This window comes from Aegilops tauschii, chromosome 6, assembly GCF_002575655.3.
Source record: "Aegilops tauschii subsp. strangulata cultivar AL8/78 chromosome 6, Aet v6.0, whole genome shotgun sequence".
Classification (NCBI taxonomy): Eukaryota; Viridiplantae; Streptophyta; class Magnoliopsida; order Poales; family Poaceae; genus Aegilops; species Aegilops tauschii.
The window spans coordinates 14,562,542-14,623,082 of NC_053040.3; the positions used below are offsets into that span (position 1 = coordinate 14,562,542).

The 60,541-nt window shown below is 44.2% G+C and overlaps 3 protein-coding genes, 2 long non-coding RNA genes and 1 pseudogene across 9 annotated transcripts; 5 read left to right on the plus strand and 1 right to left on the minus strand.

Annotated features, from left to right (window-relative positions):
• The first annotated feature begins 2,710 nt into the window (after positions 1 to 2,710).
• On the plus strand, positions 2,711 to 3,060 carry LOC141025497 (uncharacterized). Its single transcript, XR_012186991.1, has 2 exons — positions 2,711 to 2,823; positions 2,898 to 3,060. It is a non-coding gene; the product is annotated as an uncharacterized lncRNA (long non-coding RNA).
• Positions 3,061 to 4,211: 1,151 nt separating this feature from the next.
• On the plus strand, positions 4,212 to 6,921 carry LOC141025496 (uncharacterized). The gene is made up of 4 exons (XR_012186990.1): positions 4,212 to 4,253; positions 4,333 to 4,442; positions 4,530 to 4,583; positions 6,553 to 6,921. It is a non-coding gene; the product is annotated as an uncharacterized lncRNA (long non-coding RNA).
• Positions 6,922 to 17,112: 10,191 nt separating this feature from the next.
• LOC141025498 (LEAF RUST 10 DISEASE-RESISTANCE LOCUS RECEPTOR-LIKE PROTEIN KINASE-like 2.3) lies at positions 17,113 to 36,816 on the plus strand. Of its 5 annotated transcripts, none has more exons than XR_012186994.1 (4): positions 17,113 to 24,967; positions 25,561 to 25,935; positions 27,261 to 31,170; positions 31,245 to 36,816. XR_012186994.1 is itself a non-coding variant. In XM_073500861.1 (4 exons), exons 1-3 carry the CDS (start codon positions 24,457 to 24,459, stop codon positions 28,298 to 28,300), a joined length of 1,926 nt encoding a protein of 641 aa, XP_073356962.1. In that variant the 5' UTR covers positions 17,113 to 24,456; the 3' UTR covers positions 28,301 to 28,303; positions 29,264 to 36,816. The 5 variants fall into 5 exon arrangements, 2 of the variants coding, with proteins under 2 accessions (XP_073356962.1, XP_073356961.1); XR_012186993.1 differs by having other exon boundaries at positions 27,261 to 30,718; positions 30,895 to 36,816; XR_012186992.1 differs by having other exon boundaries at positions 27,261 to 29,473; positions 29,546 to 36,816.
• A 7,024-nt stretch (positions 36,817 to 43,840) lies between these two features.
• On the plus strand, positions 43,841 to 46,007 carry LOC109739898 (epoxide hydrolase 3). The gene is made up of 4 exons (XM_020298975.4): positions 43,841 to 44,477; positions 44,571 to 44,747; positions 45,288 to 45,526; positions 45,599 to 46,007. The coding sequence occupies exons 1-4, from the start codon at positions 44,325 to 44,327 to the stop codon at positions 45,846 to 45,848; spliced, it is 819 nt and encodes a 272-aa protein (XP_020154564.2). The 5' UTR covers positions 43,841 to 44,324; the 3' UTR covers positions 45,849 to 46,007.
• Positions 46,008 to 53,419: 7,412 nt separating this feature from the next.
• On the minus strand, positions 53,420 to 56,266 carry LOC109739900 (UPF0481 protein At3g47200-like). The gene is made up of 2 exons (XM_020298976.4): positions 55,609 to 56,266; positions 53,420 to 54,688 (listed from the first exon to the last, which is right to left on the minus strand). Exons 1-2 carry the CDS (start codon positions 56,209 to 56,211, stop codon positions 53,936 to 53,938), a joined length of 1,356 nt encoding a protein of 451 aa, XP_020154565.1. The 5' UTR covers positions 56,212 to 56,266; the 3' UTR covers positions 53,420 to 53,935.
• A 538-nt stretch (positions 56,267 to 56,804) lies between these two features.
• Positions 56,805 to 58,156, plus strand: LOC109739894 (epoxide hydrolase 1-like; annotated as a pseudogene).
• Positions 58,157 to 60,541: the final 2,385 nt, after the last annotated feature.

Consider the following 60,541-nt stretch of genomic DNA (forward strand, 5'->3'; position numbering starts at 1 on the left):
CTCAAGTATTGCATAATTTGTGAGAAAGATTGGAAATTTTTAATTCTTAAATGATGGACTGAAAATTTAAAGACTTCCGAGTGCCATTTGTGTGTATGCAGTGGGGATTCCACCAAATTATTGACCGAGTGTGACCATATTTGTGGAGACATATTCTAATTGGGCCTAGCAATTGGCAGCTCATGACGGGCGTGAGGGCGTGTGCACGTTTTTTTTCTTCTTTTTTCTCCTGGTTTTGTTGTTTTTCTATTTTTATTATAAATTTTCCTCTCGGTAGTGTTTTTTAGAAAATTTGATTACTTTTAAATATACAAACTTTTTTAATTTATCATATATTTCTAATTCGTGAAAATTTCTTAAAATTTTGTGATTTTTAAAATTCGTAAACACTTTTGCAAATTCCTGAGTATTTTATTTTTTTGAACATTATTCCAAATCTGTCATAATTTTGAAAATTTATGAATCTTTTAAATCCGTGAATTTTTTATTTCACCAACTTTTTCAAAACTGAAAATGATAAAAGATAGCATTCTTTTCCAAGCCAGCAGGAGTGAACCAGAGGATTGTGGGCCGTGGCCCGTGCCCATTTTTGTGGCAACCTGGCCCTTAAAGCGCAAAATAGGAGCATTTTCTATTTACCGCGCATTGCGACTTAATATCGAGTCTTACATAGAGCCTACGAGCGAGTGGCTGGACTGGGCCATCTCAGTTTTGGTTTTTTTAGAAAGCATGCTTGTATTCAAATCATCAAATCTCTACTTCTAATGGACGAGTTGGTTGAATAGTCCCCACACTTTCGTCTGGTTTTTTTTCGACTGGTTTTTTTTCGTCCCACCTTCGTCTGGTTTTTTTTCGTCGTTTTTTTTTTCGTCTGGTTTTTCTTTCGTATCTCACCCCGCACGTAAAACTAACCTCAATCTCGATCTGTTTCATCTCAGCCTCCAGCCCCGAGAGGAGCCGCCGCCGCCGCCGAGAGGAGACGCCCCAGCCCCGAGAGGAGCCACCGCCGCCGAGAGGAGACGCCCCAACCCCGAGAGGATCCGCCGCCGCCTCCCTCGCCCGCGGCCATGATGACCGATCTGGCGTGGGCGCCGCAGATCACCCTCTGGTCCATGGCCTCGACCAGGTACGAATCCCTCCTCCACTTCTTCTGGTTTGGTTATTTCCGCATCTTGATCTGATTCGGGCGTGTGTGCAGTTTGCTATGATCTGGCGACGGGATGCAAGGAGAAGCTGCTGCGGTTTCAAGGGGCCGTGAGGATGCCCACCATGAAGGCGTGTCTGGGATGATGGAGGTGATATCCAGGCCCTGCTGATATCGGCCAGGTCCCCGATGCCGTCGACTGGCGGCGGCCACCGTGTCCTCTTCCATGGCGTCGGCGGGGCCTTCCCCTGCCAAGCGCAGCGGCTCCTTGGCTGGATCACCGTCGCACACCTCGCCGGCGTGGTCGGCAAGATCTGCATCTCGATCCTCGCCACTCTCCATCCTCTTGCAGGTAATAGGCTTTCCGCCCCCTCTTTTATCTCCCGCGTTCTCGTGTGCACGGATTGTGAGCGTGAAGGAATATTTCTCTTCTATTTCATGGTGCTGCTGTGCTCCTTCTGCCTTCACACTGCACATATATAGATTCTTCAAAGGAATTGGATGCTGATAATATCAACTTAGTTCCCTGAATGTGATATATATATATATTCTTCCCTCGCTTTGAATTGATTGCCCCAAACAATATATCTCTGGTTGACAGTCATGGCCTATTATTATTGTTGTTAATTTACAACACTCTGCGCTGTATTGTCCAATCATGGTCCAAACTTAAACCTTGGCTGTGGATTCATTGTATGTACCATATGCTGTTCATAGCTACAAAATTGCAATCTCTTGAAAATGTTCTTGAATACAGTAATTTTTTTGTCACATAACCCATATGCTGATGATAAAGTTTGTTGTATGAGCTTGTGGCATACTGATCCGACAGGTGGCAGGTATGCGTTCAGATGTTGCAGCTCTAAGGAAGGGTAGTATATGGCACATGGCTTTGTGGGTTGTTCGACAAGAAGTGTTTTGGGCATATTCGAAAGGCAATCTTGTCAAAATTGTACATCGATTTTCTTATTCCGCCATCAGCTTCTATTGATATGAGCGATACAAAAAGTTCAGCACTGAATTTTAGTATGTTAACTTGCAAGATTTCTCGTGACTATTTTTTTTGTTATAGGTTTATAAATTTCGAAATATAGTTGCAGCTTCACGGAATGGACGGCCCAAATTATGTTAGTGTCTATATGTTTACTTGGTGGTGGTCTAGCGTGAGTGACACCTGCATCTGTAACTTACCCATTGGATGTTGTTCGAAATCACCTGACAACACAGGTGATGCTTTTCTTCCTTTTGTGATTTGTGAATAACACTAAGCCAATCAATCAATCAATATAACTTCCAGTTAGAACTTAGAGCATCTTTACCTAACGCTTTCATGCAATGCAGCTTTACAGACCAAAGGAACAGGTTTTAGTAAGCTAAACTTTCATGTCTATAAAATTCTGCAGAAAACCACTAGGTATTACAAGGGCATCTTTCACACGTTGTCTACAATTTGTAGAGAAGAGAGTGGTAGAGGATTGTATAAAGGCCTTTGGTCCACCTTATTGGTAAGCCGTCTGCTTCTACTGAGAATTGTTTTTTAGTTGACTTCCCAGTAACTTTTATGAGTTACAGGGAGTTGGACCTGATATATCAATCAACGTTTATGTATATGAATCCCTGAGGTCTCATTGGCAAATGGAAAGTTGAATGTCAAACTGTGCGACCAATGATTTGCTATGGTACCTCCCTCTTCTCTCTTCTATGAACCCTATAACACACGTCTCAAATCTTAATTTCTTTTATCCTATTGCAGGTTAATTCCAGTTGGCTGTGTTAACCTACAGTAATCAATCAAGTCAACAAATATAACAATGATACTTTGTCTTCTGATTTTTGGTGGTGATTTTTTTTGTGACTGAACTAACAGGAGCTGAAGCATGTGTTCTTATTTTTTTATATGACTAGATGCATATGAACTGAAGCTCCATAATTTTCTTTTCAAGTCGACATTGGTGGCAACCAATACAATTAGCGTTATTTACAACCAATGAAGTCTTATAATTTTCTTTCTTAGAAATATACAGTGACACTGACTATCATTTAGTAGCTCTACCGGCACTAGCCAAAAACAATAATATTTATTTATTTAACCACCAAATAGAACAATAGGTTATTCTGCATTATGGGTACACAAATCACAACACTATATTTCAGCTGTAGAAATCTGTGTGGATGCCTGCTGATATTTTAAGCCTACATATTGCCGATTTGGTTTGAGGAATGCTTGAAGCATAATTTACTCCCTAATGTGCAAATAGCAGTATCATTTTTTGTCAAGAAACTGAGAAGACGGAAGAGAGTTGGTGTTGTCAGTGTGGTGAGCCTATGCGGCAACCACAAGGCTGAAGTCTGCTTTGATCGTTGTTCAAGATTTGAGCTTTGGCTCCGGTTTTGATAGCTCTATATCAGTGAGTTTAGTACAGTAACTATTTTAAGTATCTTTACTGTGCATAGTTGCATACATTTTATTCATGGATTAGTCTTGGTAATATTAACATTTGAAAAGCAATTTTTGTGTGACCATTTTTTCATCTTAGTATCTCCATCTACCAGCAAAAGGCAACGTGCACAAACCTGTATTTAACATGCAACATGAGATAGTGTGCATCGAAACTATGCTTATGTTTGTGACATTCATGTGGCATCTCATGCAGATAGATTTTATTATCCATTTCTGTAGCATGCAATGTTTATTTTCTTCTTTTGGTCCATAATCCCTCCTCAAAGAAATATAAGAGTGTTTAGATCACTAAAGAAGTGATCTAAACGCTCTTATATTTCTTTACATAGGGAGTACATGTCATGATTGTTGGATACACATGCAGACTTTCAGCGAGTTTTTGTTCTCGGACTTGGGATCCACAGTCCAAAGTTGATTGGTGGATCAAGTGAACTTGGTGCATCTCCATTCAAGCTGGTGTACAATTACCAGCCTGCTTGTTTAGCGCAGTCTCCACAATCATACAAGCAAATGAGCATCTGTGGTGGCTTTGGGCGCGTGTTTGAGGCTGGTCCGGTATTTAGATCAGAAAAATCAAACACTCACAGGCATCTGTGTGAGTTTATTGGGTTGGATGCAGAAATGGAGATTAAGAAGCACTACTTTGAGGCAAGGAAGATTTGGAGGAAATAATTCTTTAGTTTGTCTATTGAAGCGATGCTGACCAAGTACTGATTTTTGTTTTCAGGTTTGTGATATCATAGATTGCTAATTGTAGCAATATTCAAACACCCAAATGAAAATTGTCAGAAGGAACTCGAGACAATAAATAGGCAGTATCCATTTGAACCTCTGAAGGTAAGACATTACTCCTTACTGTTTTGTGTTGTTATATGTGTGCTTTTGCTTAATTTACTGTCTCAACTTCTTCTAATTTATATACAGTACCTAGAGAAAACGTTGAAGCTAACGTACGAGGAAGGGATTAAAATGCTCAAGGTACTAACATGTACTTTTATGTATGTCTATGATATCATTATTGTGGCGTTGTATACAATATGCTCTTTTTTGTTGTTCTCACAGTATGATCGATACTAGAACTTAATAGCCCAATTATATTGCATGAAAGGCCTTTGTTGGAAATGATAAAACAGCTAGACAGTGAAATGCCGACCAGCCCCATGTCACTCCATCCCCATGGGCGACCCTAAGCCCGGCGACCCCCACCCTCCTCCCCTCACCGTCGCCGAGCGGGCGGCGGCGGGGACGGTTCCTTTTCTCCGCGGTTGTGTCCTCCATGAGTTGGGGAGCTCATGGGGCGGGCGGCAAGCGGAGGGCGACGGCCAGCGCGGTGTCGTGCCTCTTGCGTCGGCGGATGTGGTGAGGTGGGTGGCCTAGGAGGCGTGGGCGACTCGGTTGCTGGGGCAGCTGCCCGGGAGCGGGCTCGAAGGCTCAGATCATGGCGGTCCCGATCTGTCCGCTCCGGCCATGGGGCTGGCCGTTGGATACTGTGACATGGGCATGGTTGGGCTGCGTCCAGGCCGTGCTTACTGCGTGAGCTTTGGCTTTCGTGGTGTATCTGAGGCTCGGTTGTGTTGTGTTGTGCGTTGGTGTTGACTCGCCTCCATGTTGGTCGTGCGGATCGATCGAAGGGCTCTCGGAACTGGTGGTCATGGTTTGCTGCTGCCCGTATAGCGTGGTCTTGGCTTGCTCTCGATCCGCGGTGGCTGAGTTCCTTCCTCGGGGCTGGGTTAGGTCGAGGGGCTTAGGACGAAAGTCTTGGTTTGATGGGCGTTGAAGGATACCAGCGACCATGGCGTTGTAGCTCCCTCCTCTTTGGAGTTGTCATCGATGAGTTCCTCCTCTTCACTAGACCATGGCTTGCTGGTTTTAAGGGTTGCCGTGGGGGTTGTTGGTGTGGGCGGCCATCTCCTGAGGTCTGCCAGCTGTTGTGGGTCACTCTGGGCGAAATCTTAAGTCTTCGAAGGGGGTCGATGACCGCGACTTACTTTGTCCGTGTCAACAAACAATTCGAAATACCTCGACTTTTTCAGAACAGGTCCGAGTCAAATAGCAATGATTCGAAGCACTTCTTTTTCCATTACACTATTTCAGAAACCTAATGACTCGATTGTATGGATATGGAAAATACAGGATTTCCGATCCTAGCGGGAAAAGGAGGGAAACGGCGGCGCCCTTGGGCGTCGTTATCCTTCTTGAAGGCATCTCGGAAGAGTTCATCCACTCATCTCTGGGGTGTGGGCAAGTTGGTGGTATAGTTTCGAGTTGGCTGATGTCGGAATTGTTGTTTCTTTTTTGTTTCTCTTCTTTTTTCGGGGCTTTGCACAATTTTCCCTTTTAAATCGCGTGGTTTTCGGCCTTGTTTTCCTCATAAACAGGGCCATTCTGTAATTTTATTTTCCTCTCTTAATGAATTGGGCAAAGCTCCTGCCTTTCTCCTAAAAAAGGCCTTTGTTGGGTAGACAATACATCTACATATAACAACTGTGCAGACTACAAATGTTTTCCCCATTCCTTCCCAAATTAGAAAAGGTATAATTAAGTTCAATGACATGTGGGTTTACCAAGGTAACCAATCAAGCTAAACTGGATTAGCATTTTTTTTCTACTCCCTCCGTCGTAAAATATAAGAGCGTTTTTGACACTATACTAGAGTCAAAAACACTCTTATATTATGGGACGGAGGGAGTAACTTCTATGAATGCCACACAAATTGTAAAGGTAATTTCTATACATGTGTGTGATTTTGCAGCATACCAATGAAGCCTTAAAAATAACTTGGATTGGTAAAAAGTAAAATTAGACGGTGGGAGCTGTGTGAGTACGCAAGTTGTACCTTGTCGGTTTTGATGACAAGAAGTCTCTCTATGAGGGCATCCATAGCTTGATGATTTTGCACCTCTAAGATTGCCTTTAATGATTTTCTGTTTGCCTTTATATATTGCAGGTTTCATTCTGGAATCCTCTAGGCAGGGTGCTTGCAATCCCCTACATCTCGGCTGCAACAAAAAAGACCCAACGAGGCTGTTGTTTCAAGCTCAGACCCTCTTCATTGCACGCGGTGCTAGAAGGAGAACTGGGTTGTGGTGGTGTTGCTGGTCGTTTTCCTTTTTACTTTTGCACTTTGGCCATCATAAACGACACAGGCTTGCTCCCCGGATGGATCTCTTTCTCTCCCTGGATCTTTTAAACAGGTGTTGTGATTAAAATTGTGATAAATCAGTGTTCATCACTATTCTTTTTGGACTTGAATAGATCTATGTCTAAATTACACATAATGTGTAGGAGAAAATTACTATAGCTGGACTTTCATGTCTTTCTTGAATCCATGGCAAAGCATAGTCACCTTAGTACTATGTTGCTTTGCACATGTCTTCTCTTGGCCTTATTAAAGATCTTGTTTCCATGGCTTTAAACACAAGATGATATTTTTGTAGCATATTTCATATAAGTTTTCCTCCTATAAGGCTATAATTTCAAATTCAAGCCCACCCAACACACAAAGTTTCTATCTTCTTATTTTCTATACAAGTAGTAGCTTGCGCAGCGGTGGTGTTGATGAACGACACCCAATGCAGAGGCGGCAGTTACCATAGGGAAGAGGTCAAGAACATCTAGCTCTTGTGGTGTTCCTCCTCATTGTTGTCATCTCCATCAACAGCAACAATGACGACCGGCTCATGGGACGGCTACTAGAGAGGGAGCGAGGAAGGGGGAGACAGATCTTTCAGGTACAATGGTACGACAACCATGTTTTGAAATATCAATGAGATTTGGTGCTAAGTTAGCATCGTGTTTTATCCAATCTATCAAACACCATAAGTTTCATGTCGAATGTGTTTTAGAAATATGTTCTTCCATAAATATGGTTTTAGTCCTTCATATTTTAGTATCGTTGTAAATTTATCCATTCACATATCACTCTGAGAAACATTTTTAATTGGGGGAAGGAAGAATGGAAGAAAAGAAGAGTGCTTTGACGTAAAAAAAAAAGAAGTCGTCAATATAGCCCGTTGCAACGCACGGGCGTTCTACTAGGAGATGCAAGTGAAGTGGAATAATGAAAATACATTGCATCAAGTACATTTTCCGATTGTTACTGTAATTTTTTTCTATACATGTGAAAATGGAAGTGCATTATGCTTATGTATGCAATCAAAAATAATAATTAAAAGGCCCGTGGCAACGCATGGGCATTGTACTAGGGAAATAAGACGAATAGACATGCAGACTAAGCTCCATATCCAAGGGATTTTGGTAGTACATGCCATGTTTATGCTCACTGTTGAATAGTCTGTATATAACTATTTATGCAATACTTGGACCATAGGAGCAATTCATTCTGTATATTTTGCTGGGGATTGTGCCTTGCAGTCAATTTATAGAAGGGTAAGATGTATCGCAATATCTTTGACTTGCATTCTCTGTGATGTCAAGTAAGAAAATAGAATATATACTCTTTGAATTATCTTTTCTTTTTTTCGATGTCTCTATCTTACTTCTATAATCCAATTGGCATTCTCTAGAGTTTCTGTTGATGAAACATTTGTTTTGTGATGTGAGGAGGTTCTGTTTGTGACTTTGCAATCAATATTCGTAGATACGGTTCGTAGATCATGATATCTGCACAATCTCAATCTACTCCTGTGACCATATATTGTATTAATGGGTTGTGTCAGGGTTATTTTATCAACTGTTGGGTTGTTGATCTACATTACGGTTTAATTCTTACACGAATTAATGTTGACTCGATTCTCTGTAGTAGGTTGAGAGGCTTCTCCTCTCATGATTTACTCTGATTAGTTTGCCTGGCTCCATGCTCCTCATGATTTCTTTGAATTTTTCTGTAGGAGCTCGGTCAAAAATCACCTAAGGAAAATCTGTCGTTCTTCTCTACAAGGGTTGCATGTGGAATTTGAGGAGAATCTGTGCACCAGCATCCGACTCCTTGATGTTGCTCTGATCATATTGTGTAAATATATTTCTAATAAAGCAATCGCCCGATGGTGTACATGTTGTAAATAACAAGATGTAATCATCAAGTGTGAGAGATGGCAACATCATGATGGGATGGTATGTACTGTTGTGCTCATCAATAGAGTTAGATCACTTTTCTGTCTGAGAGTCGATTTTTTTGTGTTAGATGGATTGACAAGTACCAAAGATTGATGCCAAGCAGAACTAAAACCTGTCCATGGATTACCTTCGGTCCCGCATTCCAATCAACAGCATTGGGCCGAGCGAGCGCGCGGGTGGCGCAAGAGGCAATGGGCAGCCGGTGGAGACTGAGTGGTGAGCGGCGGTGGCGAGGTCGAGCAATTGGCACCAGCGGCGAGTAGGCAATTACCGTGACGGGCGAGCGGACGAGGCGTGTAGGTGTCACGATTGCATCACAATTGGAATAAAGTAAACAATGCATACGTGTGGCTATTGACTGATTTTGTGTGTTGTGTGCTTGTGTTAACAGCCAGCCAAATCAATCAGCCAAGGGCCATTATGTACGTGAGTGTGTTAACAGTGGGTATATCTGAAGATTATTTCTCAACTCGGCATGTGGGTAGAGACTAAAAAGACGATGCCATGGTAGCATGGCAGACCTGGCAAGTGCCACGAACATCATGATATTCTTCCTTTTCTTAATTCCTTGATTTGAAAATTAATTTGCTCTGCATGTATAGGAACATAGCAGTCGGGCAAACGACACTTTGGCATCTTGATCTATCAAGGGATTTTTTTTTACTTTAGAAAATGTGGGTTCGGATTGGTCTGTTGAGTTATGGCTGGCTGATCGGAATAATTTTTCTATTTAAAAAATGTAGCAAATAGCATTTCATTAGAGATTGGTCTGTTGAGTTATGGCTGGCTGATCATAATAATTTTCCTATTTAAAAATGTAGCAAATAGCATTTCATTAGAGATGGCTTTGCAGCAAATTGCAAATCACGCAAACCAAGCCATCGTCGCCTCGTTGCTCTCGCCGGGAGCGACAACAACCGCCGGTCTCTTCTTCGCCTTCTTAGCCGGCATCTCCTCCATCCGGATGCCCTGCGGCACGAGCCACTCCGCCACCGAATGGGACTCGACCTCCAGGAAGTTTAGATCCGTCTTCGGCCGTCCGGCACGCCACACCGCCACGTCGTAGGCACAAGCAGCCTCATCGGCGGTGGGATACGTGCCGAGCCACCAACGCTGCCCGGCATCGGAGAACTCCAGTCCGAAGGTCCCGGAGGGCTTCGCCCTCATGCCGAAGAAACCGGACTTTCCCTTCGGCGTCTTCTTCGGCGCCATCGGGGAGCGGGCGGCGGCCAAGCGGGGAGCGGGGCGGCGACGTGCGGCGCGGGGCGGACGCGGACGGAGCGGGGCGGCGGCGTGCGGCGCGGAGCAGAAGCGGACGGAGCGGGGCGGTGGACGGACCGGAGAGGAGGCGAACGGAGCAGGGCCGGAGAGGAGGCGGACGGAGCGGGGCCGGGCGGAGGATGGACCGGAGGCGGAGGCGGCCGGAGAGGAGGCGGGCGGGGTCGGGGCGGCCGGAGCGGAGGCGAACGTGATGGGGCAGCGCAGCGGTAGGCGGCGGCCTAGGCGGGGTGGAATCAGTGGTGGGGATCTGGATCTACGACGGGGCGAGACCTTAGAATGTTAACATGTAACTCTTGCAAACTATTTCAAAAGCCCGTGGCAACGCACGGCCAGTCTACTAGTAATACATAGTCCTTGACACGTACAAGTAAGCACACCCTAACGCACACACAAAAAACTAGAAAAACAAAGAGCACTCTAACAAGTAGTAAAATACAAAGTGTTAGAGTTGTGTCGAATATTATTGTACAAAGTAGGTTATAGTTGCACTTGGTTTTTGAACTATGTGTAGACAAGGTAGTAGTTGTGTCCTAATAGGACACTTCTATCCTAGGCCTTTCATATATATCGAGGGTTGACACACGATGTAACCTATGCCAACATAATAGCACATGCACGCAGGGGAGGCGGTGGCGCGTGTTGACGCCCGGGTGGCCGGTGTGCGGTATTGTAGCGGTGTCACGGGGAGTAGCGCCCGTAGTCAGGCCCCGGGGATGTAGTCATGATGGTGAACCTCGTTAACAAGTCTTGGTGATGTGCTTGTGTGATTGCTTGATCCTCGGTAGATCGATGGTGCGCTTCGGATTCATTCTAACCAGTAGTATCATGAGCAAGGTTTTGAAGAGGTTTTGGATCGTTGTTGATCAAGAGGAAAAGCTCCGATGGTCGGTCTTGAAGAGAGGCGTCGTGTTCTATTCCGATCTACTGACGGTACGCAGCAGATAAGGTCTGATGTGAAGGTCAGATGGTCGTGACACGGAGGCCAAAGCAGCAGGTTTGGAAGCAATCGGAAGCAACCAAGGCAGCGGCAGGTCGGATCTGAAGCAGCGGCGGCTAGGGCACGGAGCGCAGCGAGCGTCGCAGGAGGCAGTCACCAGGGCGGGCCAAGGCGTGGAATTTTCTGCGGGACGGCTGTATTTTGGTTTTCTGCGGGACGGCTGCAGGCCCAGGTGCTGGGTGGCCGAGAAGGTAGCGGTGCTGCTGATCCTGGACGTGTACGTCATGTATACGTGTGCCTTGCTTGGTGTTGTGCAGACACGTGGTTTGTTTTGAGAAAACAAAGTGTTGCTAGGTCCAACACGTGTGCACAAGAGTGGTTTGGCATGGATCGAAAGGATTTGATTCTTTTCTGCTAGGTGCGCGGAGAAGCTAATAAATCAAACACGAGCATAATAATTTGCAGACGAGGGACTTGTCAGATTCAAGTTTGCATGAAAGTTTTGCTAGGTTGGTTTGATCAGATGGCTTGGAGCGTGTGGAGAGGCAACAGAGGACGTGGACAAGCGTGTCATGTGGATCATGCATACACAGGGCGTCAAGCAATGCATGGAGAAGTGCGGGCGACACGACGCAGGGTGGAGCATGGTTGTAGTCGGATAATTTCGGCTGGGTTGGACTGGACAGTGACAGTCTGACGGATCGGCAGGGATGTTGGTCAAAGCAGAAGACGGCGGTGATTTCAGTGATGACGGCATAAGCGCGTGATGCTGATGGTGGTCGAATTCTGGGGCGTGGAAACACGTGGTGCATACCTGAGGGCTTGTGCGGCTTCGACAGACTATGTCGCGGGGTTGATTCAAGATGGTGCACACATGAGAGAGCTTGAAGTCGACGGGGCGCGGGGTAGCATGGCCAGCTACATGGAGTCATGTTGAAGGTGAAGCTGGAGTCTGATGGATGACTACACTCTGTGCTGATGGAGGGGCTATGACGTAAGAATTCGGACAGTCGAAGCCTATTTCAGCGGGATAGCGAGAGACACATGGTTCAGACTAGTTACCAGTGGTCTGATGGAGACGTGATACTCGACATCGGTTAGTGATGATCGATGGTTCTCTGCAGTGGGGGTTAAGTGGTGTGGGTTCGCGACCCTTGAGACTCGATCGGGACAGCAGAGGCTCGACGCGGTGATAGCGGCGAGGTATGCGGTAAGCACGGGACACAACGACAGGCCAAGGCACTAGTGGTCAGACATGTGGTCAGACAAAGTGTGCAGGGGTGCTGAAGCAGTGTTGGAGAGTACCGGATTCTAGTTGGTGACTGGGTCTATCGGTGCCGGTTGATGGACAGGAGTTGACCATGGAGAATCTGAGAAAGTCGCGGAAAGTCTGAAATTGTCAAAAGCTGAGAGAGTACATGGCCGTATATTCTGTGGTTTTCAGTGCACATGGCAAAGTGCGGATGACAAATACAGAAGGAGGCGGAGTGCTATAGTTGTGGGACATGCCAGAGACTATCCGGAATAAGGACGAGACAACTGTGAATTTGACTCATGATGACAAAGGGCGACGGTGAAATTTCTTCAAGTTTTAGACAAGGAATCAAGAAAGAGCAGTGACGTTGAGTTTAGGTAACTCCTATATGTAGCATCCAATATGTAAGTTGTTCACTTTCATGCAGACAGTGGTCGGTGTGTGATGGCGTTGAGTGGATACTCCAGAAATTGGGAGCCCAAAGTAGAGTAATGAAGAACTTAATTTTTGCTCGAGTGCTGACTGTGAAGAGGACGAGAAGGGACTACAGTTGCAGGTGGAGTCACATGGAGTCTAGGAGTAGCAGCAGTGCTCATGGTGTATCTCAAGTGCAATGTACATGGAAGTTCGATGCATGGATGAATTCAAGGTGCTGGAGAATATTCGCCAAGGTAGAGTTGTTAGAGTTGTGTCGAATATTATTGTAAAAGATAGGTTACAGTTGGACTTGGTTTTTTAAACTGTGTGTAGACATGGTAGGAGTTGTGTCCTAATAGGACACTTGTATCCTAGGCCTCTCATATATATCGAGAGTAGACACACGATGTAACCTATGCCAACATAATAACACAGGCACACAGGGGGAGCCGGCGGCGTCTGCCGGCGCCCGGATGGCTGGTGTGCGGTATTGTAGCGGTGTCACGGGGAGGAGCGCCCGTAGTCGGGCCCCGGGATGTAGCCATGATGGTGAACATCGTTAACAAATCTTGGTGACGTGCTTGTCTGATTGCTTGGTCCTCGGGATATCCCTCTAGTAGCAGCACAAAGAAAGAGGAAGAACGGCAACCGAAAATCATACCGACGAAAAAGGAAAAATCTTTGTCTTCACACAACCACCACCCATCCAAGGCCTAAACCGGTCAGTAGACCTCCAGACACCATAGCCCGCGACCTCAACGAAACCCGGGGATCTTCGACCCCGCTGGCTCCTAGACGAATGCAAGAGCCCCACCTAATCGCGAACGGAGCCCGAGGAAACTTATTCAGACGCGATGCCGCCGCAACAGCCTCGACATCATCTCCTTCAACACTAACCCTATTGAGAACCCATCCGATGCACAGCTCCGAGGTTCCCCCTCCCTCCCGCTATCGGAGTGGCCGGCGAAGGGAGAGGGAACCAGTGGCAGCGCCGACGGCACTCGAACGTGGTCGCCTCCTTTTGTCTGTGTACGAGTAGCAATGTGGACATGAGTCGTCCATCCTATTTTAGCTAGGTAGTGCGTCTACACGTTCCAGATTTTGGAAGCTTCTAATTCTTGGTTTTTAGTTTTCTTTTTTTTCATTTATCTGTTTATTTTCCTTGATTTTTTGAGGATTTTTTCTTTTAAAAAAAGTTTAGAAAATTTCAGAAGTGGTCGTGCTTAAAAGAAAAAATCTTCCTTTTAGGGGAAAAATCAAGATCTCAAAAAATCAGAATTTTTAAAATTGTTCAAAAAACTTAAAAAAATTTGTTCACAAAACATTTTCTAGAAAATGCGCATGTTTTTCATAAAAATGTTGTAAAAGTGGCAAAAAATGTTTATTTTTCTTAAAATTAAATAGTTTTCGTGTTTGTTTTTGAAACCATAATAATTTTCCCGTTTTTATAGAAAAGAAAGTAAAAAAACATCCTTAAAACAAGTAAAATTAAAAAGATCTAGTTAAATCACTAAATACCAGCGGACGACAATGTCACTGCTAGCGGACGGAATGGTCCGACCCATAGCGGACGTTCTATGATTCATTCCGTCATTTTGACGCACAGAGTGTCTTATAGGAGCTCTCCTCGCGAAGAGCAGTGAATAGGGCCACTGACTCTGTACATTTTAAAACCAAGCTGATAGAAACCAAATCGAGCCTATTTTTCTTTGGTTAATACGATTTTTTATTTATGGTATGGTATAGAATCTAGATAAGGATGAAGAGGGACCTTGGGCGGCGCATGGACATCACACGAAACGTGTCACCAGGGAGTGTCAAAACCGTTGTTTGTTGGAAAAGTCCAAAATAAACCTTAATTTGTAGGCGAAAGCTAAATCGAGCCTGAACTTCTAATCCTCGAAATCAGCACACCAAACAATCTGATCCCCGTCTATTTTAAACCTAGAGCGTGTTTACAGGGATTGTCAACGTGGCATCAGATTTCAAAACATGTTCCACATTTTCTTGAAATTTTCAATCATTTTGAAATCAGAATATTCCTAAAAGCATAAGAATTCCAATTTTTTTTGCAAAAATGTGAACAACTTTTTGGAATTATGAACAGTTTTTGAAACCTGAATAAAATTTAAAGTGCAAAAAAACTTTCAAAATTTGTTCCAAGTTTTTAAAAAATTAGAAAGTGTTCGCATTTTAAAATTTTGCTCAGGTTTCAAAATTTATTCACATTTTTTAAAAAAATTTATGTTTAAAAATGTTCATGTTTTAAAAAATTGTTCTCAGTTAAATTTTTTGTTCATGTTTAAAAATTTGTTAGCGTTTAAACAATGGTTCATGTTTGTAAAATGTGCGGGGATTTCAAAAATGCTTCATGTTTTCCAAATTTGTTGTTGCTTTTCAAAAAATGTTCATAATTCCAAAAGTTGTCCACAACTTTGCAAAAATGTTTCTAAATTGAAATATTGTTTTTTTGTTTCAAGAATATTTGGATTCAGTATTGTTGATAATTTTCAAGAAAATGTTTTTGAATTTCGACACCATGTTGTGTGCTTAAATATTTTCGCGCTTCTCATTTATCACCAACAGTCATCAGTTAGAGTGGTTAGCCGGAGTTGTTCAGCAGCGTTAGATCACAAGTGTGATTCCCTGTGAGTCTTACATTTTTCGGTATTTTCAAGCCGCGCACTACATAAAAGAAAAACTCAATTCGCCCTGGTGGGGCGGCCAAGTTGCCTCCTGCCGCACCCAATGATCTCTGCTGCCACCTCGACAATCCCTTCGAAAACCCACTCAGGGTTTAAACTAGGCCGGAATAAGAGTTCAGTGTGCTGATTTCAGGGATTAAAAGTTTGGGGTTCAATTTAGCAATCGTTTACAAGTTTAAGGTTTGTTTCTGATTTTTTTTTCCTTAGATCTTTGCCTCAATCTAACAGCGCGCGAGCGACCTGCGGAGGGTTCGGCCGGTCGACCGGACCGAATCGTTTCCCTTATTCTTTTTTTTTGTGGTGTCTGCGACATCGTTTCCCTTAATCAAGTTGTGCGTTTTCGACGTCGACTGGTCGCTCATTTTTTGTTTCGATCCCAATCTTTCTTGGCAAGATAAGTTGAACTCAGAAAAGGTTGAAAGTTGGCATGGTATCATAATTTCACCCACATAGCATGTGCAAAAAAGTACAGAGGGTTACCGCAAAAACTGGATGCACTTCGTGTACAAAATGGACAATCTCTTTCGAAGTATCAGGGTTTCGGACGAAAACTCATCTGTTACAAAGGCATTTCATTTTTTAAATAACCTAAGCATTAACAAATTGAATATAATGATAAAACACACTAATATTAAACATAAGAAAAAAGAATCACTGAAAAATCTATTTTCAAAGTTAAGTTATTCACAAACTAGTGATTCACACAAATTTCAAATATTTCAAAATTTAAACTATTCAAATTTGTAAACTACCGGCACTAACAGAAAGTTTGTAATTTTTTGTACCTAAAGCAAAAATATTCACAAAAAAACTCTAAATACAGCAAAAAAACAAATCAAAAATAAATAAAGCAAAAAAAATAAAGCAAAAAAAAAGAAAATTAAAAAGCCCACCTACTGGGCCAGAGCGGCCTGCATACGACTAGAAACCCAACCTATAGTTGGGCCAGGATGCAGGCCCGCAAGCCCAGTAGGCCCACATGCAGAGTAGGAGAGGTAGGCCCAGAAGGCCTACTTTTGAGAGGAGCTCAAAGCAGTGCCCGCGCCGGGGCTTATAAACTGGTCTGGGCGCTCCTCAACTAGCGAGATGGGACTAAACTTCTGCGCCCCTCGCCTGGCAGCGCACACCCTTTAGTACCGGGTCGTGGCTCCAACCGGTACTAAAAGGGGGTCTTTAGTACCGGTTGGTGCCACCACCCGGTACTAAAGGGGGGCACTTCCCGCCGCTTGGCCTGGCCAAAACAGACCTTTAGTATCGGTTGGTGGCTTCAACCGGTACTAAAAGGTGTGTTCTATATAAGAAAACACTTCAAATTTTTTTTTCAGTTTCTCATCTCTCCCTCTGCTTCTTTCTCCTCTGCCCCGTCGCTGTCCGTGTCGCTGTCCGTCGCCGGCCCGGCCGTCCCCGTCCTCGTCGCCGCGCCCCGCCCCGTCGTCCCGTCGTCCCCGCCCGGCCCGTCCCCGTCCCCGTCGTCGCCGCCCCGTCCCCATCCCCGTCGTCACCGCCCGTCTCCGTCCCCGTCGCTGCCCCCCGTTGCCGCGCCTCGCCGGTGAGCTCCTGCCCCGGCCGCCATGTCCACACACACATTTTATTTTTTTGACATTTCCATCATTTTCTTTTAGTTATTTTAAAACTGAAAAGGCGATCCAGGGGGTGCAAAGAAAGTTAGTAATGGCGCACCTTCATAAAGTGCGCCATTACTATGTGTATGACTTGGTCAAAGTTAGTAATGGCGCACTTTGTGTAGGTGCGCCATTACTAAGTTTGACATAGTAATGGCGCACCTATGCAAAGTGCGCCATTACTAAGTTTGACGCAGTCATACACATAGTAATGGCGCACTTTGTACATGTGCACCATTACTATGTCAATTAGTAATGGCACGCTATCATGTGGTGCGCCACTGCTAATAATTTTTTTTTCAAAACTAGTAATGGCGCACCACACATCAGATGCGCCATTAGTAATATGTCAATAATGGCGCACCTGTATGTGGTGCGCCATTAATGTCCATATTAGCTATAGCCCTTTTCCTAGTAGTGACATGTATGACATCATAATCTCCGCACTGGTCCACCTCCTCCTTCGACATTGGCATAGTTTCAGACTCATACGTCTTTACTGTTGCCAACTTGTCGGTTTTTTATATTTATTTATTTTGTTAAATTATTCATTTGTGGTTGCGTGCATCTTAGCTATAGAGGCACATCCGACAATGCACAAGTCAGCTCAAGCTACATCTAGCAACACTATATCTCGTCAATAGATAATAGCATCTATAGCAGATTCCCTATCCTAAAATTTCAAAATGTATTCCTCATCAAAAAAAAACTATTTTCAGGGGATTATACTTTTCTTCATCTAGCAAGTTCCCTATAGCTTTATCTCTCAAAAAATTATTTTGCCAATCGATTCAAACCTTTGCTCAAATAATTGAAACAAATTCATCACATTTCAAAGCAACATAAACTATTCAATGCACCACAGCATAATTGAACTACGAGCATAGATAAAGTCCAACTGATCCATCAAACAACTAAACATAACCATAATTTGTGCTAAAAGGTACCGAATGAATGAGTTCGTTGAAAAAACCAAACACATGGTGGACAAAAAGATCATAGTTCACATACTAAAAGCTAATGTGAAAAAAATGCTCAAGGAACCTTCTAGAAGGTTCTAAAACCGGTAAAAACCTAAGCCGGCCCATTTCTTGATGTTCGCTCGGTCGCATGTACGTCTTGTCAACAGTTTGCAAGGTGGCGAATAGGGAATTCCGGCTAAGCAAGCGACGCTAAATCCTGCGCCCTCTGCACCCGCTATAGTACAATAGTGCTGCGATCCAAACGGGGGACGTCCTGCTTAATTGTACACTGCAGTAACCACCCCGCCATCCCCAACTGGACGTGCTAGCTTTCATCTTTTTATGTCTTTTCTTCGTTAATTTTTCTTTTGTTTTTATTTCGTTTTTTGTTTTTATTTTTCTTCTTCCTGGGTTTGACGAACGTTTTTTTTTCAAATTCGATGAACTTTTTCCAAATTTAAAGAACTTTTTTTCCAATCCGATGAACTTTTTTAAGATTGGTGAAATTTTTTCAAAATCGATGAACTGTTTTTCAAATCTATGGTATTTTTTAAAAAGTGATGAAGTTTTCCCAATTTCATGAACTTTTTTCCGAAATTTGATGCAAAAATCAATGAACTTCTCCAAATCGAGGAACTGTTTTTCAAATTTGATGATTTTTTTTTGAAAAGTTAACACAGTCAACTGCAAAGCGGTCAAACGTTTAATGGTCAACACAGTCAACTCAATTGAACGATCAAAGCGGTCAATTGAACTGAACGAGCGAGTTTCTTTTTGTGGAGCGATCGAAGGAAGGAGAGCTCCTCCTTGGCGCCTTCAGCGCCCGCTGGCGATTCCAGCGCCCACTGTGTCACTAGCATGGGCCTGGCCCAGCAGCGAACGCTGGCTGCTGCCGCTCGCTTGATCGCTGGCTATCGCTGCCCGCTCGATCGCTGGCTCCCGCTTGATCTTTTTTTCTTCATTCTAAAAATGCTACAGTACAGACTATTTTTCTTAGAAAAAACCGGTTTGCTACTGTATGTACACTTGTCTTAGAAAAAAGTTCATCAACTTTAAAAATAAGTTCATTGAATTTGAAAAAAAAAATCATCGTGTTTCAAAAAAGTTCATCGAGTTTGAAAAAAGTTCATCGAGTTTCAAAAAAGTTCATCGAGTTTGAGAAAAAGTTCATCGAGCTTCAAAAAAGTTCATCGAGCTTCAAAAAAGTTCATCGAGTTTGAGAAAAAGTTCATCGAGCTCAAAAACTGTTCATCGAGTTTGAAAAAAGTTCACCGAGTTAGAAAAAAGTTCATCGAGATTTTAAAAAAGTTCATTGATTTTAAAAAAAGTTCATCGAATTTGAGAAAAAGTTCACCAAAATTTGAAATATAAATTTCATCGAATTTGAGAAAAAGTTCATAGATTTTGCATCAAACCCAGGAAGAAAGAGAAAAAAGAAAAACGGAAAATGGAAAAAGGAAAAAGGAAAAAGGAAAAAAGAAAAGACAAGGAAGAAAAGAACAAGAAAGATGCACGTAACCACATTACGCTTGCTAGCGTGGTGGTTAGTGATGTGTGCTGCTGAAGCAGGAGGTTGCTTGTTCGAATCCCGGTTCACCCGCTTTTCTTTTGCTTCGCGATTTTTGCGGGAAGCAAAACGGGCCGGCCCAAAAACGCGACGCGAGGAGAGGGGGGTATGCGCCCGATTGCGGGAACAACTAAAACGGGCGAGGCGCCAAATAGGATTTAGCTGAAGGAAGGGATCGATCCAGATAAGTGGGCCGGCCCAAGTGAGCTTGGACATAAGCGCCATGAGGCAAAAGCAGTGCATAAGGCACCAATGAAGAGGACTCGCAAGCGACACGCGTTCGGAGGCGAGAGTGGTTCATGGGCTGGCCCGACATGTTAGGCGAGCAATATTAACGCTCATCAGTACTACCTCTATATACCATTTTTTATTCAATTTGCATGGGATTCAGGTAGCACCGCGAGTGCCATCGATAAACCATCTTTTGTTCGTCGATGACAGCCTGTTGGTCTTCAAGGCAAACGATATGGGTGCTACAGAGGGAACCTAGTTCTGTACATATACTATCAAGCAACAGGGCAACGAATCAATTACTCGAGGTCTTCAATTTTCTTCAGTAAAGGGTTGTCGGATACCACACGCCAAGAAATAAAGTCTCTCCTCAACGTCCCAAATGAAACCTTGGGCGAGAACTAATTGGGCATGCCGTCCGACATTGGAAATTCCAAGAACGGGGCCTTCAAGTATCTAAAGGACCGATTATGGAGTAAGATTCAGGGCATGTCCAGTCCCAGAGGTGCAAGCCATGGAAGCAGCGTGAGGTCCAATCCTATGCCCAAGAGGTTCATATATCTCAGGCTCTCCCAAGATCACAATAAATTTGAAGGATGGCCATCACTTTGGATATCCAACAAATTCGAACAGAGATCAAGTGCTCCAGATGCTCCAAAGAAAATAGGGATAGACGCCTGTTAAATATGTTTTCCGGCCATGGTATTGCTGATCACAAATCGACTCATTATTTCCATGTTGGAGCTCCAGGACATGTCCAGTCCGGTTGCTGCACCGGACACCGCTCCACTAGCAGTAGTCGCTGCCTTTCCGCCACGAGACGCTGCTCTGGGCCATGGAGAGAACCGCTGCTACCGGACCTCTAGGTGCGTCAGATATGCATGAATGGGCAGGATCAATTGACCAATCTATTTCAATATACCCCCTTGAAACGTTTGCATCTAGCCCCTGAAAACATCATGTCTTTGCAACTTACTCTCCACGTCCAATGGATTAGCATATAGGCAGGCCAGCAAATTGACATATACCCCCTTGAAACGGTTGCATCTAGCCGCTGGAAACATCATGTCTTTGCATCGAGTAAAGTATATATAGCCAGCGTCATAGAACATTGTTCTGAATCAAAAGAGCCGGAGAGCATTTCACAGCCAATTGGCATATGTGTGAGATAAACCAAGAAAAGTAGCTTTCCTGACTGTGAAAAGATAAACAACAAACTCACTGAATACAACATGTGCGTGAATGGGTGTTGCAAAATCTCTTTTCACAAACTAGGTGCTTGACTAAAACAAACAAATATAGTCACTTTCAGTGCAATCAAGAAGCAATATTTAATTTCTCCGAAGTTCCGAAGTTCTAAATTTTAAGTTTCAAAGAAGAGCAGATTGCTTAACACTTCTTTGGAACTGAGTGGCCATTCTAGAGGAAGCTGTACACAATTGTATGAAATGTTTCAGAGAAACAAAAGTAAACTGCAAATCGATGTTTGGCCATCACCCTATTGTAAAATTGGGGATGCGTTGACAATACTGTCCATGGGTAGAAACAAAGGCAAACTGCTAACCGATGTTCGGCCTCTCCTTCTCTCTTATTCAGCATCAATATCTCTAAACCACAGTCGGCCATGTCCTAGAACCAAGTGACCGAGGTGAGAGGTAAAAACATAATCAAAATGATCAAAATGATATGCTCAGGACTATGATCAAAATATAAAACATGTCAACCCTTAAAATACCAAATCAATAGTATTAGATTTATCATGAAATATATTTTCATATGATATGTGTACTATTCCTACATGTTGTAGATATAGATAATTTTCTCTGTAGTTTCGGTTAAAATTTATGAAGTTTGATTTTTCCTGAAAGTCAATGCGCAATATATGACGGAAAAGGTAGCTTCCTCGATGGCTCCATGGTGCGATGTGATTATTGCCGTCCGATGTCATGCATGAATCGCAGAAATTTGCCAACGTGGCCTGACATGAGAGAATCATTCGCTCCCTTGTGTTTCATGCGCGACACGTTCATCACCGTCAGATTTGCTAGACTCCACCTTCTTGGATCTTCTAGTCACAAACAATTTTCAAAGAGAAACACTGATTGAAAGAAAGAATGGATGCTTGTATTTTGATAATTTGTTCAGGCTTATATACTGTCTGAACAGTCGTTTACAATGTCAGTTGTTACATGTTTCCATCCTACGGAAGAGGTAAACTGCCATACACAATGTTTGGACAAAGTAGGTCTTCCAACTGCTGGTAGTTTAGCCTAAAGATAACGCTAATTGTCTATTAGCCTAATGCTAACTACCCATGACAATTTTGACCAACAGATAGCCAACACCACGTCATCCCCTTTCCATCTCGTTCGGATTCGTCGCTATCTTGAAGCCTATGCTCTACAATATGTTTACCGTGGTAGGTAGGGGAGATTCTACAACAACTCTCATCGCTCGCTCGGGGATTGGCTACGAGCTACATCATGCGTGAGACTTCCCTGAGAAAGCACATATTGGGGGGTATTAGGGGTGTTGATTTCGGATGAGGAAATTTGAAGCCTCACTGGACTACAATCTATCTGACGCCAACATCTACGCGTGAGATTTTCCATGAGAAAGCACATATTGGGGGGATTAGAAAAAATGTTTATAATATAAAAACTATATAGAAAATAAAATATGCCAAATGAAAAAAATCAGGAAGAAAGAAAAAAGAAGGAAAACCAAAGCCAAAATACGACACAGGAAAAAGAGGAAAAAACTCATCAGCAGCCAACGACCGAGAACAACACAGCGAACCCACGCGTACATATCCTAAAAAAAGACGCCGATAAGTGCCACACGTGTGGGCGTTAGGGGGGCTGCCCACACATTTTGTGTGGTGTATAAGAGGAACAGCCCACACACCCACGTGTGGGCAAAAAAAGTAATGCCCACACACCTCTTTTTTCCCTCCCGACCCCTCTCACACGCGTGCGTGTGGGCGAAATAGATAACGCCCACACGCCCCGTACGTCAGGCCTCGTACCTCGTGGTCCCGCATGCCCGCGTGACAGTCACCGCGCGTCCTGCAGTTGCCATGGTCCAGACCCTCGTCCATGTTCGTTTAACTGCAGTTGCCATGTCGCTGAACTTCGGTTGCCATGTCAGACAACTACAGTTGCCATGGTGCTCAACTGCAGTTGTCATGTATGATCTGATCTACTGTAGTTGCCATGATTTCAAAACTTTAGGAGTTGCCACCCACTAAACACTAGCAGTTGCCATGTAGCACTACAAGAAGGCATGGCAAAAAAACATGTTCGGGTAAAAAAGAGAGTTGCCATGTGCTCACAAGCACGCTAGGGCAGTTGCCATGTAAAAGAAAGAGTTGCCATCTGCTTACGTGCACGCTACGGCAGTTGCCATGTACCATGCAAAAACACATGGCAACTCGGGTAAAAAAGAGTTGCCATCTGCTTACAAGCAAAGCTAGGGCAGTTGTCATATACCTGCAGAAACACATGGCAACTACCAGCTTTGGGTGTGGGCTAGGAGACGGGCGTGTGGGCGAAGTGATAAACGCCCACACACCATAGGTTGAGTCATAGCAGAGAGGAAAAGAAAGCAGACACAAATTCGCAGCGCGGCGCGGCTCCGGCTTCCTGTAAACGTAGCCAGGTGTCGCCGGCGCCGGTCCTTACCGCCGCCGCGCCAGGAGATGATGCTGCCCGGGCATGCCTTGTGCCGCGCTGAACAAGGTAAGCCAGACTCCCCTTATCTGAGCTCACTCCAAGGTTGCGTTGCAACACCGGGACCCGTGCTTGATGTCTTGTTTGCTTTGCTTCGTTAGAGAATCTCCAACAGATGCGCTAGATTAGCCGCGCGCTGAAAAAAACGACTATATTGCGTGATCGAAACTGGCGCTCGAGCAGACAAACCTGTTGGAAAGTCGGACTTTGCTTAGCGTTTCTGTGGGGGTGTGAGGTGACGGCAATTCAGTGTTCGCCGTGGTGGCTGTTCTAGGATCTTCGTTGCCCCGCTTGTTCACTGTCCAAATCGTTTGGAGCTCGGTTGGGAGTCGTGGGAATGGTGGAGGTGAGTAGCTCCTGCGCTGCCCTTGCTTTGCTGTGTAGCGGGAGCCTAATCAGGGAATGCTTCAAGAGCTTAGAATTGTCTCATGCCATGAACCCGTGTCTTTGATGGAACATTTGCACTATATTTTCTTGCCCGTTCTTATTAAATAGCCCTGCTTCAGTACTCCCGCCGTTAAAAAATACTTGTCGTGGTTTTAGTTAGCTCAAAAGATCCGTTGCTCATTGGTGGAACACTTCACTGTATTTTTTTAACCGTTCTTATCAAATAGTGCTGCTTCAGTAGGTAGATCTGTTTCTAGAGAGAACTAGTTAATTATTGGCTTAATAAGGAATGCTTTGGAGGCAATCGAGACGATAAGTATTCTGAGTGTCCTTAATTCACCATCGCTTTGAGATAAACATAAGTGTGTCTGTTCTGTACTTAAAAAAAAAGTCTGTACTCTAGCCTCATTTCGCATCAACTCAGTTAAATTAAAAGTATGTACTCTAGCCTCATTTCGCATCAACTCAGTTAAATTGCATTAGTGGTAGATGGTCTTGAAAACATTTCGACCTGACTAGTTAGAAAGGCAGGTTGTGTATTACTCCCTCCGTCCCATAATATAAGAGCGCTTTTGACACTAATGGGCCATGCGGACCATGGGCTGTTCACACTAATTCTGTAGATATGTGAGTTCATATCAATTAGTTGCACTTCTCAGCATACCCCTATCTTAATTAAGATGATGCTGATTGGTTGGTTGTACTGTTTCTTGGCAGGACTGTTTGAAGATGCTCCAAGGAAACTTTTATTTAATTTCTTGGTTGTTATATTGGCTCTGGAATTTATCAATAAGGCTGATTTGATTGCCAAAACATCGGCTCTAAAGGCTGACACTCACACTCCTATTATGTCTGCTTCACAAGAATGGAGTTCAGTTCGGCCCATGGTATCCCAAACCAAAGTTGTCACAAGTATTGCAATGAGTCAGCATAGACAAAAGAAGCCATATTCATCACCATCAGCTCTATCATCTGTGCACTCTCCTATCTCTGCGCCGAGCTATAGCTCCATCTCGGGTGCTTCTGAACTCTCTTTTGATTCACTGGACCTGTTCGATCCTTCGATGCAGCACAACAGGCGCTCAGCAGAAGAGGTTCCTGCTCATGTGGATGCTGACCTCCCTGATGCAGCTTCGAATACTAGTACAGCTCCTTCTGGAGTGGTGCAGCCCCCACTATCTCCATACGATGGTAACTTTTCAAGTTTTCCTAGATCCTGAAATAATTTAATTCCAAATGATTTCATCATGTCAAACATGACTACAAATTACATAAAAGGTGATACTTGTGTATTTTAATCTAATCTGCATCTTCCTCATTTGGGAAAGTAGCACCATGTGACTGATCGTAATATCAATTGTCTTACCCATAGTTTTAAATAGCACGCTATGCCTCTTAGCGGCGGACCTTTTCTAAACGCTATAGCGCGCTATTTAAAATGTGTGTTCATGTATTTGGACCAAAGTGCCTTAGCACAGTACCTCTTCTAAACGCTATAGCGTGTTATAACAGAGCTATATCGCGCTATTTAAAACCACTCTTACCTGGCTGTAAATTATATAAGCTTGTTAGCTTTTATTAGTTCAAGCATAATGTTTTGATCCATCATTTTGGAATGGTGACTGATGAAATGGTTGGTAGCAGTTTCATAAATAATCAATGGTGATGGATAACATTTGACATCAATCATAGATACTTATGTATGTTAGTACACCCTGATATTTGCTCTAGATGCGCTGTCGTACAGTCAAATATGTTATATAATTCACTCTCTGTTTCACTAGGCTGTTGTGCTCCGAACATGGTACAGAGACGAGGTAGCGAGAACTGCCATTGTGTTTACCCGGTAAGAGTTGTGCTCTTTCTTCACAATGTTTCCTTGAATTCAAATTGGAGCAACGAATTTCTTGAGGAGCTTGCGTCACATCTCAACTTGCGGGTTACTCAGTTTGAGATTGTAAATTTCTATGTTGTTGGAACTTCTGGGCTAAATATGACAATGGACATAGCTCCCCACACTGGAAATAGCTTCTCATCCGAACAAGTTACTGCGATGAATTATTCTCTTAGCCTGCATACAATTCGGATCAATCCAGTACTGATTGGGGACTACAATCTTCTTGATCTAGTGTGGTTCAGGCCATTGGCTCCAGCTCCTGGTAATCCTTTGACACCTTGACATTCTTCTATGTGTTACAAAGCTGTAGATCTTTTAGTGTCTAATTAAGGTAGAGAAACTGGAATTCCACTTCATTTAGTTCTCTTTTAATTATGTCCGATTGTCGACTGCTTGAACCTTGAACCACCAACTTGTCCATTCTATCTGTCAGATGCAAACTCAAACAATCCTCGATGACACATCTTACTACTCATCCGGTTTGAAGATCTTGCTACTCATTCGAGCATTTCTGATCGCTGTAAATCAAGCCTGTCAGATCTAACTATGAATCGTCAGTTCCCTCACGTTTCTTCAGGTGTGGCAATGCCTGTAATTTGAATAAAGTTGTTCAGGTTAGTGGTTAAACTGAAACCCATCTTGAACCAGGAACCTTGCCTCGGACTACTTGTTCTCGACTTAGTTGGCACTGGAAACTTGAACCAATTTATTTCTGGCGAACACCCACATAGATGGATTTAACTGATTTATTCACGGGACTGCTCGACAGGAACCACCTTATGGTTGTGGGCAAGACATATCCATATGAATGATGTGTGTTGAACTGCTTAGCATATTGACAGCAAACAAATCCATCCGTGGCTGATAATATCATCTGTTTAGCACCGTGACCTATTCAGAAGTAGATCATCAACATCTTCTCCTGTGAACACTAGTTAAGTTGTGTTCGTCACTTGACAGTATTCGCTTACACATTGGCATTGACTATTCTGACCTGAAATTGCCGATGACACCTGAACAATCACACCAATCTGATCTCAAAACGAATTCATCACCACTAATCCTAAAACTGACAAGAGGCTTCCCTATTGGTCACTATAAGATCAACTTCAAGTGATGATCTTTTCTTGAGAAAATAAGAACTGGCCCTTATTTTTCATGTATAAACTTATCTCTCTCAGAGGTTAATGGTTATGCATAGAAAACAACGGCCTTTCTTATTCTAGAGAAAACAACAGTGGTTGTTCCTGTAACAGAAATTACTAATGTGCTAGACTAGTAGATGAATAGCAAGTTAATTCTGTTCAAATGTGTACGATAAACAAAAGGAATATATTTGTCCGTCCTTTAACAAGCTCTGCTTCAATTGTATGTATTTAGTAGTTGTGTCCAGTTTATTTGAAAAGTGCACGAGTTCTTGACACACTGGTTAATTCTGGAGTTTATGACGCATATACAAATAGGTTTGCCAAAAGGGTCTTTAACTAGAATATTTCCACACATTTTGCAAGATGCAATCACTAACTAGAAGATTGTAGAAGTTACTTCCCCGTTTGATGCCTTTTCCCCTCCAAAATTTTGATGCAGATGCAATAGCAGGCAGCTCGAGCGTACTTATGCTTCTTTTTGCATTTTGGTTGGGCTACAGGAAGTACGGATCCAAAAGGAAATCAAAGGAGAGAGCAAAGATTGAGTCCATCCTAGAAAAGAATGGAACTGTCCATTTGAAACGGTACACTTATGCCCAAGTGAAAAGAATAACGAGATCTTTTGCTGAAAAGCTAGGTCAAGGTGGATTTGGTGCTGTTTACAGAGGCGACCTCTTTGATGGTCGTCAGATAGCAGTCAAAATACTCAAGGACTACAAGACTGATGGGGAGGATTTCATCAATGAGGTAGCTAGCATTAGTAGAACTTCTCACGTTAACGTTCTTAATCTCTTAGGATTTTGCTTGGAAGGATCTAAAAGGGCATTAATTTATGACTATATGCCTAATGGTTCACTTGAAAAGTATGCCTTCAAGGATGGCTCTAAAGGTGGAAATACTTTAGGTTGGGAAAAATTATTTGATATAGCAGTGGGCATTGCTCGAGGACTTGAATATCTCCACAGAGGATGCAATACCCGCATGGTGCATTTTGATATCAAGCCCCACAACATTCTATTGGATCAAAATTTCTGTCCAAAGATTTCTGATTTTGGACTAGCCAAGCAGTGCCTCAATAAAGAAAGTGTTATTTCCATTGGTGGTGCAAGAGGAACAATAGGCTATATAGCCCCCGAGGTTTATTCGAAGCAATTTGGAACAGTAAGTACTAAGTCTGATGTTTACAGTTATGGAATGATGGTTCTTGAGATGGTTGGGGCAAGGGACAAGAATATCAGCCAAAATAGTGAATCTACCAGCCAATATTTCCCACAATGGATTTATGAACATTTAGATGAATATTGTCTTAGTGCTTCCGAGATAAATGGAGGGACCTCAGAGATTGTAAGGAAGATGATAGTGGTAGGGAGGTGCATACAGTTGAGTCCTACAGATCGTCCAACAATGACTAGAGTTGTCGAGATGCTTGAAGGGAGCACAACTAACATCGAATTGCCACCAACGGTGCTCTTGAGTTGATAGGTTTGTATTGTTCTCCGGCACTTGCTCAAGTATTGCATAATTTGTGAGAAAGATTGGAAATTTTTAATTCTTAAATGATGGACTGAAAATTTAAAGACTTCCGAGTGCCATTTGTGTGTATGCAGTGGGGATTCCACCAAATTATTGACCGAGTGTGACCATATTTGTGGAGACATATTCTAATTGGGCCTAGCAATTGGCAGCTCATGACGGGCGTGAGGGCGTGTGCACGTTTTTTTTCTTCTTTTTTCTCCTGGTTTTGTTGTTTTTCTATTTTTATTATAAATTTTCCTCTCGGTAGTGTTTTTTAGAAAATTTGATTACTTTTAAATATACAAACTTTTTTAATTTATCATATATTTCTAATTCGTGAAAATTTCTTAAAATTTTGTGATTTTTAAAATTCGTAAACACTTTTGCAAATTCCTGAGTATTTTATTTTTTTGAACATTATTCCAAATCTGTCATAATTTTGAAAATTTATGAATCTTTTAAATCCGTGAATTTTTTATTTCACCAACTTTTTCAAAACTGAAAATGATAAAAGATAGCATTCTTTTCCAAGCCAGCAGGAGTGAACCAGAGGATTGTGGGCCGTGGCCCGTGCCCATTTTTGTGGCAACCTGGCCCTTAAAGCGCAAAATAGGAGCATTTTCTATTTACCGCGCATTGCGACTTAATATCGAGTCTTACATAGAGCCTACGAGCGAGTGGCTGGACTGGGCCATCTCAGTTTTGGTTTTTTTAGAAAGCATGCTTGTATTCAAATCATCAAATCTCTACTTCTAATGGACGAGTTGGTTGAATAGTCCCCCCACTTTCGTCTGGTTTTTTTTCGACTGGTTTTTTTCGTCCCACCTTCGTCTGGTTTTTTTTCGTCGTTTTTTTTTCGTCTGGTTTTTCTTTCGTATCTCACCCCGCACGTAAAACTAACCTCAATCTCGATCTGTTTCATCTCAGCCTCCAGCCCCGAGAGGAGCCGCCGCCGCCGCCGAGAGGAGACGCCCCAGCCCCGAGAGGAGCCACCGCCGCCGAGAGGAGACGCCCCAACCCCGAGAGGATCCGCCGCCGCTGGGGAACGAGGTCGCCGCCGCCTCCCTCGCCCGCGGCCATGATGACCGATCTGGCGTGGGCGCCGCAGATCACCCTCTGGTCCATGGCCTCGACCAGGTACGAATCCCTCCTCCACTTCTTCTGGTTTGGTTATTTCCGCATCTTGATCTGATTCGGGCGTGTGTGCAGTTTGCTATGATCTGGCGACGGGATGCAAGGAGAAGCTGCTGCGGTTTCAAGGGGCCGTGAGGATGCCCACCATGAAGGCGTGTCTGGGATGATGGAGGTGATATCCAGGCCCTGCTGATATCGGCCAGGTCCCCGATGCCGTCGACTGGCGGCGGCCACCGTGTCCTCTTCCATGGCGTCGGCGGGGCCTTCCCCTGCCAAGCGCAGCGGCTCCTTGGCTGGATCACCGTCGCACACCTCGCCGGCGTGGTCGGCAAGATCTGCATCTCGATCCTCGCCACTCTCCATCCTCTTGCAGGTAATAGGCTTTCCGCCCCCTCTTTTATCTCCCGCGTTCTCGTGTGCACGGATTGTGAGCGTGAAGGAATATTTCTCTTCTATTTCATGATGCTGCTGTGCTCCTTCTGCCTTCACACTGCACATATATAGATTCTTCAAAGGAATTGGATGCTGATAATATCAACTTAGTTCCCTGAATGTGATATATATATATATTCTTCCCTCGCTTTGAATTGATTGCCCCAAACAATATATCTCTGGTTGACAGTCATGGCCTATTATTATTGTTGTTAATTTACAACACTCTGCGCTGTATTGTCCAATCATGGTCCAAACTTAAACCTTGGCTGTGGATTCATTGTATGTACCATATGCTGTTCATAGCTACAAAATTGCAATCTCTTGAAAATGTTCTTGAATACAGTAATTTTTTTGTCACATAACCCATATGCTGATGATAAAGTTTGTTGTATGAGCTTGTGGCATACTGATCCGACAGGTGGCAGGTATGCGTTCAGATGTTGCAGCTCTAAGGAAGGGTAGTATATGGCACATGGCTTTGTGGGTTGTTCGACAAGAAGTGTTTTGGGCATATTCGAAAGGCAATCTTGTCAAAATTGTACATCGATTTTCTTATTCCGCCATCAGCTTCTATTGATATGAGCGATACAAAAAGTTCAGCACTGAATTTTAGTATGTTAACTTGCAAGATTTCTCGTGACTATTTTTTTTGTTATAGGTTTATAAATTTCGAAATATAGTTGCAGCTTCACGGAATGGACGGCCCAAATTATGTTAGTGTCTATATGTTTACTTGGTGGTGGTCTAGCGTGAGTGACACCTGCATCTGTAACTTACCCATTGGATGTTGTTCGAAATCACCTGACAACACAGGTGATGCTTTTCTTCCTTTTGTGATTTGTGAATAACACTAAGCCAATCAATCAATCAATATAACTTCCAGTTAGAACTTAGAGCATCTTTACCTAACGCTTTCATGCAATGCAGCTTTACAGACCAAAGGAACAGGTTTTAGTAAGCTAAACTTTCATGTCTATAAAATTCTGCAGAAAACCACTAGGTATTACAAGGGCATCTTTCACACGTTGTCTACAATTTGTAGAGAAGAGAGTGGTAGAGGATTGTATAAAGGCCTTTGGTCCACCTTATTGGTAAGCCGTCTGCTTCTACTGAGAATTGTTTTTTAGTTGACTTCCCAGTAACTTTTATGAGTTACAGGGAGTTGGACCTGATATATCAATCAACGTTTATGTATATGAATCCCTGAGGTCTCATTGGCAAATGGAAAGTTGAATGTCAAACTGTGCGACCAATGATTTGCTATGGTACCTCCCTCTTCTCTCTTCTATGAACCCTATAACACACGTCTCAAATCTTAATTTCTTTTATCCTATTGCAGGTTAATTCCAGTTGGCTGTGTTAACCTACAGTAATCAATCAAGTCAACAAATATAACAATGATACTTTGTCTTCTGATTTTTGGTGGTGATTTTTTTTGTGACTGAACTAACAGGAGCTGAAGCATGTGTTCTTATTTTTTTATATGACTAGATGCATATGAACTGAAGCTCCATAATTTTCTTTTCAAGTCGACATTGGTGGCAACCAATACAATTAGCGTTATTTACAACCAATGAAGTCTTATAATTTTCTTTCTTAGAAATATACAGTGACACTGACTATCATTTAGTAGCTCTACCGGCACTAGCCAAAAACAATAATATTTATTTATTTAACCACCAAATAGAACAATAGGTTATTCTGCATTATGGGTACACAAATCACAACACTATATTTCAGCTGTAGAAATCTGTGTGGATGCCTGCTGATATTTTAAGCCTACATATTGCCGATTTGGTTTGAGGAATGCTTGAAGCATAATTTACTCCCTAATGTGCAAATAGCAGTATCATTTTTTGTCAAGAAACTGAGAAGACGGAAGAGAGTTGGTGTTGTCAGTGTGGTGAGCCTATGCGGCAACCACAAGGCTGAAGTCTGCTTTGATCGTTGTTCAAGATTTGAGCTTTGGCTCCGGTTTTGATAGCTCTATATCAGTGAGTTTAGTACAGTAACTATTTTAAGTATCTTTACTGTGCATAGTTGCATACATTTTATTCATGGATTAGTCTTGGTAATATTAACATTTGAAAAGCAATTTTTGTGTGACCATTTTTTCACCTTAGTATCTCCATCTACCAGCAAAAGGCAACGTGCACAAACCTGTATTTAACATGCAACATGAGATAGTGTGCATCGAAACTATGCTTATGTTTGTGACATTCATGTGGCATCTCATTTTATTATCCATTTCTGTAGCATGCAATGTTTATTTTCTTCTTTTGGTCCATAATCCCTCCTCAAAGAAATATAAGAGTGTTTAGATCACTAAAGAAGTGATCTAAACGCTCTTATATTTCTTTACATAGGGAGTACATGTCATGATTGTTGGATACACATGCAGACTTTCAACGAGTTTTTGTTCTCGGACTTGGGATCCACAGTCCAAAGTTGATTGGTGGATCAAGTGAACTTGGTGCATCTCCATTCAAGCTGGTGTACAATTACCAGCCTGCTTGTTTAGCGCAGTCTCCACAATCATACAAGCAAATGAGCATCTGTGGTGGCTTTGGGCGCGTGTTTGAGGCTGGTCCGGTATTTAGATCAGAAAAATCAAACACTCACAGGCATCTGTGTGAGTTTATTGGGTTGGATGCAGAAATGGAGATTAAGAAGCACTACTTTGAGGCAAGGAAGATTTGGAGGAAATAATTCTTTAGTTTGTCTATTGAAGCGATGCTGACCAAGTACTGATTTTTGTTTTCAGGTTTGTGATATCATAGATTGCTAATTGTAGCAATATTCAAACACCCAAATGAAAATTGTCAGAAGGAACTCGAGACAATAAATAGGCAGTATCCATTTGAACCTCTGAAGGTAAGACATTACTCCTTACTGTTTTGTGTTGTTATATGTGTGCTTTTGCTTAATTTACTGTCTCAACTTCTTCTAATTTATATACAGTACCTAGAGAAAACGTTGAAGCTAACGTACGAGGAAGGGATTAAAATGCTCAAGGTACTAACATGTACTTTTATGTATGTCTATGATATCATTATTGTGGCGTTGTATACAATATGCTCTTTTTTGTTGTTCTCACAGTATGATCGATACTAGAACTTAATAGCCCAATTATATTGCATGAAAGGCCTTTGTTGGAAATGATAAAACAGCTAGACAGTGAAATGCCGACCAGCCCCATGTCACTCCATCCCCATGGGCGACCCTAAGCCCGGCGACCCCCACCCTCCTCCCCTCACCGTCGCCGAGCGGGCGGCGGCGGGGACGGTTCCTTTTCTCCGCGGTTGTGTCCTCCATGAGTTGGGGAGCTCATGGGGCGGGCGGCAAGCGGAGGGCGACGGCCAGCGCGGTGTCGTGCCTCTTGCGTCGGCGGATGTGGTGAGGTGGGTGGCCTAGGAGGCGTGGGCGACTCGGTTGCTGGGGCAGCTGCCCGGGAGCGGGCTCGAAGGCTCAGATCATGGCGGTCCCGATCTGTCCGCTCCGGCCATGGGGCTGGCCGTTGGATACTGTGACATGGGCATGGTTGGGCTGCGTCCAGGCCGTGCTTACTGCGTGAGCTTTGGCTTTCGTGGTGTATCTGAGGCTCGGTTGTGTTGTGTTGTGCGTTGGTGTTGACTCGCCTCCATGTTGGTCGTGCGGATCGATCGAAGGGCTCTCGGAACTGGTGGTCATGGTTTGCTGCTGCCCGTATAGCGTGGTCTTGGCTTGCTCTCGATCTGCGGTGGCTGAGTTCCTTCCTCGGGGCTGGGTTAGGTCGAGGGGCTTAGGACGAAAGTCTTGGTTTGATGGGCGTTGAAGGATACCAGCGACCATGGCGTTGTAGCTCCCTCCTCTTTGGAGTTGTCATCGATGAGTTCCTCCTCTTCACTAGACCATGGCTTGCTGGTTTTAAGGGTTGCCGTGGGGGTTGTTGGTGTGGGCGGCCATCTCCTGAGGTCTGCCAGCTGTTGTGGGTCACTCTGGGCGAAATCTTAAGTCTTCGAAGGGGGTCGATGACCGCGACTTACTTTGTCCGTGTCAACAAACAATTCGAAATACCTCGACTTTTTCAGAACAGGTCCGAGTCAAATAGCAATGATTCGAAGCACTTCTTTTTCCATTACACTATTTCAGAAACCTAATGACTCGATTGTATGGATATGGAAAATACAGGATTTCCGATCCTAGCGGGAAAAGGAGGGAAACGGCGGCACCCTTGGGCGTCGTTATCCTTCTTGAAGGCATCTCGGAAGAGTTCATCCACTCATCTCTGGGGTGTGGGCAAGTTGGTGGTATAGTTTCGAGTTGGCTGATGTCGGAATTGTTGTTTCTTTTTTGTTTCTCTTCTTTTTTCGGGGCTTTGCACAATTTTCCCTTTTAAATCGCGTGGTTTTCGGCCTTGTTTTCCTCATAAACAGGGCCATTCTGTAATTTTATTTTCCTCTCTTAATGAATTGGGCAAAGCTCCTGCCTTTCTCCTAAAAAAGGCCTTTGTTGGGTAGACAATACATCTACATATAACAACTGTGCAGACTACAAATGTTTTCCCCATTCCTTCCCAAATTAGAAAAGGTATAATTAAGTTCAATGACATGTGGGTTTACCAAGGTAACCAATCAAGCTAAACTGGATTAGCATTTTTTTCTACTCCCTCCGTCGTAAAATATAAGAGCGTTTTTGACACTATACTAGAGTCAAAAACACTCTTATATTATGGGACGGAGGGAGTAACTTCTATGAATGCCACACAAATTGTAATGGTAATTTCTATACATGTGTGTGATTTTGCAGCATACCAATGAAGCCTTAAAAATAACTTGGATTGGTGAAAAGTAAAATTAGACGGTGGGAGCTGTGTGAGTACGCAAGTTGTACCTTGTCGGTTTTGATGACAAGAAGTCTCTCTATGAGGGCATCCATAGCTTGATGATTTTGCACCTCTAAGATTGCCTTTAATGATTTTCTGTTTGCCTTTATATATTGCAGGTTTCATTCTGGAATCCTCTAGGCAGGGTGCTTGCAATCCCCTACATCTCGGCTGCAACAAAAAAGACCCAACGAGGCTGTTGTTTCAAGCTCAGACCCTCTTCATTGCACGCGGTGCTAGAAGGAGAACTGGGTTGTGGTGGTGTTGCTGGTCGTTTTCCTTTTTACTTTTGCACTTTGGCCATCATAAACGACACAGGCTTGCTCCCCGGATGGATCTCTTTCTCTCCCTGGATCTTTTAAACAGGTGTTGTGATTAAAATTGTGATAAATCAGTGTTCATCACTATTCTTTTTGGACTTGAATAGATCTATGTCTAAATTACACATAATGTGTAGGAGAAAATTACTATAGCTGGACTTTCATGTCTTTCTTGAATCCATGGCAAAGCATAGTCACCTTAGTACTATGTTGCTTTGCACATGTCTTCTCATGGCCTTATTAAAGATCTTGTTTCCATGGCTTTAAACACAAGATGATATTTTTGTAGCATATTTCATATAAGTTTTCCTCCTATAAGGCTATAATTTCAAATTCAAGCCCACCCAACACACAAAGTTTCTATCTTCTTATTTTCTATACAAGTAGTAGCTTGCGCAGCGGTGGTGTTGATGAACGACACCCAATGCAGAGGCGGCAGTTACCATAGGGAAGAGGTCAAGAACATCTAGCTCTTGTGGTGTTCCTCCTCATTGTTGTCATCGCCATCAACAGCAACAATGACGACCGGCTCATGGGACGGCTACTAGAGAGGGAGCGAGGAAGGGGGAGACAGATCTTTCAGGTACAATGGTACGACAACCATGTTTTGAAATATCAATGAGATTTGGTGCTAAGTTAGCATCGTGTTTTATCCAATCTATCAAACACCATAAGTTTCATGTCGAATGTGTTGTAGAAATATGTTCTTCCATAAATATGGTTTTAGTCCTTCATATTTTAGTATCGTTGTAAATTTATCCATTCACATATCACTCTGAGAAACATTTTTAATTGGGGGAAGGAAGAATGGAAGAAAAGAAGAGTGCTTTGACGTAAAAAAAAGAAGTCATCAATATAGCCCGTTGCAACGCACGGGCGTTCTACTAGGAGATGCAAGTGAAGTGGAATAATGAAAATACATTGCATCAAGTACATTTTCCGATTGTTACTGTAATTTTTTTCTATACATGTGAAAATGGAAGTGCATTATGCTTATGTATGCAATCAAAAAAAAATTAAAAGGCCCGTGGCAACGCATGGGCATTGTACTAGGGAAATAAGACGAATAGACATGCAGACTAAGCTCCATATCCAAGGGATTTTGGTAGTACATGCCATGTTTATGCTCACTGTTGAATAGTCTGTATATAACTATTTATGCAATACTTGGACCATAGGAGCAATTCATTCTGTATATTTTGCTGGGGATTGTGCCTTGCAGTCAATTTATAGAAGGGTAAGATGTATCGCAATATCTTTGACTTGCATTCTCTGCGATGTCAAGTAAGAAAATAGAATATATACTCTTTGAATTATCTTTTCTTTTTTTCGATGTCTCTATCTTACTTCTATAATCCAATTGGCATTCGCTAGAGTTTCTGTTGATGAAACATTTGTTTTGTGATGTGAGGAGGTTCTGTTTGTGACTTTGCAATCAATATTCGTAGATACGGTTCGTAGATCATGATATCTGCACAATCTCAATCTACTCCTGTGACCATATATTGTATTAATGGGTTGTGTCAGGGTTATTTTATCAACTGCTGGGTTGTTGATCTACATTACGGTTTAATTCTTACACGAATTAATGTTGACTCGATTCTCTGTAGTAGGTTGAGAGGCTTCTCCTCTCATGATTTACTCTGATTAGTTTGCCTGGCTCCATGCTCCTCATGATTTCTTTGAATTTTTCTGTAGGAGCTCGGTCAAAAATCACCTAAGGAAAATCTGTCGTTCTTCTCTACAAGGGTTGCATGTGGAATTTGAGGAGAATCTGTGCACCAGCATCCGACTCCTTGATGTTGCTCTGATCATATTGTGTAAATATATTTCTAATAAAGCAATCGCCCGATGGTGTACATGTTGTAAATAACAAGATGTAATCATCAAGTGTGAGAGATGGCAACATCATGATGGGATGGTATGTACTGTTGTGCTCATCAATAGAGTTAGATCACTTTTCTGTCTGAGAGTCGATTTTTTTGTGTTAGATGGATTGACAAGTACCAAAGATTGATGCCAAGCAGAACTAAAACCTGTCCATGGATTACCTTCGGTCCCGCATTCCAATCAACATCATTGGGCCGAGCGAGCGCGCGGGTGGCGCAAGAGGCAATGGGCAGCCGGTGGAGACTGAGTGGTGAGCGGCGGTGGCGAGGTCGAGCAATTGGCACCAGCGGCGAGTAGGCAATTACCGTGACGGGCGAGCGGACGAGGCGTGTAGGTGTCACGATTGCATCACAATTGGAATAAAGTAAACAATGCATACGTGTGGCTATTGACTGATTTTGTGTGTTGTGTGCTTGTGTTAACAGCCAGCCAAATCAATCAGCCAAGGGCCATTATGTACGTGAGTGTGTTAACAGTGGGTATATCTGAAGATTATTTCTCAACTCGGCATGTGGGTAGAGACTAAAAAGACGATGCCATGGTAGCATGGCAGACCTGGCAAGTGCCACGAACATCATGATATTCTTCCTTTTCTTAATTCCTTGATTTGAAAATTAATTTGCTCTGCATGTATAGGAACATAGCAGTCGGGCAAACGACACTTTGGCATCTTGATCTATCAAGGGATTTTTTTTTACTTTAGAAAATGTGGGTTCGGATTGGTCTGTTGAGTTATGGCTGGCTGATCGGAATAATTTTTCTATTTAAAAAATGTGGCAAATAGCATTTCATTAGAGATTGGTCTGTTGAGTTATGGTTGGCTGATCATAATAATTTTCCTATTTAAAAATGTAGCAAATAGCATTTCATTAGAGATGGCTTTGCAGCAAATTGCAAATCACGCAAACCAAGCCATCGTCGCCTCGTTGCTCTCGCCGGGAGCGACAACAACCGCCGGTCTCTTCTTCGCCTTCTTAGCCGGCATCTCCTCCATCCGGATGCCCTGCGGCACGAGCCACTCCGCCACCGCATGGGACTCGACCTCCAGGAAGTTTAGATCCGTCTTCGGCCGTCCGGCACGCCACACCGCCACGTCGTAGGCACAAGCAGCCTCATCGGCGGTGGGATACGTGCCGAGCCACCAACGCTGCCCGGCATCGGAGAACTCCAGTCCGAAGGTCCCGGAGGGCTTCGCCCTCATGCCGAAGAAACCGGACTTTCCCTTCGGCGTCTTCTTCGGCGCCATCGGGGAGCGGGCGGCGGCCAAGCGGGGAGCGGGGCGGCGACGTGCGGCGCGGGGCGGACGCGGACGGAGCGGGGCGGCGGCGTGCGGCGCGGAGCAGAAGCGGACGGAGCGGAGCGGTGGACGGACCGGAGAGGAGGCGAACGGAGCAGGGCCGGAGAGGAGGCGGACGGAGCGGGGCCGGGCGGAGGATGGACCGGAGGCGGAGGCGGCCGGAGAGGAGGCGGGCGGGGTCGGGGCGGCCGGAGCGGAGGCGAACGTGATGGGGCAGCGCAGCGGTAGGCGGCGGCCTAGGCGGGGTGGAATCAGTGGTGGGGATCTGGATCTACGACGGGGCGAGACCTTAGAATGTTAACATGTAACTCTTGCAAACTATTTCAAAAGCCCGTGGCAACGCACGGCCAGTCTACTAGTAATACATAGTCCTTGACACGTACAAGTAAGCACACCCTAACGCACACACAAAAAACTAGAAAAACAAAGAGCACTCTAACAAGTAGTAAAATACAAAGTGTTAGAGTTGTGTCGAATATTATTGTACAAAGTAGGTTATAGTTGCACTTGGTTTTTGAACTATGTGTAGACAAGGTAGTAGTTGTGTCCTAATAGGACACTTCTATCCTAGGCCTTTCATATATATCGAGGGTTGACACACGATGTAACCTATGCCAACATAATAGCACATGCACGCAGGGGAGGCGGTGGCGCGTGTTGACGCCCGGGTGGCCGGTGTGCGGTATTGTAGCGGTGTCACGGGGAGTAGCGCCCGTAGTCAGGCCCCGGGGATGTAGTCATGATGGTGAACCTCATTAACAAGTCTTGGTGATGTGCTTGTGTGATTGCTTGATCCTCGGTAGATCGATGGTGCGCTTCGGATTCATTCTAACCAGTAGTATCATGAGCAAGGTTTTGAAGAGGTTTTGGATCGTTGTTGATCAAGAGGAAAAGCTCCGATGGTCGGTCTTGAAGAGAGGCGTCGTGTTCTATTCCGATCTACTGACGGTACGCAGCAGATAAGGTCTGATGTGAAGGTCAGATGGTCGTGACACGGAGGCCAAAGCAGCAGGTTTGGAAGCAATCGGAAGCAACCAAGGCAGCGGCAGGTCGGATCTGAAGCAGCGGCGGCTAGGGCACGGAGCGCAGCGAGCGTCGCAGGAGGCAGTCACCAGGGCGGGCCAAGGCGTGGAATTTTCTGCGGGACGGCTGTATTTTGGTTTTCTGCGGGACGGCTGCAGGCCCAGGTGCTGGGTGGCCGAGAAGGTAGCGGTGCTGCTGATCCTGGACGTGTACGTCATGTATACGTGTGCCTTGCTTGGTGTTGTGCAGACACGTGGTTTGTTTTGAGAAAACAAAGTGTTGCTAGGTCCAACACGTGTGCACAAGAGTGGTTTGGCATGGATCGAAAGGATTTGATTCTTTTCTGCTAGGTGCGCGGAGAAGCTAATAAATCAAACACGAGCATAATAATTTGCAGACGAGGGACTTGTCAGATTCAAGTTTGCATGAAAGTTTTGCTAGGTTGGTTTGATCAGATGGCTTGGAGCGTGTGGAGAGGCAACGGAGGACGTGGACAAGCGTGTCATGTGGATCATGCATACACAGGGCGTCAAGCAATGCATGGAGAAGTGCGGGCGACACGACGCAGGGTGGAGCATGGTTGTAGTCGGATAATTTCGGCTGGGTTGGACTGGACAGTGACAGTCTGACGGATCGGCAGGGATGTTGGTCAAAGCAGAAGACGGCGGTGATTTCAGTGATGACGGCATAAGCGCGTGATGCTGATGGTGGTCGAATTCTGGGGCGTGGAAACACGTGGTGCATACCTGAGGGCTTGTGCGGCTTCGACAGACTATGTCGCGGGGTTGATTCAAGATGGTGCACACATGAGAGAGCTTGAAGTCGACGGGGCGCGGGGTAGCATGGCCAGCTACATGGAGTCATGTTGAAGGTGAAGCTGGAGTCTGATGGATGACTACACTCTGTGCTGATGGAGGGGCTATGACGTAAGAATTCGGACAGTCGAAGCCTATTTCAGCGGGATAGCGAGAGACACATGGTTCAGACTAGTTACCAGTGGTCTGATGGAGACGTGATACTCGACATCGGTTAGTGATGATCGATGGTTCTCTGCAGTGGGGGTTAAGTGGTGTGGGTTCGCGACCCTTGAGACTCGATCGGGACAGCAGAGGCTCGACGCGGTGATAGCGGCGAGGTATGCGGTAAGCACGGGACACAACGACAGGCCAAGGCACTAGTGGTCAGACATGTGGTCAGACAAAGTGTGCAGGGGTGCTGAAGCAGTGTTGGAGAGTACCGGATTCTAGTTGGTGACTGGGTCTATCGGTGCCGGTTGATGGACAGGAGTTGACCATGGAGAATCTGAGAAAGTCGCGGAAAGTCTGAAATTGTCAAAAGCTGAGAGAGTACATGGCCGTATATTCTGTGGTTTTCAGTGCACATGGCAAAGTGCGGATGACAAATACAGAAGGAGGCGGAGTGCTATAGTTGTGGGACATGCCAGAGACTATCCGGAATAAGGACGAGACAACTGTGAATTTGACTCATGATGACAAAGGGCGACGGTGAAATTTCTTCAAGTTTTAGACAAGGAATCAAGAAAGAGCAGTGACGTTGAGTTTAGGTAACTCCTATATGTAGCATCCAATATGTAAGTTGTTCACTTTCATGCAGACAGTGGTCGGTGTGTGATGGCGTTGAGTGGATACTCCAGAAATTGGGAGCCCAAAGTAGAGTAATGAAGAACTTAATTTTTGCTCGAGTGCTGACTGTGAAGAGGACGAGAAGGGACTACAGTTGTAGGTGGAGTCACATGGAGTCTAGGAGTAGCAGCAGTGCTCATGGTGTATCTCAAGTGCAATGTACATGGAAGTTCGATGCATGGATGAATTCAAGGTGCTGGAGAATATTCGCCAAGGTAGAGTTGTTAGAGTTGTGTCGAATATTATTGTAAAAGATAGGTTACAGTTGGACTTGGTTTTTTAAACTGTGTGTAGACATGGTAGGAGTTGTGTCCTAATAGGACACTTGTATCCTAGGCCTCTCATATATATCGAGAGTAGACACACGATGTAACCTATGCCAACATAATAACACAGGCACACAGGGGGAGCCGGCGGCGTCTGCCGGCGCCCGGATGGCTGGTGTGCGGTATTGTAGCGGTGTCACGGGAAGGAGCGCCCGTAGTCGGGCCCCGGGATGTAGCCATGATGGTGAACATCGTTAACAAATCTTGGTGACGTGCTTGTCTGATTGCTTGGTCCTCGGGATATCCCTCTAGTAGCAGCACAAAGAAAGAGGAAGAACGGCAACCGAAAATCATACCGACGAAAAAGGAAAAATCTTTGTCTTCACACAACCACCACCCATCCAAGGCCTAAACCGGTCAGTAGACCTCCAGACACCATAGCCCGCGACCTCAACGAAACCCGGGGATCTTCGACCCCGCTGGCTCCTAGACGAATGCAAGAGCCCCACCTAATCGCGAACGGAGCCCGAGGAAACTTATTCAGACGCGATGCCGCCGCAACAGCCTCGACATCATCTCCTTCAACACTAACCCTATTGAGAACCCATCCGATGCACAGCTCCGAGGTTCCCCCTCCCTCCCGCTATCGGAGTGGCCGGCGAAGGGAGAGGGAACCAGTGGCAGCGCCGACGGCACTCGAACGTGGTCGCCTCCTTTTGTCTGTGTACGAGTAGCAATGTGGACATGAGTCGTCCATCCTATTTTAGCTAGGTAGTGCGTCTACACGTTCCAGATTTTGGAAGCTTCTAATTCTTGGTTTTTAGTTTTCTTTTTTTTCATTTATCTGTTCATTTTCCTTGATTTTTTGAGGATTTTTTCTTTTAAAAAAAGTTTAGAAAATTTCAGAAGTGGTCGTGCTTAAAAGAAAAAATCTTCCTTTTAGGGGAAAAATCAAGATCTCAAAAAATCAGAATTTTTAAAATTGTTCAAAAAACTTAAAAAAATTTGTTCACAAAACATTTTCTAGAAAATGCGCATGTTTTTCATAAAAATGTTGTAAAAGTGGCAAAAAATGTTTATTTTTCTTAAAATTAAATAGTTTTCGTGTTTGTTTTTGAAACCATAATAATTTTCCCGTTTTTATAGAAAAGAAAGTAAAAAAACATCCTTAAAACAAGTAAAATTAAAAAGATCTAGTTAAATCACTAAATACCAGCGGACGACAATGTCACTGCTAGCGGACGGAATGGTCCGACCCATAGCGGACGTTCTATGATTCATTCCGTCATTTTGACGCACAGAGTGTCTTATAGGAGCTCTCCTCGCGAAGAGCAGTGAATAGGGCCACTGACTCTGTACATTTTAAAACCAAGCTGATAGAAACCAAATCGAGCCTATTTTTCTTTGGTTAATACGATTTTTTATTTATGGTATGGTATAGAATCTAGATAAGGATGAAGAGGGACCTTGGGCGGCGCATGGACATCACACGAAACGTGTCACCAGGGAGTGTCAAAACCGTTGTTTGTTGGAAAAGTCCAAAATAAACCTTAATTTGTAGGCGAAAGCTAAATCGAGCCTGAACTTCTAATCCTCGAAATCAGCACACCAAACAATCTGATCCCCGTCTATTTTAAACCTAGAGCGTGTTTACAGGGATTGTCAACGTGGCATCAGATTTCAAAACATGTTCCACATTTTCTTGAAATTTTCAATCATTTTGAAATCAGAATATTCCTAAAAGCATAAGAATTCCAATTTTTTTGCAAAAATGTGAACAACTTTTTGGAATTATGAACAGTTTTTGAAACCTGAATAAAATTTAAAGTGCAAAAAAACTTTCAAAATTTGTTCCAAGTTTTTAAAAAATTAGAAAGTGTTCGCATTTTAAAATTTTGCTCAGGTTTCAAAATTTATTCACATTTTTTAAAAAACTTTATGTTTAAAAATGTTCATGTTTTAAAAAATTGTTCTCAGTTAAATTTTTTGTTCATGTTTAAAAATTTGTTAGCGTTTAAACAATGGTTCATGTTTATAAAATGTCCGGGGATTTCAAAAATGCTTCATGTTTTCCAAATTTGTTGTTGCTTTTCAAAAAATGTTCATAATTCCAAAAGTTGTCCACAACTTTGCAAAAATGTTTCTAAATTGAAATATTGTTTTTTTGTTTCAAGAATATTTGGATTCAGTATTGTTGATAATTTTCAAGAAAATGTTTTTGAATTTCGACACCATGTTGTGTGCTTAAATATTTTCGCGCTTCTCATTTATCACCAACAGTCATCAGTTAGAGTGGTTAGCCGGAGTTGTTCAGCAGCGTTAGATCACAAGTGTGATTCCCTGTGAGTCTTACATTTTTCGGTATTTTCAAGCCGCGCACTACATAAAAGAAAAACTCAATTCGCCCTGGTGGGGCGGCCAAGTTGCCTCCTGCCGCACCCAATGATCTCTGCTGCCACCTCGACAATCCCTTCGAAAACCCACTCAGGGTTTAAACTAGGCCGGAATAAGAGTTCAGTGTGCTGATTTCAGGGATTAAAAGTTTGGGGTTCAATTTAGCAATCGTTTACAAGTTTAAGGTTTGTTTCTGATTTTTTTTTTCTTAGATCTTTGCCTCAATCTAACAGCGCGCGAGCGACCTGCGGAGGGTTCGGCCGGTCGACCGGACCGAATCGTTTCCCTTATTCTTTTTTTTTGTGGTGTCTGCGACATCGTTTCCCTTAATCAAGTTGTGCGTTTTCGACGTCGACTGGTCGCTCATTTTTTGTTTCGATCCCAATCTTTCTTGGCAAGAAAAGTTGAAAAGTACGAGGCGGCGCCCTGGTCAATCCAGAACAATTTTTTGTCTCCGTTCAACGCGGACGTATCCTAGCCAGCTAATTGTAAAACTACCATACGTTCTCGGTTGGCCACTACTGCCGCCTCTCCTGACCACAGAACCTCAGAGCACCAGCCGTGCGCGTGCAGCGAGCGAGTCAACTAAGCCATGGAGGAGAACGGCGAACGCCGACGTGAACGGCGTGTCCCTGCACGTGGCCGAGCAGGGCCCCGCCGACGGCCCGGCGGTGCTCCTCCTACACGGCTTCCCGGAGCTGTGGCTTTCGTGGCGCCACCAGATGGCCGCTCTTGCCGCGCGCGGCTTCCGCGCCCTGGCCCCCGACCTCCGCGGCTTCGGTGACTCCGACGCTCCGGCTGACCCCGCCGCCTACACCGTCCTCCATGTCGTTGGCGACATCGTCGCGCTCCTCGATCACCTTCGCCTCACCAAGGTGCGCCCTTCTCTGCACCACTCTAGCTTCGTTTTTTTTTTTTTCCATCGGCGGCCGCCGCGAGTGACGCGCTGACTCCGGGCGCCGGCGCAGGTGGTGGTAGTGGGGCATGACTTGGGTGCGCAGGCAGCGTGGCATCTGTGCCTGTTCCGGCCGGACCGGGTGCTTGCCATCATCGCGCTGGGGGTGCCGTACTTCCCACGCTCCCCTCGACCAGTGACGGAGATGTTCGCGGCGCGTGGCGATGGGTTCTACATCACGCAGTACCAGGTGACGCTACCCTATATATTTTCACCATCCATCGTTTTCTTTTGACAAGGTCATGGGGGAAGCAGATGATGAACTTTTTTGAGAGAGAAGAAGTAGAACAAGCAGATGATGATTCGAGGGGGGCAATTGGTTGACGAATGTCTTATAACTCTTAACTACTGTGCTAAGACGAGATTTAAATTTGTTAGTTGATTGATACTCTATGTCTTATTAAAATTTGAAGAACGAACTTTCTGTTAAATATATTTGCAAGAGTAATAGTTTTCCTCCAAAATTAGAATAATATATTTCACAAAACTAATAGTCTCGCAAGAGAGATTTGATGATCTGGGCACATACACTAAGTTAGCCTTCATATTTGCACCAAAATTACAGGGTTTTTTGTGGGTCCAAAATTACAGTTTCAGCCGCAGGGCGGCACTAGGCATGGCCGCATGGCATAGCTATACCTTGTGGTTGTGAACTTATAGTCATGGTCTATATGTATCTAGCACCATAGCTGTTGCAAAGGACCAACTTGTTTCAAAACAATGCACGCAGGAGCCCGGAAGAGCTGAAAGGGCATTCAATCGGCACGATGCTGGAACCGTCTTAAAGAAGTTCTACTCCATTGAATTAGACGACCTCACTGCTCCTCCTGGAGTGGAGATGATAGACTTTTTGGAGGCATCATCATCCCCACTTCCTTGGATGACTGGGGAAGAACTGGGTCAGTATGCCGAGAAGTTTCAGAAGTCTGGCTTCACCGGGCCACTCAACTACTACCGCATGATGGACACGTAAATTCCACATTTTCTCTCCATGATTTCTAGTAGATCTAGCTTTGTAGCACTAATTCATGGGAAACACAGGAATTGGATGCTTACCGGCGCGAAGATCACGGTGCCTGCAAAGTTTATCGGGGGTGAGAAGGACACTGGTGTCAAGTCCTTTGGAATCAAACACTACATCGAGAGCGGAGCTTTCAAGTTCAGTGTTCCAAATCTTGAGGTCGCCATCATTGAAGGTCACCATTACCTCCAGCAAGAGCAGGCCGAGAAGGTGAACTCTGAGATATTCTCCTTCCTGGACAAGTTATTTGGTGAGGAGACACCGAAATAGCCTTACTAAGAAATTAGCAAACATATGGTGTATGAACTGGTTTTGGATATGTGGGTTACTTTTCATGAACTGTAAAACGGCAAAGCTCATAGAACTATATATATACTCGAATAAATGTCAGAGTAGTAGCTATAACTATAACCATTTGTTTAGTTGATCGCGTATACAAGAGATAGCATGTAAAGTACCAAGTGTTTAAAGCGTGGTTTGAAGATCTTAGCAGAAGACAAAAGGTACCTTCAAAAGTGGACTTCTCTCTAGCTAGTATGACACAAAAAATAAGATTATGCTCATGGATCTTCCACTTGAACATGGGGACTTTATTTGTTACAGTATCAAAGAAAAATCCTTATACTACTATCAACCACAGAAACCATAAGTACAGTACCTTATCTGATCATAACTTGGCCTCCGTACGGGCTGTCAAGTGTATTCCACTTCTGTCAGGCTTCCCTTGGTGTTCCATTGTAAGTGTCCTCATTCGCTTCCTCTTATGTGAAGCATCATCCCCTTGGTGCTTTCTGGCAAGTCTCACCATTTGTTGATTCCCATTGTATACAACATCAAAGCCCTCAAGCTGCCGCCTTAACCTGGCCTTCTCAGCTTCCAGCTCCTTCTCGGTGTCCTCGTCGTCAAAGTGTTCACGACGATCTGTCTTTCCTGCACAATATCGGACAAATGCACGCTCCGTGTGACCCCCAACGAAATCGGTATGGTCTGCAGGGTGCTTCAGGTCACCACTTCCATGCTTTTTACAGCCATAGCAGTACGAACCATTGTCATCACCATCAGGTTCAAGCATGCATATGCTGGCCAACAAGTCCGACGACGGGATCCTGTACAGGACTTCAGCAAAGTACGGCTTGCTGCAGCCGTCATCAGCAGCGGCTCCTCCTCTAGTCTTGGCAGTGAGATTGTAATGACAATAGAGCCTACCTCCCTCATCAAAACATTGGAAGCACACGATGTCTTTGAGTCCATATGCAAGATTCCCGAGAAGATTGTGATCATCGTTGTACCTGTCCTCCAAAGATTCGGCCAACTGGAGATCCGAGTCGCGGGTTCTGTTAGAAATCGGTTGCGACCTCAGGCGCTTCTTCCTCATGCCGTCGGGCCAGTAGAGGGCCAGTTGCACAGCACAGTCCAGTGGAGATAGCCCCATCAGCATCTTCCTGTCCTGGCAGCCCAGAAGGTAGCGGTCGATGGCGGCCTCGGCGTCCTCGGCGGTGGCAAAGGGCGCGCCGTCGACACCGGGGTACGTGTAGAAACGTCCCCCGGTGCGATCAACCCTGATGTAGAACCGTATTCCCCAAATGCTCGCCTCCAGGAAGAGGATCGGCGGGCCAGGTGGCGAGCGGGTGTTGGGCTCCGGCGGCGGCAAGGCCAGGCCGGCCAAGTAGGCGCGAACATGGGGCAGTTGCAGGAATTCGTCGCGTGATACGGCAGGTGGCTGTAGAGGTGCCATGGGAACCCTCCGACTCTGAGGGCCGGATTCATGGAGGATGGCTTGAGGAGATCTAGCCATGGGGTTTGGTGACGGTCGGCCGCCCGTGTTGGGTTGAGGTTGAGGTTGAGGGGGAGTCGCCGTCCGGGAGGGGTCGGCGTGGTGCTCCGGGTCAGCGACCAAGTGGCCGGGCCTGGGCGTATAATCATGGGGGCTCCAGAAGCCGATGATCCGCGGCAGAGCGGGCTGGTGCATCGCGCCTGGTAAGGAAGTAGGTGGATTAGGGTTTCCCAGCCGGCCTCTGCCACGAGAGAGACGGGAGGGGAAAGAAACGAATAGGAGGCGATCTTCTCTCTTCTTGATTGATTTTCTTTTTGAGAATATCTTTTTTTTAGAACATCTTGATTGATTCGTGGGTTCTTTTTTTTTTTAAATTGGAATACCTTGCATTCCAAAATTACGGCTGGCCGACTACATCAGCGGCCACAGCAACGTTTACAACGGATGGGAGGTGAACCAACCATACATGCTGGTTGTTCGAAGTAATTGGAAGAGGCAAATGACAAGTAGTAGAATAGTTGTTCTCATTGATAGGATTTGTTACAATATATACATCCCGTAGGGACGCGATGATACAAAGGGACACGAGAGCGTCGGGGCAAAGGACGCCAAGGGAGAGGCTGCGTCGGTTGCCATCAGGAAACCGTACATCAGTTAACAAGGGGAGATTCCCTTCTAATTAAACATGCGTTTAATTCTAACACTCCTCCTAATCTCTGCTTGTCCATGTAGTATCATTAACTTGAAAGAGTCTCCTCCAAAAACCCTGTGGGAAAAATATGAGGAGTAGTGTAGAATATGTTGCTAAAACTCCTTCAAACCCAGTGAAAAAAAGAAGGAGAAAATGATGCAACATATAATGGTTATTGTCTCTTTTAACTCCATATGAGAAAACTCATAGTGTAGAGGACAATAAATATGTCACATATACTTTCTTAAAAACCCCGGTGGGGAAAACAGAAAATATGACATATGGTCTTGTGTTGATATTAGCTCATTAAAAACCTTTACGAGAACCTAGAAAGTAAGCTCATGAAGGGAAAAAGAGTATAATATGATGCTTTCAACAGGAACAATTCAGGAAGATACTCCCCCTGATTCTTGCATATTCTGAAGTCGTCATATACCAATTTCATGAACACATTTCTGGAACATAGAAGTTGGTAGAGACCTTGTGAACAAATCAGTCGCATTATTTGACCTGCAAGATATGCAATATAGTGATATTGCTTATTATGTAACCTGTTTGCATCCGGGCAACACAAGAACATTATCGTTGAGATAATGGTTGGTGAATGTTGTCATGAGGTCTGATTTGAAGACTCTTCATGAGAGGGCTACCACACCTAGTAGGAACACTAAACTTGTCTACGATCTGATAGAGGGGATCTGATCGATGTATCCAATGATATTGGTGTTCAGATTTCTCCGAAACTGAAAAACCAGGACAAGATGTTTCATGCCTTGGAGATATCGAAACATATTCTTGAGTACCAACCAATTGTGTTTGGTGGATCCAATGGCATTATGGAACGTTGAGTCCCAATATTTCATTTCCATCATCTCTTGGTCTAATAGATCTTTCTCTACGTCTAGAGAATGAACTACCATGAGAGTTATGGATGGATAAGATTTGTCCATAATGAATTTCTCTAATATATTTTGGATATAGACAACATAGTATACCATAATGTATGAATGAAGGTGCTCAAGTTGTTGTAACGAGCGGTATTTTGGTTTACCCAAATCCTTCATTTTGAAGTCCGTCACTTAGATGATTACATGTGTCGTCATTGCAGACACACAGCACATGGATAATCATCATTGTAGGAGTAATCCTTGTGTATAAGGATGGATCTCACTACGTCGGTTGTACCATATGTACTGACAACAATAAGCCGTATGGTGGCTTACCGATTTTACACAATGTATGTTGCATTTTGTATTTCGATTCAGAATTGAGATTCCATCAGAAATCAATCATATATGTCTGAATCTAGTGATCCACATGGACATGTGATCACTACATCTATCAACTACATAGATAGATGATTTTGAACTGCTAATGATATAAGTTATCAGAATGAGATTCCACCTCTAGAGAATAGTTGGGTATCTGCGTGAACCCTTGTGCTACAATACTTGCTCTTTGTTTCACCACCTCGTTGTTCTCAATTCTGTTTTCAAAAGAAAACTGGTGTAGGTACTGCTTATGAATACCTTCCCATTATTGAGCAAGATCATTTCTACCTAGATTATACCCTTTGCTTGAGTTCAGTCCGAGTGTTGATCACACTTTGCCATGGCCATGGTCTTTGGATCTGAATCATTGGTAAGGTTTTACAATCTAGTTGAGAAATGTATGTCGACAGTTGTAGACTTCCGGTTATATGATTCTCCAGAATCTATATATCAATATATAGTTGATGAAAATATCGTTACCCGTAGTGACTTCTCGCGATTTCCCAATGCGATTGAGTCGGGTATTCCGATGTCCCGGTCATTGTGTGCACTATGACCTGGGTTGGTAGAAGTTTCCCGTCCACTGGGTGTATACTACCCATTAGGTGTCTGCCAACGTGAAGTTGACTTGCATTTACTGATTCACAGGCCTTGATATCCTTGCTTGCGAGAAGCTGAATCCTGATGTACTTCTGCCATACATCTCTCCCTGTTGCTTTGAACGAGGAGTGGAGTGGATTTTGCTGGTACCTCCACTCTTTCAGGCATACTTTTGTAGGATTGTAGGATTGTGTGACACCTTTATAGTCAGTAAATGAATCTGACAGATTATTTGCAATGTGTTGCAAATCTTCTGAACGCAAGGTTTAGATCTTTGAGTACGTGGATTTGAGGAAGAAATGTGTTGAACATTCCACTAATTTCTTGGCATTTTTATGGTACTTGAAATCTCCCCCTAATGCCTGGAAATGTTCCTCATTGAATCAACATGCTGGTCTTGAATAACTCGCCATGCGAGGGGCTTGAGGTATTGACAGAAATACAGTTATTCCTCACATAGATCCCAACTATATGTTGACGGGCAAATGATGTATGCCGGGTGGAGATATCGGTATGGAACCGAATTACCGCAGATAGGAAATACTTGGTAGATTTCCACGTATCAAAGTCAGAGGGGAATAATATTATGCAGTTTGGTCATGAGTGTGTAAAACTGCATGACTCCAACGTAAAGTTGGTAAGTTGCAATTCCAAAGTACAGATAATGCAATGAGCTTAACTCTTTGGATAGGATTCTACCAAACCATTTTGAGTCTAGACATTAGGACAAATTGCTAAACGTCAATCCAAGGGCCATAGAGAAGGCACTCAAGGAGAATTCTGCAATGTTATCCATTCGATTTGCTTGAAATCGATGTCAGGATAATGAGCCAATGGTTTCGTGTGAATAAAGTACACACTTATGACCATCATGTAGATATGTCTTTTAGAACCATCGAATACCTGAATAGTCTAGTTAATGATGGGAAGAGCCACTTACATCAACTTGATGCATTCAAGGAGTCTGAGTGGTTCAGCGTAGACTTTAAGGTGTGCGAGCCTTAAAATTAGCTTCCCTTTGTCACTTGTAGTGCACATAAAATCCAAATTGGGTTAGAATTTAGCATCACAATAATCATAAACTACTGGAATTGCTGATAGTTTCGGTTTCAACCCAACGTCTCGATGACAAAGGCGAGTATGCCAAGTTTGTCATGTACAAGACACTCTGGAAAACTATCTCGTACACAACATGTGCTATAGGTTATGTTGTATGTGTAGTACAATCCAGATGATACACAGAGAATGTGTTTGCCATATCCGTTGCATATGGTAAAGAGAAGTTATTTCTCTTTGTTGTCATCATAAGTTTCGCTATGGAAACTATTTTGACGGATACCTCCATAGTTTAGTAGGGTACGAGTTAAACCTGGGAAGCAATAAAGCAGCCTGATGTTACTCGAGTACCCACAGGGATAGTAAATATGACTCGAGTTCAGCCAACAAATACCTCATCGCGTCTAGCGATTTAAAAATATCTCATTTCTCTCAATGAGAGTGGAAACATTGGACTTCCCTGAGTATAGAGTTTGTGGTGCATATGTCCACAAGGCACATATCATTTTTCATCGGATTGACTCCCGTAGAAATCTATATATAGACATGAAGATTCTCAATATGAAAATCACTGTCAGTTATATAGAATACATACAAATGTATTTGTACCAAAGTGCTGATACAATATATTGTGATATACAATATATGATAACAACAATACTTATGTTCTTATTAGAACATCATAAATGGACATAAATTTTATTGATCACTCAGGAGATTGAGAGACTAGACGAAGTCTTCAAACATGTTAGTTGATGCATATTCAACCTTCATGTTCTCTGTGCTCATAGGGTCCCGTGACCGCTGATAGTCATGTTGGAGGGATGAAGTGAGATTCAAACCTTTGACCTTGAGATTCTTTACATCCCAGGAATAGCTGGTACAGAATAACCAGATGCTGAGATCTGGATTGATATAATGCCTTAAGATTTATAAGGCAACATATTTTTCTGTTAGCGGTGTGATTCCGACCAGAGGTAAATCCTACGATCTTGGATTGCACCCATTATTCCACGAGACACAAGAGCGATCATGATGTCCATGGCCCAGATAGGGCAGTGGTGGCCATTGAGGGCGAATGCCTCAAACTCTATAGCCATATTTTACCTCTGTGGGTAAACCAGAGATAATTAATTTATAACCAGTAAATTAAAGACCATCATGGTTGATGTTGTAATAAACTTAGCAAAATCAATGCGTATTTCAAGAAGTTATCTTGAAACCATTAGTGTGAATCTCAAATTGCTAAGTATGACATCTTGAAGATAATCTCCAAAATGAAGTAGATCTCGCATCACTAGGGAGTATAATCTGATGAAATCAGTAAATACTCGCTCATAATGCCTTATGTCATGACTTAGAAAAATGTGTGGGGGAGCACTTTGTAAAGCAATCATAATGTCAAAACGATAAAATGTAGACTTTATCAGCAGTCATCGATAATCTGCGTAGGCAGTAGATCCATATGACTATCTTGTGATCCCAAGCATCAATTTGAAGAAATCACTTTAAATTTTGCACCTCGTACTCAACGGAGGAACAATACTGCAGAGGTATTGAATTTATCTTTGCAAGAGATTAAAAATCTCCATGGCAAATAGACATAATTAATCTCAACACGTGATAAACGTGGAAATGTATTACATCAACTTAAGATCTGGAATAAATCTCGGTACTCAACAGAAAAATACTACTAGTGTAGTGAATAATAATGCTTTTGCAAACTTGATGTTCAAGTGAAAAACTTGAATTGTATAGACCTCAAATTAAAATGTGATGATCTTGTATCAAGTTGCAAGATAATTCAGCGAGGTGAATTAATAATTTTGCGAGAGAAAAGTAATAACAATCGCAATGAGATTGTTTTGCGAGAGAAGAAAATTCTCAATCGCAAATCAGTACTGTAGAGGTACTGAATTTATCTTTGCAAGAGATAGTAGAAAAAAATCTCAATTGCAAATAATAGATGTAATTGTTCTCAACATGTAAGAAACATGGAGATATATTACATCAACATATTATATGGAATACATAGTACTCAACATATTTACTGTACTGAAATTTAAGTACTGTAATTAGCAGTGTCTAAAACAGAAATAAATTACTGCTAGAAGTGCTGTTGGGAGATTAATTGCTAATCTGCTAAAACAAAGATGCAAATAAGCAAGACAAAGAAGCAGTGGTTGCCTAAATTCCCAGCCGCATGCACATATGCCCACGTCAGGCAGTCTGGTCAATCAAAATGATAAGGAGAGATACAAGGAAAGACATCCCCTGCTCGTATAGCATGGGCTAGAGCCCACTAGCCAAGCCTAGCGTGATGGCTGTCCACCAGACCACCAGCCCATACGCACACCCGGATAAGGAGGCGACGGGATGTTTCTGGTTCCCATTGACTAATCGTCCTCATCCATCTCAAGCGGCGGCTGTCGGCACTCGGCACCACCACCACCAACCTCCGCCACCGGCGGCTGGCTCACGGGCGCGAAGTTGAAGGCCCCGGCGCATCATCCTCCCCCTCCGAAGATCCTCCAGGAAGGTGTTTTCCAGGCGCGACTCCATTGGAGTGGCCATTGGCCGCGGCCTTTTATTTTCTGAATTTTGTAGAACTGGGTAGTTTGGCGGTTCTGAAATCTTGAGCGCATTGCTGCCCTACTCACTTTTAAAACCTATCAATCGAAAAAACTATTTATTTTAGTTGTTGCCAAGTGAATAGCAAATGCGAAGAATATACTGAATCATAACGAAAGCAACACAAAGTCACAAACACGTCACATACTATCTTCGTTCTTGCAGAGTCCAGGTAACCCGAGGCTTGACAATGTACGACAACAACAAAAGCTCGAATCGCTCGCAAAAAACAAAACGACAACAAAAACTCGAACAGAAAGCAAAACGAATTCATGAAGCAAGCAGATCGGGTAGCAGGTACTTAGTGATTACTAAGTTTTTGCGGCCGGCTGGCTCACATAGGAGATGGTGCCGACGGTGGCAGGCTGTTGCTGTCGTTCCCGTAGAACTGCAGCACGGTGTAGACGGTCTGCATGACGGTCATGCCGAGGAGGAAGACAGCCGCGGCGAGGGAGAGGAACGCCCAGGGGCTCCTGAAATATGTGTGGATGAGGTTGGCGCGCCAAATGTTCCATGGCTGCCGGAAGTAGCCGTTCACCTGCCGCTGCACGGCGTCGAGCGCGCTGTTGGGCTCAAGCACCACGTCCCTGGATATAGTGTTGAACAGCTTGGCCACGGCCTGGTCGCTGCCGATGGCGTTCTGGATGATCCCCTTGGAGCTGAGCAGCGCCACATCCTTGGCTGAGTCGATAATGTTGTCCATGAAGAAGACGTAGCCGGTCACGTCGTTACCGGCGCCGGCGTGCAGCCGCTCAAACGCCATCATGTTGAGGAACATGTACTCAGTGGAGTCGTCCACCGACACCGTCGGCATGCTCAGCGTGCCCCGCCGGAACCGGATGTCGTGCAGGCTCGGCGTCTTGCTCGGCTTGAACTGAATCCCGGCTTCATAGAGCTCCACTGCTGACCGGATGATTGTGTTGTCCTCCTCATTGTCCTGGGGACTACGGATTTGATGGCACTTACCAGTGAGCATGCTCCGGCGAAAGACATCCAGTGGGTGGAGCCCTAGGCCGACGCCTGGTGGTAGTGGGCCGGAAGATTGCGCTAGAAATTTCAGCACCATTCGGTTGATGAAGTCGTCGTTCTGGCCATCATCCATGCATGCAATCATCAATATCCATTAGTTGAAGTGAAAGAGATACCATATTACCATCGAAACAGTTTTTTACCCCGTTTTATATATAAAGTAATCATCACAAATACATATATTGCGAGCTGTAATACCTTGATGACTTTGTGTTACTTCAAGACTTTTTAATAAGATGGCTGCATGCATCATCATGATACAGAGGCCGGTGGTACGCCTTCATTTTCAAAAAATACAAAATGTTCAAATGCAGTAAATGTAAGTTTGCTGAGGCAACAAGGCAAAAATGCCCAAAATTAAATAGAAAACAAGCCGTTGCATCTCCGTTGCTTGTCTCACTGCCTCTCGTCCGCCTATGATGGGATGCCTCTCTTCTGCTCACCACGCCGTCCTAGCCTCAGCGAGGGCGCTCTCTAAATCAGGCGGGAATCAATACTAAAGGCGTCCGTAGCCACACTATTCAACCCTCAGACCGCCTCCGCCTGAACTGCCTAGGTGAACTACATCGCCTCTGGCTCAGCCTCGAAGCTCCACCTTGCCTCCCTCTTCATTCTACCACGAAATTGACTTTACCCAGATTGTAAATTCAGGCAATTTACATACAAACCGTCTTTCTTTTCAATATTTTTGAAATTTTGGCAACGAGACCTTCACAACAAGACTATTATTGCTTATATCTTAACTAGCTATATGTTACTTCATGCCACATTTCAAAACAATTTCAAGAATATTTTATAAGGTACTCCCTCCGTAAACTAATATAAGAACGTTTAGAATACTAAAATAGTTATCTAAACGCTCTTATATTAGTTTACAGAGCGAGTACATTTTTATCCCTTTTTGAATTATTTCCGTGCAATTTTGATTGTTTATTTTTTCTTACAACAATATTGGAAGGTAGAGCAGTTAATAATTACCTGAGGCTTTCCACTCTCAACCTCAACGAGCTTCTGGAGCAGCAGCAGCGGTAGCTGGTTCTCGAGCATGAGCATGTCTCGCCGGATGTAGGGCACCATGTAGAGTATCCCGTGGCGGCTGAAGATGGGGTCGTTATGCGCGTAGTCGCCGACCTGCTTCCCGTCAGCGGCCGTGCACCTCATCACCTCGAGCAGGAAGCAGCCGTCGAAGATCATCATGGCCAGGAACCGCTCCCTTGACCCGCCGTCGGCGCGCCACTCGCTGTCGAGGTCCATGTACGCGCCCTCCAGCTGCTCCGCGACTTCCTCCACGCCGTCGACGAGCTCGTCGAAGGTCCGCTCCACGCGCTGGAGCAGCTGCCGCAGCGCCCGGCACTTGTGCTCCTCCATGGGCCGCAGGTCGAGGTCGCCGTGGTGGAAGGGGCCCAGCGACACTACCTGCGGCTGGTACGCCTTGCTCTTGATGTTGGTCATGCAGGGCGGCACGCGGTAGATGCAGTGGCGCTCCCACCGCGACATCTCCACCGACTTGTCGGCTTCCTTGAGCTTCTTCTCCACGTCCACCACCCACGTCCTCTTGCTACTGCCGCCGCCCGCCGCCATTCTGATTGATCTGATTAAGATATGTGATTGCTATGGATAGGTTAGTAGATGTGTGTTCGTGCAGGGGAGGTTAGCAAGCTATATATAGACAGATAAAGATGATGGCCGCCATATACGTTGCCTATGCAATAAAGGTTACTTGCACTGCATGCCACATAATATACTCCATATTACTATATCAGGGAGGGGTCATGATGGTCTTTTGTTTATTGCATGTGGTCCATACAAGATGCTAGGGGGAGCATCTGGCCAGAGCCGTGAGGAAGCGAGGAATATGTACGTCAAAGTAGCTGCTGTCGGGAATGATAACATATGGTTTTAGGATGGAGTGGAGTAGGGAACGCATCGCATGCATTTGTTTTTCTATTGTTTCTGCAATGTGCGAGAATGGATGGAAGTGGTACAAATCACCGGAGACGTGCCTGCAGACAGGTGGGTTGCGCCGTTGTGCCCATTTCACGTCGATCAAGACACGCGAACCAACATGTGGTTGGATGGTTATGTGAATGGTGGTAATCCCAGCCCACCAGCGAGTCAACTAAGTCAAGGAGGAGAACGGCGGTGTGCGGCACTGGAACGCTGACGTGAACGGCATGTCTCTCAATGTGGTAAAGCAGCCCGGCCCCGCGGTGATCCTCCTGCATGGCTTCCGGGAGCTCTGGTTCTCATGGCGCCACTAGAAATTGACTTGTGTGACATGGAAATTAATCACATACAAACCGAATCAGATGATGGTTTAGTGCTGAGAGAGAACAAGCAGAGGATGATTTAAGGGGGGCTGACGAATTTCTTAACTTCTGTGCTAACAAGAAATTTAAATTTGCTACTCTAATTGATACTCTATGTCTTAGATGATGATACCATTTGTTTTCTTAAAGCTGGAGGAACAATGCACCTTCTATTTGCATAAGTAATAGTTTTGCTCCAAAATTAGAAAAATAATATCCCAAAAGTATTAGTCATGCAAGAGAGATTCGATGATTTAACACATACACTAAGTTGGCCTTCATTTGCTCCAAATTACTTTTTTGGGGGGGAGGGGGGGGGGGGGGTCCAAATTTACATTTTCAGGCACATCTTATCTCATTACCTGGTGGTTGTGGAATTGTAGTCGTGAATGGTCTGTATGTATTGAGCACCATGGCTGTTGCAAAGGACCAACTTGTTTCAAAATCAACCATGTAGGAACCCGGAAGAGCGGAAAGGGCATTCGATTGGTACGATGCTGTAACCGTCCTAAAGAAGTTCTACTCCATCGAATTAGATGACCTCACTGCTCCTCATGGAGTGGAGATAATAGACTTTTTGGAGGCATCACCATCCCCTCTTCCTTGGATGACCGAGGAAGAACTGGGTCGGTGCGCCGAGAAGTTTCAAAAGTATGTTTTCACCGTGTCACTCAACTACTACCGCATGATGGACACGTAAGTTTCACAATTTCTCTACATGATTTCTGTTCAATCTTGCTTTCTAGCACTAATTTATGGGAAACATAGGAACTGGATGCTTGCCGCACTATGGCATGGCGCAATGATCACGGTGCCTGCAAAGTTTATCGGGGGTGATAAGGAGTGTCAAGTCCTTTGGAATCAAACACTACATCGAGAGAGGAGCTTTCAAGTTCAGTGTTCCAGACCTTGAGGCTGCCATCATTGAAGGTCACCACTACCTCCAGCAAGAGCAGGCTGAAAGGGTGAACCCTGAGATACTATCCTTCCTGAAAAAGTTTTCTGGCGAGGAGATGCCAAAATAACCTTGGTACATAAGAATTGAGTAAACATATGGTGTATGATCTGGTTTTGGATATATGAGTTACTTTTCATGAACTGAAAAATGACAAGCTCACAGAACTATATACTCAAATAAATGTCTGCGTTGTAGCTATAACCATTTGTTGAGTTGATCACGAATACAAGAGCTAGCATGTAAAATACCAAGTGTTTAAAGTGAGGTTTGAAGAAGATGTACCATTGTTATCTTAGCACACTAGTAGAAAACAGGGCATAGGTCACAGGGCAGTTTTCACATTAGCCCCGGTTCAGTCACGATCCGGGACCCATGGGGGCATTCGTCCCGGTTCGTGAGCCCAGGGGGCCGGCCGGGGCCTCGTGGGCATTGGTCCCAGTTCGTATGGAACCATTTGTCCCGGTTCGAGCCACGAACCGGGACTAATGGTCCTCGCTCCTGGCCCACAACCATTTGTCCCGGTTCTTGGCATGAACCGGGACAGAAGGCCCGGATTTAGTACCGGTTCATGCCACGAACCGGGACCAATGAGGTGCCTATATATACCCCTCGCCCGCGAGCAGAGCACTCCAGTGCTCTGTTTTTTCTCTGGCCGGCGAGGGGAGGGCTTTGTGGTGCTCTAGCTCACCTCCTATGCACATGAGGTGTTCGATGAAATGCCCGAGCCACACTAGTTAAGCTTTGTCCTCTCGAAGCTCGACCTCAAAGCTCCATTTTCCTCGAGATTTGTCTAGGTTTAGCGGCCCGTCACGTCCCATTCCCGTCTTCACCGCGTCGACCGCCCGCGCCGATCTCGTCGCCGGCAACACCGTGGTGAGCCTCTTGTTCTTATCTTCTTTTTGAAAGAAAAAAATTCTTACTTTAGATAGATACTTGTCTAATTTTCTTACTATTTTATTCCTTCTTATTACATAGTGCGATGGTTTTGGTATCCGCCCCCGTCGGCCCTCGTCCTGTCTATGATTCGGATGTGGTATATATTATCTTTTTATAACTATTTGATTCATTTATTGTTTATGACAAATATACCGACCAGCGTGACATAGATTTTTTTTATCTAGGAGGTGGTTGAACCGGAAATTCTAACCGACCCTATTGTCGAGAGGTTAAATTTAGTTGAAGAAGAAAACAATTACTTGAAGGAAAAAATAAAAAAATTGAGGAGGAGAAGATGATATTGGAGTTGCATGTTGCGGATGTCGTCGATGATCACAAGATCAAGATGGATGCAATGCGTTTGAAGATTAGAAAGATTAGAAAATATGCCATTCATACCGAGGCTTGGTATCATTATGCCGTTGGATCAATTGTTACCTTGGTTGCGATTATGATCGCATTTGTTTTCACATTGAAATGTTTTACATAGTTTCAATGTATGGTTTAATTAATTAGATGCTCTGGAGAGCTATATATATGTTGTTAGATGAGAACTATGTATGTACTTTGGTTCTAATGTGATGATGAACTTCTATTAATTTGGTCACTTAATTATCTATTCATGATGTTCTGTAATGGTTTTTGACACACTTAATTATATATAATGCACGCAGATGAACCGGCAATGGATGTACGGTGACAGACACACCTCCGAGTACATTAAGGGCGCGCATGATTTTCTCGAAGTGGCTGAGGCAAACAAACAGAATGGTTTTATGTGTTGTCCATGCCCTACATGTGGGAATACGAAATCTTACTCTGACCGGAAAATCCTTCATGCCCACCTGCTTTACAAGGGTTTCATGCCACACTATAATGTTTGGACGAGGCACGGAGAAATGGGGGTTATGATGGAAGACGGCGAAGAAGAAGAGGACGATGACAACTATGTGCCCCCTGAATACGGTGATGCTGCAACGGGGGAAGCTGCTGAAGATCAAGAGGAACCAGACGATGTGCCCAATGATGCTGCAAGGGGGGAAGCTGCTGAAGATGAAGAGGAACCAGTGCCCGATGATGATGATCTCCGCCGGGTCATTGTCGATGCAAGGACGCAATGCGAAAGTCAAAAGGAGAAGCTGAAGTTCGATCGCATGTTAGAGGATCACAAAAAAGGGCTGTACCCCAATTGCGAAGATGGCAACACAAAGCTCGGTACCGTACTGGAATTGCTGCAGTGGAAGGCAGAGAATGCTGTGCCTGACAAAAGATTTGAGAAGCTATTGAAAATATTGAAGAAGAAGCTTCCAAAGGATAACGAATTGCCCGACAGTACATACGCAGCAAAGAAGGTCGTATGCCCTCTAGGATTGGAGGTGCAGAAGATACATGCATGCCCTAATGACTGCATCCTCTACCGCGGTGCGTAAAAGGATCTGAACACATGCCCGGTATGCGGTGCATTGCGGTATAAGATCAGACGAGATGACCCTGGTGATGTTGACGGCGAGCCCCCCAGGAAGAGGGTTCCTGCGAAGGTGATGTGGTATGCTCCTATAATACCACAGTTGAAACATCTGTTCAGAAACGAAGAGCATGCCAAGTTGATGCGATGGCACAGTGAGGACCGTAAGAAAGACGGGAAGTTGAGAGCACCCGCTGACGGGTCGTAGTGGAGAAAAATCGAGAGAAAGTACTGGGCTGAGTT

Excerpts from the sequence above, each read along its gene's own strand:
- LOC109739898 (XM_020298975.4), top strand. The coding sequence starts at position 44,325 with ATGGCCGCTCTTGCCGCGCGCGGCTTCCGCGCCCTGGCCCCCGACCTC. Across the intron at positions 44,478-44,570 it reads ATCACCTTCGCCTCACCAAG|GTGGTGGTAGTGGGGCATGA; the intron begins GTGCGCCCTTCT and ends GCGCCGGCGCAG. Across the intron at positions 45,527-45,598 it reads TACTACCGCATGATGGACAC|GAATTGGATGCTTACCGGCG; the intron begins GTAAATTCCACA and ends TGGGAAACACAG.
- LOC109739900 (XM_020298976.4), bottom strand. The coding sequence starts at position 56,211 with ATGGCGGCGGGCGGCGGCAGTAGCAAGAGGACGTGGGTGGTGGACGTG. Across the intron at positions 54,689-55,608 it reads TTGAGAGTGGAAAGCCTCAG|AACGACGACTTCATCAACCG; the intron begins GTAATTATTAAC and ends GATGATGGCCAG.
- LOC141025498 (XM_073500860.1), top strand. The coding sequence starts at position 24,457 with ATGATGCTGATTGGTTGGTTGTACTGTTTCTTGGCAGGACTGTTTGAA. Across the intron at positions 24,968-25,560 it reads CCCACTATCTCCATACGATG|GCTGTTGTGCTCCGAACATG; the intron begins GTAACTTTTCAA and ends CTGTTTCACTAG. Across the intron at positions 25,936-27,260 it reads GCCATTGGCTCCAGCTCCTG|ATGCAATAGCAGGCAGCTCG; the intron begins GTAATCCTTTGA and ends ATTTTGATGCAG.